Here is a 72,089-nt window from a genome sequence, read left to right on the forward strand (position 1 = left end):
TTGTGACATCTCCGAAAGCCAAGGTCGCAGGTCTGGTTTTAAAGACATTATTAAGTTCATCGAGCATCACGTCAAAATTGTTTCTGATCCGATCTTTGGCGACATCCATGACACTCAAGGTAGTGTCGCTAAAGGAGACAAGGCAAAGTTGCAGCAAAAGGCACAGTTCAAAAGAAGTAGCTTTGCAACTACTGTTCTTATAGGTACTGAACCAGCCAAGAGTGAAGGAAGGAAAAGCATTCAAACACAAACAGGAAGTATGTCACCCATAGCTTCAAACATTTGCTGTTTGTATTGTAAGCGTGGACATGCATTGGAGCACTGTTTATAATTAAGAAAAAGGACACATCGCGAGAAATTGGACTTTCTGAAAAAGAAAAGGATTTGCTTCGGTTGCATGCGCACCGGACACATGAGCAACAGTTGCAATAACCGATTATCTTGTGTGACTTGCAACCAAAACCATCCCAGCACTCTGCACATCGACAAATGGGAAAGAAGCAAAAGTGAAGACAAGCCAAAGGAACTGTCGGTGAGTGGCACGACTGTCTCAACGTGTGGCCATACAGGGGCCGGAGGCAGTAACGGCATCCTTTCAATCTTACCTGTCAATGTTAAGTGTACCAAGGGAAACAGAATCATACAAACATATGCATTTCTGGACCCAGGAAGTACTGACACTTTCTGTTCGGAACGTCTAATAGAAAAGCTGAACATCGAAGGAAGAAAAACAAAGATTCATCTTCGCACAATGGGTCACAGTACTACTGTTCCAAGTTGTATTGTCGAAGGCTTGGAAGTCTCTGGACTTGTCAACAATCAGTTCTTCGAGCTTCCTAAACTGTTCACGCAGAAGAAAATGCCAGTGTCAACAAACAATATAATTTCTGAAGAAGAGTTGTGAAAGTGGACTTACCTGAAAGGTGTAGACATTCCTCGTATTAATGCTGATGTTGAGTTGTTGATTGGCACAAACACCTCAAAGTTAATTGAACCATGGGAAGTGATCAACAGTCGAGGAGAGGGACCATATGCAGTAAGAACCCTATTGGGCTGGGTGATTAATGGACCTCTTCATGGAAACGGTGCAAAGCAGTGTGGAAGTGGCTACCCTGCTGTTACTGTTAATCGAATTGTTGTTGACAAATTGGAAGAACTGTTGACGAAACAGTGCAATCAAGACTTCTGTGAGAATTCCTTTAATGACAAAGAGGAGATGTCAATAGAAGAAGGAAAGTTTATGGAAATGGTGGCAGGTTCAGTACAACTTAAAGATGGCCAATACAACATTAAGTTGCCGTTCAGGACACCCCAGGTGCACATGCCAAACAACTTTTCTGTCGCTAAGCAGCGAGTCAATTCACTACAAAAAGACTGCTGAAGGATGAAAGTTTCCACAAAGAATACTCTAACTTCCTCACGAACGTCATTGACAAGGGGTATGCTGAAAAGGTGCCAGAGCATCAGTTGGAACGCACTGATGGGAAGGTGTGGTATCTCCCTCACCATGGTGTTTACCATCCACAAAAAAGAAGCTTACGTGTCGTGTTTGATTGTGGAGCAGAATTTAAAAGGAGTCTCGCTGAACAGCCAGCTTCTACAAGGACCCAACCTGACGAGCTCGTTGTTAGGAGTTCTGACACGATTTAGACAGGAGCCCGTGGCGATCATGGCTGACGTTCAAGCAATGTACCATCAAGTAAAGGTAGCAGAGGAACATTCCGACTTCTTGAGGTTTCTATGGTGGCCAGAAGGAAACTTGGAACAAGAGCTTGTACAGTATCGTATGACTGTCCATCTATTTGGAGCAGTATCTTCTCCTAGTTGTGCATGTTATGCCCTTAGAAAAGTTGCTGATGACAATCAACACAGATTTCCAGCAGAGGTAATTGATGCAGTCACAAGAAGTTTTTATGTGGATGATCTGTTGAAAAGCTTGCCTTCTAAAGAAGATGCTATTCTAATGGTCAAGAACATCACAGCTATCTGCAGGTTAGGGGGTTTCAATCTCACAAAATGGATCAGCAACAGTCGTGAGGTGTTATTGAAAATCCCAGAAGAACATAGATCCAAGAACTTTAAGTAGTTGGATCTAGACAGAGACAAGTTGCCAGTTGAACGGGCTCTTGGGCTACAATGGTGTATCGAGACGGACACCTTCAAGTTCAAATTTAACATCCAAGAAAAACCACACACAAGACGTGGGATGTTATCTGATGATCAGTTCCGTCTACGATCCCTTGGGTTTCTTAGCCCCATTCACAATCCCAGCAAAGATGATTCTGCAGGACCTGTGTCAGTTGAAGTGTGGTTGGGATGATCCAATACAATTATAATAATATATAAAGTTTTAGGATCAGCAGATGCTTCAAACCTAAATGTTTTGGACACACAACCTCTGCTCAGTTGCATCACTTCTCGGATGCCAGCGAAAGTGCATATGGAACTGTCACATACATTAGGTTACAAAACAACAAGAACAGAGTCCATATTGCTTTTGTACTTGGCAAAGCCAGGATGTCTCCACTCAAGCCGGTGACCATCCCTCGCTTGGAACAGCTGCTGCTCTTGCTGTTAAAGTGGACAAAGATGCTGAAAGCAGAACTACAGCTGCCTCTAGAGACGTCACAGTTCTGGACTGACAGTTCATCAGTGTTAAAGTACATAAAAAATGAGGACAAAAGGTTCCAGACACCATTAGAGAAGCATCGCACGTCTCACAGTGGAGGTACATTCCTACCGTGCAGAACCCAGCAGACGATGCCTCAAGGGGACTGAAAATTTAACACTTGGTTCAAAAGAGATGGCTTGAAAGTCCATGATTTCTCTGGAAAGCAGAAGCTGAGTGGCCAGTGCACTCCTTGGATTTAGACGTTACTGGTGACCCGGAAGTTAAAAGGAACATCACAGTAAACACAGTCGTTATTGGGGATAGTTCAAATCCCACCCAGGAACTGATCTCTCACTTTTCCAGCTGGAAAAGGCTCAGAACTACAGTGGGGTGGATTCTCGTTTTGAAGAGGATTTTGCTATCGTTAAGCAGAAAAAGGAAGCAGTTGATTACTGCAAGTACCACCGGCGATGGTCGTCGACTAGTGGACGTCAATGTGGCAATGCAAGAGTTCGAAGCCACGTTAGGAGGACAACGGTTATCGGTGGATGACCTCTCTGAAGCGGAGACATCTATTGTTCGCTTCAGCCAATGGGAACAGTTTCACAACGAGATTGTTGCATTGACATCTGGGAAATTGAAAGTGAAAAAAGAAAGCACCATCTACAAACTGAACCCTTTTCACGAAGGAGGTCTGTTGAGAGTAGGAGGAAGACTCAATAAATCTTTAATGCCTGAAGACAGAAAGGACCCACTCATTTTAGCAAAGGACCAACACATCTCAACCCTTATACTCCGGCATATTCATGAACAATTGGGCCATGGTGGCAGAAATCACATACTCTGCAAACTAAGGAAAAGGTATTGGGTAACAAGTGCCAATTCAGCGGTGAGAAAAGTAATTACAGGATGCTACTTCTGTAAGCGTCAAAGAGGGAAGGTTGGAGAACAGAAAATGGCGGATTTACCCACCGAACGAGTTGTCCCTGACCTCCCATCATTCACAAATGTTGGTGTTGATTATTTTGGCTCAATCGACGTAAAGAGAGGTCGAAGCGTCATAAAGCGCTATGGAGTGCCTTTCACTTGCATGGCAAGTAGAGCAGTCCATCTGGAAGTCGCTTATTCGCTCGACACAGACTCGTGTGTCAATGCACTAAGAAGATTCACCTGCAGAAGAGGGCAAGTTGCTACGATGCGATCGGATAACGGAACTAACTTTGTGGCAGCTGAAAGAGAACTCAGAGAAGCTCTGGCTTCATTGGATCACAACAAAATACAAAGGGCCATGGCACAGAAAGGAATTGAATGGAGTTTCAACCCTCCTGCTGGATCTCATCATGGTGGCATTTGGGAACGTGTCATACGTATGGTCAGAAGGATTCTGAACACTGTTCTTCGTCAGCAATGCTTGGAGGACGAAGGATTTCACACTGTGTTATGCGAAGTGGAAGCCATATTGAATGATAGGCCCATTACACAGTTGTCTGATGACCCCAATGACCTTGAGCCATTAACGCCAAATCACATTCTCTTGACGAAAGGAAACCCAGTTTTGCCACCAGGACTCTTTGAAAAAAGGGATCTGTACATAAAAAGGAGATGGAAACAAACTCAGTATTTGGCTGATCTGTTTTGGAAAAGGTGGACACAAGAGTACATACCATTGCTGCAAGAAAGGCAAAAAGGGAATGAGGAAAAAAAAATTTCTTGCCTGGAGATATCGTTGTTGTTGTAGATTCAACAGCACCTCGTGAATCCTGGATACTTGGAAAGATACTACAGACATTTCCCGATGGCAAAGGACTAGTTCGTTCTGTTCGTCTTCAAACCAAGACCAGTATAATTGAGAGACCAGTGACAAAGATTTGTCTTCTTTGCGAGGCTACTGACTAAGAAAGAATAATGGTGAAACCCACAATCATGTTCTAAAACAAAGAAGCAGTATATGGGTCATATGCACGTTTCGTGGTATTGACTGTATCAAACAGTACTTTTTTGTTTCTAATGTAATGGCTCTTCATGTAAAGTGATAAGTAATTGTTTTGTCCGTTGTCAGAAACAATTAGGGGCCGGTGTGTACGAGCCATTTTGCTTTGCTTGATGTATGTTGAACCTCCCACCACTGGGTGGCGTAAGGCCGACTTTAACTGAGTCGGCCCTATATAATCAGGAGTGGCATTAGGGTCAGGTGGTTGCTCGTTTGATAAGCACACAGTTTTTTGACCGCTTGGGACCGCTTGGAACGTTTTGTGTGAACACTTTGTATGACAATACTGGAATATTGGAGAGTACAGAGTAAGACAAATGTTATGGTTTATTTTATGATTTCAATACATGCAGTTAAGATCTTCCAATAAGACTATGATTTATGTTCTGCAAAGAATAAACATGTTGGACGACACAACTGGACATCCTCATTAATGAAGCGCGTCAGGAATATTAATCAATGAGCAGCCAAGTAGTGCCTCTAGGGTGAATAGGTCACATGGGCACTACACATGCCACATACACTTAACTTTAACTTAAACACACACGTCACTTTAACATACACTTATATTAATGTTATCTGTTGTCTGAGCACTTTATCCTTATCTGATTTAGACATCATTGCACTGTTGCTGTCGTTGATTGTTGTTTGTCTCGTCTAATGTCTAATATATGCACCTTCCGCCTAACTAAATTCCTCGTTTGTGCAAACATTCCTGGCAATAAACGGTTTCTGATTCTATTCTTTGTATATATTGTGCCAATTTTATTTATGTTGTATATGTTATTGCTTACCTGTATCTATAAATGCTGCTGTAGCGAAACAATTCCCCCTTGCGGCATTAATAAAGCAACTATCTATATAACTATCTCAACCAGCATCTCGTGATCCTGGTCCAGACCAGCTGGTGGCGGTATTGCGCCGTAACGTAAAAGAAGACGAAGAAGAAGAATGTTAATATTGATCTCGCGAGAGAAAACACTTTCCTGTACAACGAGGCATTTGTTTACTGTAAAATACATACGCTGTACGTATATTGACAATATTTGCACGTCGAGTCCATGTTGTGGATTATTCGCGTATTCTGACAGACAGAGAGGGCCTCTCGCTTCCCGTAGTCCCGCCGCCGCAGAGAAGCTGCTCTCCTCCGGCCTGTCGCTCTGACATGGCGGAGTGCGGCTCGTCGGTGGGTTTGTCTAGCTCTCTGACGAGCTCGACTCTTCCTCCAGCGAGGACCCGTATCTTCAAGATCATCGTGATCGGGGACTCCGGGGTCGGGAAGACCTGCCTCACCTACCGATTCTGTGCGGGGAAGTTCCCCGAGAAGACTGAGGCCACGATCGGGGTGGACTTCAGGGAGAGGCTGGTGGATTTCGACTGCGAGAAGATCAAGGTGTGCTCCTGTCAGCAGTCTGTGGGCCACGAGCCGGGCACCAGCCGGACGAGTACCGGCGACCCTCTGTAGCCAACAGGGACCTCGAGTGTGGTGTTGCCCTCCCGATAGTGGGAGACACGTCACCTCACGAACAGCTAAAATCCAAACAGCAGCTTCTGATCCTGAGCATTTTAGAAATAGCATTTTAATTTCTACATTGTTGTGTGGGGTTTGGTGGGAAGTTTTCTTAGTGAGTTTTTCCTTATTGTCAACATATGCCATGAAAAAGCCAACAATGTGTGTTTTTAATAGTTTCTGGACAACGATGGAGCTCTATGGCACAGATTCATGTCCATTATATCAGACTTTAGTATTAGATTAGAATTCCATTCCATTATCCAAAGCACTGGAGCCGATCAGCTGACATTGGGTGACTTGACTTTATTTATTTGGTGTGGATGTCACAGTGGCATTAGAATTCATAGCATACATGTATGCACAAACAAAAAACAGATGCACTGTGTTAAGTGTATATAGTGAAATGCTTATTTCCTACCTGTCCACAGGAGGCTTCTTTTTTTAAATTTTATATAATAAAATAGAATAAAAAAGAGAATACAGATACATACATATATCTATGTATGTGAAGGGACAGGTGTCCAGTTTGTCAGAGACAGACAACCATTCACATCTACGAGACATTTAGAGTCCAATTAACCTGAGCTGATGTCTTTCGGAAGCTGGAGAACCCGGAGAGGAACCTACGCTGACACAGGGAGAACATGCAAACTCGACACAGAAGGACCTTCCGAACCTAGGCCCCTCTTGTGAGGCGACAGCGCTAGCCTCTACACCACCGTGCAGCCCGGCATTAGATTTAAATTATTCAATTTCATTTAATTTAAATACATTTTATTTTGTAAAGCCCAAAATCACAAATTATCCTCAGAGGGCTTTACAATCTGTACACGTATGACATCCTCTGTCCTGGGACTCCTCAAACAAACTTCCCAAACATTTAACTCGGAGAAAAAGGGAAGAAACCTTCAGGGGACCAACAGAGGAGGATCCTCTATCAGGATGACAGAAGCAATAGAGGTCATGTGACCAGAATGAACAACGTGACAGAGTTACAGCACATTATTGTTGGTTTGGGTCTTCTGATGGTCCCGATGCACCGATAGGAATATCGGATTGATACTGACCTAAATTGCTGGATCAGTATTGTGACAATGGGGTTGATCTATTCAGTTAAATTCTACATTATACATTGTATATAACCTGAATTGTAATGTTTGTTTTGAATAATTTGTTGCTGCATTATTACCAAATTGCTGGTGTGTGATTTTATTTCAATGATGAATAACCATTCAGAACATATCCATTTATTAATTTGTTACAGTCTGTTTTACAAAGTGAGAAAAGGAACAGGATCGGTACTCTGTATCAACCATATTGGTGCATCCCTATATATGATACATAACTGCTGATCCATTTCCAAACTGTCCCCCCTACAGATCCAGCTGTGGGACACTGCCGGTCAGGAACGCTTCAGGAAGTCTATGGTGCAGCACTATTACCGCAATGTGCATGCTGTTGTCTTCGTCTACGACGTGACCAACGCCACCAGCTTCCGCAGCCTCCCAGCGTGGATTGAGGAGTGCAAGCAGCACGCGCTGGGCACCGAAGTACCCAGAATCCTAGTTGGAAACAAGTGCGACCTTCAAGACTCCGTTCAAGTGGGCACAGACGTTGCGCAACAGTTTGCCGACGCCCATTCCATGCCCCTGTTTGAGACGTCTGCAAAGAACCCAAACAGCCAGGGAGATGGAAGCAGTGGCGGAGGAAACAGTGACCACGTTGAGGCGATTTTTATGACTGTGGCCCACAAGCTGAAGTCTCAAAAGCCTCTGGTTTTGAGCCAGCCACCCGGGGGATCAGTGGGTACCATCAACCTGAGCAGGGGGAGGGATGATGGGGGTGATGGGGCCAGGAGCTGGGGCTGCAGCTGCTGAGGGAGACTCCTTCAGCCTGAGGCTGCACAAGTGAGAGGGGAAGGAGGAATTGATCTAGCCAAATGGCTTCACAATCAGTACAAAGAGAAAATTAGGCATTAGAGAAACCTACTGTTTTCCCAATGCCTTTGCTTAACTTTATAAATTACTTTGAATGGGTTTGAGATAGTATTTACAGTATGGATGTTGTTTTGGACTACCAAAATCTATCATTGGTCCATGGATGAACTGAAATGAACTTCAAGGGGCCAAAAAAGAGATTCTAATTCAGTGTTCCTCCTTCATTATGTTTCAATTCACTTATCTTCATGGGCTGAGAGGGAGGTGCCATAGAGAGCTTCACTATGATTTATAATACAATATATTATCACAACACATTATATATAATATAATGCAATCTATTTGGTTTAAATTCATCCATTGAGGTTGCCAACTGTTTTTTCTTGTAAACAAACAGTAATGTTTACATTCAGTGTTTCTCATCAAAACACACAACACACACCTGTTGAATGCATTTCCTTCAAAAAATATGCTCAACGTATTGCATGTTAACACCAAAAACTGGGACCCGCCCATAAAAGCATATTTGCTGCTATCAGTGGTCATAACTTTGGGTTCCTCCGAGCCTTGGTTATGCTTAACATGAAAACATGCTTAGCAAGCTCACTGAACTGATGCAGTTGATTGAGGGGGCAAGAAGAGTAGCGGTAAAAAATATTCATACTACTGAAGAGCAACATGGGGAAATAGCTTAATCTCATCTAGATTGTCATACTCCTCTAGAATCTGAAGGGAAAACTCAATCACTGACTGAAGTGCAGTTGGAAGCTTCTCGCTGCTCTTCAGACACTGGTCACGGTTTTGTTCACCGCTTGCTTCAGTGGCCAACAACAAATTCTTGCCACCAGTTTAAGACCCCTACTTTTGATGGTTGGTACCTTTTTGTAAAGCTCAAGTTTGTTGCTCTTTTTTAAAACTCATGCAGTGGGTGACCGCCGCTCTTCCACAACATGGAACGAGTTGTGTTCGCAGCACTTTGACCAACAAAAAAAATAATCGTTCCATGAAGTGTGGACCATGATGACATACATCGGTGGCAGTATTATATTCTACAGATTGAAGTCAAGTGTGAAATAGTCTTATTGTCATCATTGTTTTTGGGATAAAAAAAAAAACATCTGTGATAATAGAACAAAAGCTTGAGGCAATCAATGCCAGCTGCCATCTTGCTACGATGGAAGTTAATTTGGTGGAAAAGTGCTATTAGTGATGGGGAAAGTGTGTTACCAGGGATTGTCTGTGAATGTTATGATAAAGGATGCAAAGGGAATCTGTTAGGAACTTGGAAATGGAATTTAGAGGGAATTGTCTTTGCTAGTTGTATTTCTCTGTTTCCTTTTCCTTGTATGAAAGGCAACAAAAGTAGCCCGATTTGTAAACGAGTACAGATTAGTACTGTGTAGGCTAGCTGAATAGAACAAGAAACACATACCTCTCAACCTGTAAGGCTTTGTAGTGCACACCTCTACATGTACACGGAGGCCTACACTTGTCCTGTATGTAAGCTTGTAAAACAACATTGTATGATAAAAGCTGTCTGTAAGGTTGCTGCTTTGCATTAGTGCTTGGAGATGTGTGCAGTGGCCCCAGCTGGTCCTGTGGCTTCTCTGCTAAATCACGCTGTACATTACTGTATCAAACCAAATGGCCTTGTCTCAGGACTCTGTTCAGAGGCTATGCACACAGATGAAATATAAAAAAACGAGCACAGAGACAGGCTATACTAACTACATCTGAGGCTCAGCAGCGATGTGACAGGAAAGTAGTTTGTTTGATCTGTTGATCCGTTTGCTGCTTTCTTGTGTTCTTAAAGAGTCAATGGCCCCGTCCATCTTCACACCTATAATGTTCTTTGGCTTTTCTTCACTGAAGCCATTAACGCATAATGCTAAATGTATTGCTCATTGCAAATGCCCAGAAATCGAAATTTACAGAATGGTATCAATTCACAAAGTCACTAATGAATGAAACTACGCAGGACAAGTAGTTGCAATGGTTGTCATGCAATAAACTACCCTGAACATTTCAAAATGTTGTGATCTCTTTAAAAAAGGTTTTATTAATCAAACACATATCTTGGATTTATATATTGTGAACATAGCTCACTTTCACACAGCATACAGTGGATAAGGCATTTCAGTCATTCATACACATGTATTCAACTCTGGCAAGGCTTGAATGATTTTGGCTACAGAAACCGTTGGTCAAGAAGCAATAAAGGCGGTGCCACAGTCCAAAGTGCTCGGGCTTACCAAGAATAGAAGCGACTTATATCTAATAACATTTATAACATTCCATCCATCCAAAAATTAAGAAATGTGAAGGCACAGCTCTAAGGAAACATAATCCATCCCCCACCTCTCTGGAATGGAGAAAACCAATGAGAATGTTGGCTGTGTGTCAGGTCAGTCTGCTATATGGAGGCCGTTTGGAAGGACCCTCCTCTTCCTCCTTGATGCCCTGGTCAGTGGGCTGAGCAGGGCAGTTGAAAAGCCGGTCATCATCTCCTGCTGGACACAGGAAAACTGCATCACTCGACTGTTAGGAGAACAACACTGCCAAACACAGTAATATCAGCAGCAACTAGGCGCAAGGATTAATTTGGGTAATGGACTTGCATTTATTTAGTGTCTTTCTAGTGTTGCGACCAGAGGTGTCAAGTAACGAAGTACAAATACTTACTTAAATACCTTACTTAAGTAGAAATGTTGGGTATCTATACTTTACTGGAGTATTTATTTTTCAGACGACTTTTTACTTCTACTCCTTGCATTTTCACGTAAATATCTGTACTTTCTACTCCCTACATTTAAAAAATAGCCTCGTTACTATTTAATTTTGGTTTGTTCTCACCCCGGCTTGTCATCGTTCAAAAACACACACACAAAAAACCTCTCCGCCCCGTTGTGCACAGATACGTGCGCGCGCACACACAGGTGAGCGCTGAGCACACACACCAGCGGACAGAGAGCGTCGAAAAATATGTCACGTGAAAAGTATACCGCTATATCTGCGTTTTAAACGCTCCCAGGGTGAAGATGCAACAGCAGCTCTCCTGTGAGGAGCACCGGAGTTCTCCTCGCACCGGAGCAGCTCTCTTGCTCCAGGTGAAACGAGCCAAAGTGCTCGTTACCAACAATGAGCTGCTGGCTTCACATATTACAAAAGTACAAAGTACACGGATATAAAACTAAGTCATTAATAAATACATGGACAAATGCCTGTACTTTCGGGTAAATGGTTACGGTACGCCGTTAACAGGTTACGCTTGCGCATGCGCAATTTGACGCGATGCCGTGAGCTCGTCTTTTCCTGCTGTTGCGTTTCTCAAAATAAAAAAACAGATCTAAGCTCAATATTGAGCATGAATTGAGAGAGGCCGTATTAAATCTACAACCCCATTTATAACCCCCATTTATTTCATATGTGTCGAGGAAAGCAGTTCACTGCAGCCATTAATACTGATACAACCTGATGGCTCACATATCTGCACTCATTCTGTTTTGTTTGGCAAAAAAATTAAAAGCTTATTGTTTTCCACAATGAGCTATTTAGTAGTAACTAAATATGAGTAGTTTTTTGCACAGATAGAACTTACACAAAACATTGTCTGTTGGGGCAATCTGATTTTACTTGAAAGTGATTGCAATTTTCTTTATTCTGTTATTTATAAAAGCACAGATGAGTCACACAATTATGTTATTTACAGAAAAAGTTTGAGAACCACAGCTTTAAGTGTTTGTGTCGGAGTCGCCGCCGCCGCCTATTTTGCACTATTACAATACTTATAGGCAACTAGTTATCATGTCTTCCGCTCCATGAAACGCATGTTAATGCTCAGTAGTACACATATGGTACTTTAATGTATTTGCATTGTAATAAAATGTGATCATTTTAAATGGGCATATATGCAGCTGAAACGGGTAGCCTAGTGCATCCCACATTTTTCAACATAACATTTTAAAACATTATAGTCATTATGGCCTTTATAAAATGATTGTTTTGGGGGAGGGAGGTGGGGTAGTGCACTATAGGCCCCAGAGACGCGGATTAAGAGTTTGTCCTTAATGGAAAAAAAAAACATTCCTCTTACATTACTTTTATACTTTTAAGTCGTTTTTAAACCAGTACTTTTACACTTTTACTAAAGTAAAAAGCTTGAGTTGATACTTCAACTTTTACAGAAGTATTTTTAAACCCTAGTATCTATACTTCTACTTGAGTGATGGATGTGAATACTTTTGACACCTCTGCTTGCGACCACTCAAAGCACTGTACACTACATGTCAACATTCACCCATTCGTACACACAGTCAGACACTGATGGGAGTGGCACCTGCGCATCAGGATCTAAACTAATTCAGCACAAACACACCGATGGTCAGGAACAATTTGGGGTTCAGTACCCTGCCCGTGGACACTTTTCCAAGCAGATTGGAGGAGTTGAGTATTGAACCACCGATCTTCCCATCACAGCCAGCCACAGGCAATTAAAGACAACATTTAACATTAGTTACGTACCTTGCCATGTACAAACCATCTCTGTGTCACCCGGGTCACACTGAGGAACAAGTGTGTCCTGTAACACACACACACACAAAACAAAAGAATCACATCCATGTAGATATAGAAGATCACTCTTTTCTAGCAAGAGGGGAAAAAGCCCTGCACTTTGTCAAGTGGAAGCAGAACATGAACAAAACACATAAGTGGTTCCACATATTCCCCAGCATATCCAGAATAAAGGTATCTTTGTGATTATGGTGTTCGAAGTATACGGTTGCCTTTTTTCAAACAGCGACTTTCCAATTCTAGCTAGCGTTAGGCTAGATGACATGATTTATGCTTGCTGCATATGCAAGGGTTGTGAATGTTGACAACTTTGAAAATGTTGACTTGCCACGAGGAGAACCCTCCACGGAGTATTAAGATACAAACGTTTCCTCGTTGCGATTGCACGTTAGCCAATGCCCATGCCAACGTCTATGTGGGAAAGCATAACCGAGGCTTTTACTCAAAGCTTTTTCACTCATAAAATTAAAAGTGAGACACGCTGCCTGACAATAATAACAAGGAAGCATAAATGACCTTAATCTTGACTTCCCAACACCATCAAAATGAACATGGTTACGTTGGAGAGGAATGACGTCTGAGCTTGTGTTTTTCATAATACGAGGGCTAACTAGCTATGCACTACAATACAAGAACATTGTCTTCGACATAGACCATTATTCATTTTGTCTGAGACATGCAGCTTTAGCCTTAATCTTTTACCATACAAGACCCTTTAAAACGAGTCAGCTGCAGATGGAGTTTAACCAACTCATGGAGCTAACGTAAGCTCAATTAGCTAGCAAGCTGTAGCTGATGCAAGCCCCCTGTGACAGAGGCTGCTTTCTTCTACAGTTATTCGAAATAACTACTTGATTATTGCATGGCATACCTCCCACCGTTACCAGATGAAAAAGCATCTGTGCAGTGGCGGACAGACAGCTTGACAGGCATAGCAACAGTAACTCATTTTAAAGCCATTTGTGGTGACTGCGTTCTGTTATACCAATCCGGTTCTGGCATCATAGCAGCCACAGCAGGGAAGACTCCGGCAGCCCACGTAGGCGATGAGAGAGGAGAGAGCCAGGCCGATGGTGCAGGTCAGCAGGATGGTGGCGTTGGCCCCCTTCACCATCCGATGAAGCACAAACGTCTGAGCAAATGACAAAGAATGTAGAAATCATTTTTCAAGTAGCCTAGTCCTAAATGTGATGATCTGGAATCAAATTCCATCCCCAGACTTGTGTGTGTGTGAGTATGTATACATATTTGTTTGTTTATTTATTATTACCAGAAACAACCAGGTATCAATGGCAATTCATATACATATTTTTCCATTTAATTAATCAATACTGCTGGGCATTTTATACTTTGAAAATACATTTGGGTGAAAATTAGAAGAGACAAATAATTTTAAAAGATTTGGCAAAGACCCCTCAAAATTCTCAGCTCAGAATTATCATTCATCTGAGCATCAACGATACAGGCCTCCAACAGTCAGAGTTGACCAAAACTGATTAAAAGAATAATTGACACTTTTAAAAACAGCCATGAACTGTCCGTTTTTATCAGTGGTCCAACCCCCACACTCGGCCGTGGATCCGCCTGCAGGACCCACAACGTGGGCTTTATTGACAACTTTAATCTTTTCTGCGACCGCTCTTCCTCTTTTCGGAACAATGGTATTCACCTCAACAAGCACCTGATATAAATATAATTTTGAATTATACAAAAGAAAAACATACTATTGTTAATAGTAGTTTAAAACATTTAATAACAATAAATAACCACAAAGAAATAAGAATACAATTGAATATGATTGTCTGATTTCTGTTTCTTGAAAACACTTTGAATCTGTAGACTACTGCCTAATAATGTTAGTATTGCCATATAATGACAATTGTTCATATACTGTAAGCCTAAATAAGTATATTTATTATTTTTGAACAAAGGTTACATGTTATTTCACAAGTTTCAAAAACTTTTTTTTTTTTAAGGCCCATGGTCAGTGGGGGCAAAATTTGCCCCAAAGAAATCTGTAAATGTCCTACCCTGAACTCAATGCAATGCATGCTTTTGCCTTCATAAACCACAAACCCACAGTGTGTCAGTGGCCCTTTGATTTGTTTGTTTGGGATTTATTGGACAAATGGCCACGACACAGACTATTGGGGAAAGGTGAATTAAAATCTTATAAAATGCAGCTTAAAATGGAGTCGAGAAACTTGAGTAAATACAATTGCAATGGTGTGATATTCTCACAACACTATGAAATCCCTAATAGAGAGTGAAGTATGACCTGTTTAACTTTCTAACACTAGCTTAAAAACTAATAATGCCAAGAACTTTTTTTTTTTAAATCAAAGCAAGTATTTAAAAAGGTCCAGCGTGAAGGCTCTAGTGTCATCTAGCAGGGAGGTTGCAAATTGCAACCAGGTGAAAGAAGAACTACGGAGGCGGATGCAAAAAGGTGAAAAAGGCCCGATCCAGATCAGTTGTTGTCAGAGGAGCGTGGGCCATTTAGAGAAGAGCAGAGCCTGTGTGTGTGTGCAGGGATCAGTGAGCTGAGAGAGAGTGGTGGAAGAGTTAGTTTAGCGCTTACATTTCAACTGAATGCACAGTGGAAGTTGCAGTTGAGCAGAAATAAATGCCTCAGACCAGCAGAGGATTCCTGTGTTTTCTTCTCCAACCCTAAAGACCAGAACAACAGGGCCCACCCTTTGTGGAAAAGAAGTCTTTAAGTCCTCCAAGACATTGTAGACCATTTCTATTTCATTTTAGTTTACTTTAAGTTATTTTTAAGTGGGTTTGCTCGTTTTTTTGGAAAGGTTTTGTTTCGTTTTTATATATTTAGTTTTACAGAAGTTTTAGTTTGTTTTTGTTAGGGCCAGGTATTCATATGCATCTTTACTATAGGCAATATATTATCAGTGTAGTTTTTGACAGCAGGAAAATCACAGGTGTTACTAATAACATTCACATCCAATACCAATGATTGGGCAGTATTCATGTATTTAATTACAACCTTGTTTACCAAGTTGATCACTTTGAGGATGGTCGACACATGATTCACTGAATAAAACATTTGGTATCACCCAAAGGAAATCTCTTGTGATAGTGCATCTATGTGTTTGTGTGTGATGGTTACCACTTGAGGACTGTCGTGGTGGTGGAAGACCTCCTTGTCCTCCTCCCCGTAGGACAGTGTCAGACAGGCGTAACCTGATACAAACACTGCAGTCACACAGGAGAGTCCGGCTGCGACCACCATCACACTCACCTGCAGGGACAGGAACACGCGTTTGGCAAAAGAAAAGGACACTGTACATGAGTATACCGAAAGAGAGAATTTGTGTATTTATTTTTCCAACTGATTATTCATTTAATTCCTTAATGTACAATTTTGATTAAAGAATGTAATTCAATTAGAATATTTTAGGTTACATTAACAAATTTCATGCAGAGATGAGTCGTGCCTTCCTCTATGCAAGTTCAAAGTCTTACTGTTGTAGTAAACTATGATAATGCAGAGCAAATATCAAAGATTATGCGAAATGTATTAGCAACCTGTGTCTAAAAGTCCAGACCAATGTTTAATTGGCTCAAGGGTGGAGGCCATAGAAGAGATTGAAGAAGTCACATTGGCAAAAACATACATCTTATTGACTCATAAGATTATTATGAGTCAATTGAATTTGTCCCCAGAACCTGTGTGTGTCACTTCCGTTTTAGATGGAAGTGCGATTACTTTGCTTAGGATCACCAGCTGTATAATCTTTACTGTAAATGGATTCACTCTAAGATCACAAATACACGATGATTCTTATTTTTTGGAGGATTATAAAATCCCTTTGATTTAGTCAGTAATTGAAGTAGGGCTGGGCGATATGGACCAAAAGTCATATCCCGATATATTTAGGCTGAATATCGATATACGATATATATCCCGATATTTATTCTGCAAAGTGAGAGCAAATATTCAGTCAAAGTCAAAGCCAAATATGACATGTCACAAGTAGTTTTATTGAAACCGGCTATTTCAGTGAACAGTTGCAAAATCAAATGAATAAATAATAAACAGGTTTCTTCATCTGGTACATGAATAAATGCTCAGCTGTTCAAATAACATTAAAATTTAAACATAAACACTGTATAACAACAGGAGTACCATTTTTTAAATCAAAGCTCCGTAAGGTGCACATTTAAATAAAAAAATATCTTAAATAAAAATAGCCTATAAAATAAAATAGGCCAATCTTTTTCTGAAATAAATATATTTATTATTTAAACATCAGCTTGAGATTACCTTTTTGTTAACTCAATTTCTTATCTGAACAGTCTCAACCAGTTGCACAAAAAACAGACTATCTATAGGCTCACACGTCCTGCTCGACCACATAATACTGGTCAATGCAAAATGGGTCACGTTAGCGAGCCGGTCAGCAAGGCTCTGCCTGACTTCGGTATACATTTGTGGCAGTGCTTCTCGTGCAAAGTAGTTGCGACTGGGAAGCTCATATCTCGGGTCCATAGTTTTCAGTAGCTTTCTGAATCCGACTTGTTCCACAGTTGCAACAGGGACCATATCTTTAGCAATGTGATAGGACACCGCTTTAGTTATAGTACACCACTTGTTGCCACTTTTCTTTTCATAAGGCACACTGCGGGAAAATGAAGCTTGCAGTGAGCTTTGTTTCAACCATTGTTTTCAAAATCAAGAATTGACCCTTCACTCAGTCCCGTTTTGAAAATGCACGACTCTCTTCCCTCCCCGGCTCTGACTGTTGGTACTCACGTGTCATATTTGCAGTTGGGGATAAATGAGTGGTTTGCCTTGTGACCGAGAGAGGCACAGTATCTCTCCGTCTGGTCGGATGGCTGAGGGACGTCGATCACTGTGTCCTCGTCCAATGAGATGGTGTTCCCGTTCAGTGCCCAGTCTCTGCTGTCCACCTGGGGAGAACAGAGACCAAGAGTTTAACAAGAAGGGTGGCAATGTTTTCTGATTCATCCAATACGTTTAGCTAACTATTTAAAACATGTATTCATTATATTAAAAAGGGGAACTAAATCCATTCTTCCAGAGTTTTTACGGAGATTCCATGACCGGGTTGAGTCGCCACAGGAGGGTTGTGGCATTGGGTGTGTGTGTGTGTGTGTGTGTGTGTGTGTGTGTGTGTGTGTGTGTGTGTGTGTGTGTGTGTGTGTGTGTGTGTGTGTTCAGACCAGCTGTCTTATACATTACTTTAAAGTTACTACAATAAACTTTCATTTCAAGTTGATTCTGGAGCCTAAGTTAGTTAGTTACTATTACAAATAGTTAGTTACTATTACAAATAGTTATCAATGCTCTGAATGTCATATTGCTCTATATAACTATTTAAACTGCTTATCTATTACTATAAGCTAACCATTTCAAATGTTATTACCTAAGCTAAAGATTTCAATCATGTATGCATCATATTAAGTTAACAATTTTAATCATTTAGTGATTACTTTTAGCCATCTATTTTAACCACTGTTCATTTTTGCTATTTGCAACAATTTAACAAACAATTAAAAATGTTTCTGCTCCCCTGTTAACTACTTTATTTACATTTAATATGAGAATGATTTTTTTCTATTACTATAGACACAGATATTATAGATATTCCAATCGGTCCATTCTATGTTTCTAAATGAGTCCTTGCAGGCGTCTACAGGAGCGCTGTAGCGTACCTCAGAGTGTGTGATGCGGACTCCATTGTAAAAAGCCATCACAGTGTCGGGCCCCGCGTCCACCTGGGCAAACAGGCCCTCTCCTGCTCCTCGGATCAGAGAGTCTGCCACAAACACCCTGACGCAGAGAAACTAGATGAAGACCAGTCCTGAAGGGCTCACATACATTACACTTCTGATGCTGAACTCATTCATCAGGCAGCAAGAAGCTCACGTACCGTCCACTCTCATAAGGGTCCGGAAGCAGAGCGTGGGCCGTGATGCATGTGGACGTGGACTTGTCGTACGAGTATACGGGACCTTAAAAACAGAGGAAGTCATGCTAGTGTCCACATGTCTACATTTAGAACTAAAGAAAAAAGTTAACAATATTAACCAGGGGTCTCAATATAAAACAGTGAGTGAAATCCACTCTAAATGTTTGCATACGCACAAATGAGGAAATGGTTGTACACCAAAACATATTCGGATTTATGAAACCTTGCGTACAGTACACCTGCCGGTGCATAATTTCCTTTTGTAAATCCCAAATCAACCTGAAAATGTGCACAGCTTGTTCCTCAACACGCCCACATTCAACCAGAAATGGTCAACATAAAAGAACCTCATGAATGTTGATGAGCTGCTGATCAACTTGCAGTTCACTGCAGAACGTCACGATTCAACATGAGGTTTTGGCTCTATGATGAAATATTCAATGACAACCAAATTGTGTCAACTGTATCGTTTATACTGGGCCAAATAGCCCTTTAAAAAAGGACTCTCTCTCTCTGATCCTTGAGCTCCTTACTGTTGGGTGTGATTTCGAAGCGCGGCCTTCCGCTGGCGGTGATGATCAGGTTGGCAAGGCGAGCCTCAATGATGTCTCCATCCACAAAGCTGCCATAGAAAGCCGTGTGTCCGTCAGGGTAGATGTACCCTACAGAGTCACCAGTCATCTCCCCGTCCACATTCACCTCCCCAAACACACAGCCTCCATCCTAGCGCACCACAGTACACACCAACATGCACAACACAGACAGTTAACATAGACCGTTCATTTACTTTACATATGAAGTAGGGCCTAAGAGGGGCTTGAAGTCATGTAACTGTCATGTAACTGTGTTGCAGTGAGCACTGCGCTGACTCACAGGGTAGTAGATCCAGCATTCCCCACAGCGGTTGTTGTCTTTGTACTGGCCCTTGAACACCAGGCGGCCCTCTGCATCGCTCTCCTGAGCGGGTCCGTTGAGGTCTCCATCCACATATGTCCCTTGGAGGACAGCTCCATCTTCATGCGTATACAGACCCTGGCCCTGCAGGGCATCGTCTACATAGAAACCCTCCAGTGCACTACGGAGACACAGAAGGTGCGATTCAGACTAGAGTCAATCACCTTATTGGTGAGTATTCATGTAATGTGTGTAAACACACACACACACACACGTCTGTCTATAAACTAACTCTGGATGTATAATATTACAATGAAATACAGACTGAATAATAGGGCCATTGTTGAGAGTTTGAGAACAAAGTTATAAAATGTTATAAGAAAAACAGTTGTGATTTCTGGGAAAAAAAGTGACAACATTAAAAGAAGAAAACAATTGTGATTAATATATCAAGTGTGTGTGTATATATATATATATATATATATATATATATATATATATATATATATATATATATATATATATATATATATATATATATATTAAAGATATTAAGAGGTAATATGGTATTACTTTATTTAAGATTAAAGTGGTAATATCCACAGAAAATGCCATATGAGATTAACAGAGTAATATTACATGATTCAAAAAGTATTTTTCCAACATTCAAAGTTAATATGTTGAGAAAAAAGCTTCAAGATTAAAAAGGTTTAAAAAAAGATAGGTAATATACTGAGAAAAAAAAACATCTAGAGATCAAAGTTGTAATATTCCAAGATTAAAATATTGATATGATGACACTTTCAGAATACAGTCAGAACACTATAAGAAAACAGCTGCTTCAAGAACAATACATGCATTTTTTGTTTAGCATTTACTGTTACTAGTGCTGCTTGTACTGGTCACAGGTCCCTGTCTGGGACCAGTACACAGCTGTGGTCTGTTTTGACTTCTGGTTTCCGTTATCTGGCCAGATGACTGATCCACTGCATCCAGTGGCTGCTCACCTTGTTAACTTTCCCACCTCCAACTAAATGTGATGCACAGGAACTTCACAGGAAAATTGAATTGTATTTTGACTTTTTAAATCGAAATATTTTGATTAAATTCTCGTCCTAATACACGGGCATCCTTTTGCAGAACATCCTTCACACAGAACATCTCAAAATGCTTTTTGAATGTCCAAAATACTGCATTTGTGTTGAAAATGTAATACTCTCATAAATAAATCATGGCTTTATCTTTACAGTACCTTCCATCAAAGAAGAAGAACTTTCCCTTGCCGTTCTTCTCTCCGTGGGTGAAGTGTCCTTCAAAACGATCACTGGAGGAATAGGTGACTGTGCAGAACCCGTGTGGCTGATCATCTTCATCCAGTGGACCTACACACACACATATATGTATAGGTCTGGTGTTCAACTCAGATTCTTGAAGAAACTAGCCGTGTAGTAGCCGTTTTGTACGTTAATGCAGTCAAGGACCAATCAAGGGCTCCAGTGCTGTGGGAGAGGCAGAGCCCCATGATGGTCATGTTGTAAAGTTATTTATATATATGATAAGATAAATGAATAAAAGAATAATAAAACAAGTAATAAAGGCATTGTGAATTTATTTGGATGCCAATAAACTAACTGTCAAGTAAAGCGTGTAAATGTTCTATAAGAGGAGTTGGATGCCTCATAATGAGTGTCTCCATCCGTTTGTACGTCCGCCTAAAGCCTTTCCTCATGCCACCTGTGAGTAATCAATGATCCCTGGAAAGACTCTCCACTGTCACATTTCTTTCATTTAGGGGCCGCCCTAATAGAGTGAGTGCTACACATCGCGAAAAATGTACAGTGCCACCTGATAAATGCATATCAATATGCATTAGTTTAGCTCTGGTTTAATCTCTCCTGAGAAACATATCTGCTCAATTTGCAGAGACAAACAGATTTTTGATGTTGGTACAGCTACGATAACACAGATATGGATGTTCTGTAGTGCATGCTGACTGATCTGGTAAGCGTATTACGTCACTTCCGGTTTTACCGTGTGTGTATGTGCTAGCCGATAACGTACTTGCCTCAGCTCCAGCTAAACCGAGCTAATTGTGTGAAATTCTCCAGTACAAGCGCCTGATCACCTGCTGTACATCTTTCACATCTAAACACTTGACTCTCTTCTTCTTTTAGCGACTCAATGCTTAAATCTAACTGTCCTATTTTTCACTTTCTTTGTTCTGCTAATCGTTAGCTACCTTACTTAGCAGCTAGCGTTGTCTTCCCCCTCTACTGCTCTCTCCTGCTCAGCGTGTCACATGTATAGCTATTCCCCTGCCTTCTTTAATGATAACGGTACATGTAATAAGTGTAGTTTATTTGCTAGGTTGGAGGCAGGTCTCAGTGGGTTAGATGCACGGCTCCGCACCATTGAAGCTCAGACGTTAGCTACGTTAGCCAGCCCAACTCCCATAGTCGGTGCGGACCAACTAGCTTCTGATAACGTTAACTGTTACCCGGCAGCCCCCGAGCAGCCGGGACGCTGGGTGACTGTACAAGGGAGTAAGAAGCCGGTATCTAAGCAGTCCTCTGGACACCGCCAGCCTCTTCCTGTTTATAGCCTCTCGCTACTCAGCGGCACTGAGAAACAAACTTTGGTTGTCGGGAGCTCAATTGTTAGAAACGTGAAGATCGCGAAACCAGGGACCACAGTCAAATGTATTTCTGCGGCCAGAGCGGGCGACGTTGAGTCCTATTTAAAACTGTTGGCTAAAGACAAACGTAAATACAGTAAGATTGTAATACACGTCGGCGGTAATGACACCCGACTTTGCCAGTCGGAGGTCACTAAAATCAACGTGGAGTCGGTGTGTGCTTACGCCAAAACAATGGCGGACTCCGTAGTTTTCTCTGGCCCGCTCCCAAACACGGTGACTGATGAGATGTATAGCCGCATGTCAACTTTTCACCGTTGGTTGTCATGGTGGTGTCCAGCAAACAATGTGGGCTTCGTAGATAACTGGCGGTCTTTCCGGGGAAACCCAGGTCTGATTAGGGGTGACGGCATCCATCCCACTTCGGATGGAGCAGATCTCCTTTCTGCAAATATGACCAAGTTTATTGGTCGACCTCGTACATGACAGACCAGAAAGCAGAAGCAGAGTTGTAGTCTTACACCCTTCTCTGCATTCCCTGCATTTTCTTTAGGGCAGCACCACTTTAACTCTATAGAGACTGTGTCTGTCCCAAGGCTACTTAACTTAATTAAATTAAAAGTAACCAAAAGAGGAGTTATAGAAAATAACCTCATAAAGGTTATCACCACTATTGCAAAAGTGCAACATGATAGGAGAGTTAAGTGTGGACTCCTAAATATTAGATCTTTTTCTTCTAAAGCTGTATTAGTAAATGAATTAATATCAGATAATGATATTGATGTGTTGTGTCTTACTGGAACCTGGCTGAGACATGCGGAATATGTCAGCCTAAATTAATCTACTCCTCCAAGTCATGTTAATATGCACATTCCTCGAGGCACCGGCCGAGAAGGTGGAGTAGCTGCCATTTTTGACTCGGGTCTGTTAATGGGTCCTAAACCTGGATTGAACTGCAACTCATTTGAAAGCCTTGTTCTTAGTCTTTCACATCCAACCTGGAAAACAGTACAGCCGATTCTGTTTGTTGTGGTATATCGAGCACCAGGTACTTACTCAGAATTTATTTCAGAATTTTCTGAGTTTGTCAAGTTTGGTCCTTAAGACTGATAAGGTTATTATTTTAGGGGATTTTAATATTCATGTGGATATCAGCAATGATAGCCTTATGCCGTGTTCACACCAAAACAGTTGCGAAATATTCGCGCGTCCAGATTACATGTTAAGTCAATGCACAGCCGCGTTAGGTTACGAAAAAGCAAATTTTTCGCCGGGCGTCGCGATAGAAGCGAAACGGCGTCGCAACGCCGCTTTTTCGCTGGCGTTCAAATATTTCAACTCCAGCGAATAATTCGCATGACGCGGAGTTGCGAAAGCCAATCAGCGTTGAGAAGCTCCGCCCGGCATCACCGCCGTTACTGATTAAAACTGCTGGCCCGCTGAAGGAGCGCTGGAAGCAGCTTCACTCAGACACTCGTCCTGGAGGAGTCGGAGCTGTGTGTGACTACGGCTAATGTTATGAACCCAGACACGGGGGTGGTTGATGTTCCGACGTGTGTGGGACTTCCTCAACAAGTATAAAGCAGAACTAGAGGTTATTTCAATGCTGAATGGCGGAAATAGTAAATGCTTTTACAAACGCGGAGATAGAAGCTCCGCCCGGCATCACCGCCGTCCTGCCGTTACTGAATCAAACTGCTGCTGGTCCGCTGAAGGATCGCTGGAAGCGGCTTCATTCCAACACTCGTCCTGGAGGAGTCGGAGCTGTGTGTGACTACGGATAATGTTATGAACCCAGACACGGGGGTGGTTGATGTTCCGACGTGTGGGACTTCCTCAACAAGTATAAAGCAGAACTAGTGGTTATTTACCTGGTGGATGAAGGAAATAGTAAATGTTTTCAAGACAAAGAGATAAGCCCCGCCCCCTTTCCCCAGCGATGGTTGCGAAAAAACGGATTAACCACAAAGAGCGAATTTTTCACCTGCGGCGCGATATAGGCGAAGTGGCGTTGCGAAAATTCGCAACTGTTTTGGTGTGAACACGGCATTAGTGTTGCATTTAGCTCATTGTTGGATTCGATTGGCTTCTGTCAGAGAGTACAGGAACCGACTCACTGTTTTAACCACACCCTCGACCTTGTTCTTACATATGGCATTGACGTGGAGCATTTAGTAGCGTTTCCACCGAACCCTCTTTTATCAGACCATTGCCTTATAACTTTTGAGTTTATACTACCAGATTGTACAGTGTTAGGCAAGAGTTTTTACACCAGATGTCTAACTGACGATGCTGTTGCTAGATTTAAGGAAGCAATTCCTTCTGTATTTGATTCATGACCATGTCTCAATATAACAGAGGACTCCAGTGCCAACTTTACTCCCTCCCAGATTGATCAGCTCGTCGATGGTGCTACTGGCTCATTGAAAGTGACACTGGACTCGATAGCCCCTCCAAAAAAGAGGATCATTAAGCAAAGGAGGCTCGCTCCATGGTACAACCCTCAGACCCGTACATTAAAGCAAGCATCACGGAAGCTTGAGGGCATATGGCGTTCCAACGGTCTGGAGGAGTTCCGTTTGGTTTGGCGGGATAGTCTGAGAACATATAAGAAGGCCCTTCGTAATGCCAGAGGAGCCTACTACTCATCACTAAAGCCTAGTTTATGGCTCTCCGTCAGGTCGACGGCGTACCTCCAAAAAATCCTAACTACGCGTTGCGTTGACGCGGACCGTTAGCGCTGTGATTGGTCCGCTCAGAACGTAATTTCCGGCAGTTGCTTTTTCCCAGCCTCGACCGGTGTAGTGGTCGTACAGACCACCTCCGCAAACGTCTTCTCTGTCGCCTGCGCTTCAACATTTGCAAATGTAAGCATTTGCTCTTCAATATTGATGAGCTCCAACTTTAATGCAGCCGCTCCAACTTGGTCGCCATTGTTTACTGTGACCGGAATTCGGCTATAACCCCTGAAACCACACAGGCACACCCCCCTGGTGGCATGGCGGTTAATTGCAGAGCAACACGGTCCCTCGACGCAGAACTTCGAATGCTCAATGACGGCGTACCTACGCCGTCGACGTGACGGAGAACCATAAACTAGGCTTAATAGAGAAAAACAAGAGCAACCCTAGGTTTCTCTTTAGCACTGTGGCCAGGCTGGCTGAGAGTCATAGCTCGGTGGATCCGTGTATTCCTATAGACCTCAGTAGTAATGACTTCATGAACTTCTTCAATGGTAAGATTCTGGCTATTAGAGACAGGATCGGTAATCTCCTGCCCTCGACTACTGCCGGTCCATCCTCAGGTGGGATGGCCATGGAGGAGGCTGTGGGCCCTGCTGTGTGTCTGGATGGATTTTTTACCATCAACCTCGACCAACTGTCTTCAATGGTTTCTACTTCTAAATCGTTTACTTTTTACATAACAATAGTTTATTTGAGAAGTTTCAGTCAGGATTTAGAAAGCATCATAGCACAGAGACAGCACTAGTGACAATTACTAATGACCTACTAGTTGCATCAGATAGGGGACTTGTCTATGTAATGGTCTTGTTAGACCTTAGTGCAGCGTTTGACACCATTGACCATGACATCTTATTACAGAGACTAGACCAGTTGATTGGTATTAAAGGTACAGCACTAAGCTGGTTTAAGTCATATTTATCAGATCGATCTCAGTTTGTATTTGTAAACGATGAGGCCTCGGTTACCACTGCCGTTCGCCATGGAGTTCCACAGGGTTCTGTGCTTGGACCAATTTTATTCACCTTATATATGCTTCCTTTAGGCAATATTATCAGAAAACACTCCATAAACTTTCACTGTTATGCTGATGATACTCAACTATATCTGTCGATCAAGCCAGATGAAACCCACCAGGTCGCCAAACTTCAAGCGTGTTTTAAAGACATCAAAACCTGGATGACCTGCAACTTCCTGCTGCTGAACTCGGACAAGACTGAAGTTATTTTACTCGGACCAGAACACCTCAGAAATCAAGTATCTGATGATATGGTTTCTCTGGATGGCATCGCTCTGGCATCTACCACCATCGTAAGGAATATCGGAGTTATTTTTGACCAGTACCTGTCCTTTGTCTCTCACGTGAAACAGATCTCAAGGACCGCCTTTTTTCACCTACGGAACATCTCAAAGATCCGGCACATCCTGTCTCAACGCGATGCAGAAACATTGATTCTAGGGCTGCAACTAACGATTATTTTAATAATCGATTAATCGGTTGATTATTTTTTTGATTAATCGATGAATCGGATAAAAAAATGTTTTTATCAAAAAAAGCGTTCAGTTCCAACCCTTTATTCAAAAACAGAAGTGACAGTGCAAAACATCTTCAGAAACTCCTTGAACATCCCTGAGCTGTTAATTAAAACAACAAAATAGACTAACACTAAAAACATACACATCTATGCTTTACATCTGCCAAATGTGAGCCCTTTTTACTGTAATTGATCCGTCCAGAGGCTGCATTTAGCATACCCTGCTTTATCAATATGTATGAAATACTGGGACAGAGGGAAGCTGTACTGCTCCATATAGAGCGTCCTCTTCCTTAAACTCTTTCATTCTGGGTCTCTTATGACCACGACGTCACGTTGTTGGCTAAGCCCAACTACGTGATTTGCTTCATTCTACTTTGAGTAAAAAAAACAAAAACCTGCAGCCAGATCCGCCGGTGTGCCGGTTTAACGTTAACGAGTGACAGCGTGAACTGAACCAGACCGGGGGGTGACGGCATGTTTCATCACGTTACGGTTTTTTACAAGCAAGACTGAACTGTAACGGAACATAACGTAACTTTAACGACAATACACAACCCAAACACGTTAGCTAACGTGATAGCAAGCTGACTAGCTTCCATTAAAAACAAGTTTGAGGAACATGAAGACGCTGATTGGCCAAGACTTGACTTGTCAAAGATCTTCTATTTTTGAGAACATCACAACCTCGGCTTTTCTCGTGTCTCACTCCAATCTCAGAAACGCTGGCCGGCCAGTTGCTCTGCTCTGCTCTTTTTTTTCTTCTCTGCGACTTATTGCCCGGCATAATAATCGCGCGACACAACGAATCGATAATGAAATTCGTTGCCAACACTTTTGATAATCGATTTTTATCGATTCGTTGTTGCAGCCCTAATTGATTCACGCATTTGTTACCTCAAGACTGAATTACTGTAACTCCGTATTATCAGGCTGCTCCGGTAAATCCCATGGATCTCTCCAACTGATCCAGAATGCTGCAGCTCGTGTACTAACGAGGACATGGAAGAGAGATCACATTACTCCTGTACTAGCTGCTCTCCACTGGCTTCCTGTAAGATCGAGAATCATATTTAAAATCCTTCTCCTTACCTACAAAGCCTTAACTGGTGATGCACCATCATATCTTAAGGACCTTATAGTGTCATATTACCCCACGAGAGCATTACGCTCACTGAATGCAGGGTTACTTGTGGTTCCCAGAGTGTTAAAAAGTAAGTTGGGGGCTAGAGCTTTCAGTTATCGGGCTCCTCTTCTGTGGAATCAGCTTCCACTTTCAGTTCGGGGGGCAGGCGCGGTCACCTCATTTAAGAGTAGACTTAAGACTTTCCTCTTTGATGGCGCTTATAGTTAGGGCTGTTTCAGGCTTATAGTTAGGGCTGGCTCAGGTTTGCCCTGGTCCAGCCCCTAAATATGCTGCTATAGGCCTAGACTGCTGGGGGACATCATAGGATACACTGAGCTCCTCCTTTCCTTCTCTTCCTCTTTCGCTCCTCCTCTCCTCGTCTTTCTCTCCTTCTGGATAAATGATTGTCTCTTCAATGCATATTACTAACTCTACTTTCTTTTTCCATGGATTTGTGGCTGCCTGGAACCAGGGGGAGGACCCCCGTCCTCCCCCTGGCCCTGCTGATGCAACCATGGCCCTGCTGATGCAACTGGCCTGGAGCCGGTGTTACGGTTTAACAGGCGACCATGTTAACTGGCGACTTTCGGCCGAAAGAGTTTACTGTTGTCGTCGTTACAGCAGATGTTGAGAATAGCAAGAGAACACGTAGCTGTCCTCGTGAATGCCGCATTGTTTAATTCTGCAGTTCAATGTCTAACCTTCTCGTCTAAAGTCTCTGGTCAAAACATACCGGACTAGACGTTGTTGAGTCTTTTCAGGGAAATAATCCACGCGAGTGGAAACGTCGCTTGTTGTTTATGAGTTGAAACAGGAAGTCAGCAAATTGCCTTTCCTTTGAAATAAAGTTGTTACAAATAACACATAATGACTGTGGAGTCTGTTTTGTGCAAATATCTGTCACGTAAATTAGCTCTATAGTACACGAAAAAAGAAGAGAAAAAAGATATACGTTTAATTAACGGGATTCAAACTCATATCATTGGGTGGAAGAAGATCAGAGGTCAGTGGCATTATCACTACACCAGGATAGACATAGTGGATTTACAATGAAATCATCTACAACACAGTCAGCAGTCACATTTAAACGGCAGAGAGCCACCAGATCAACTTGCGACCAACTGCGACTCCATGGAGCATGTTGAAGTGACCTGCGGAGCACTTTACAATATCGCTGCTTTCTCAAACTAATAGACAGCTGTTTAATGTCAGACCATTCAAAACGTCTTTGTAGAACTACAAATTAATGAGGCAGATCTTTGTGGTGTTGTTATGAGGTGAAAATACACAATGTGGACAATAACGCAAAGGAGGGAACAAGAAAAGCAGAGCCATAAAATTAAGAATTCAACCAGCCAAGAACACAGATGTGAAACAGTTGAGTTCACTTGAATTTAATAAGGGACACCTAAACCATGTGAATATATGACAAAGTCAATGTGGTCAAACACATTATGATGTGAATCATAAATTATATATGGTCATAAGTGTATGAATACCCAAACATTACACCCATAAGTGATCGTTTACCATCTGTTCAAAGATGGGCATTGGCCATATTAAGTTTGTCATATTCACATATTAAGTGGTATAAATCACAGCCTTACAACTAACAAGAATGAAAAAAAAAGAAACTCTTTGTATCAAATATTATTCGTTCACCTTGAGTGTGCACCATGTTTACATATTGTGTTGTGAGAATGTATTTCCCTTATAAAATTCAAGTGAACTCAACTGTTTCACATCTGTGTTCTTGGCTGGTTGAATTCTTAATTGTATGGCCTTTATGACTGCGTTGTAGATGATTTCATTGTAAATCCACAAGAAAATCCACTATGTCTATCCTGGTGTAGTGGTAATGCCACTGACCTGTGATCTTTTTCCACCCAATGATATGAGTTTGAATCCCGTTAATTAAACGTATATCTTTTTTCTCTTCTTTTTTCTTGTCCTATAGAGCTAATTTACGTGACAGATATTTGCACAAAACAGACTCCACAGTCATTATGTGTTATTTGTAACAACTTTATTTTAAAGGAAAGGCAATTTGCTGACTTCCTGTTTCAACACATAAACAACAAGCAACGTTTCCACTCGCGTGGATTATTTCCCTGAAAAGACTCAACAACGTCTAGTCCGGTATGTTTTGACCAGAGACTTTAGACGAGAAGGTTAGACATTGAACTGCAGAATTAAACAATGCGGCATTCACAAGGACAACTACGTGTTCTCTTGTTATTCTCAACATCTGCTGTAACGACGACAACAGTAGACTCTTTCGGCCGAAAGTCGCTAGTTAACATGGCCGCCTGTTAAACCGTAACACCGGTCCTGCCAGCTGCCATGGCCCTGCTTTCTCCTTCCACTGCCCCTGGGATGCCCCTCCTGTCTACCACCTCCTGCTTAATGGGTCGTGGCTATCTGGATCATGGACCATGCATACTACTCATTATATGAATCATTTCTGTCACATTCATTGAATGTGCTGTAACTCTGTTACGTGATTCATTCTAGCCACATGACATCTATTGCTTCTGTCCATCCGGGGAAAGGGATCCTGCCCTGTTGCTCTCCCCCAGGTTTCTTCCCCTTTTTTCCCTGTGAAAGGGTTTTTACTATCTTTATTGGGGGAGTTTTTCCTGATCTGATGTGAGGTCCCGGGATAGGGATGTCATGTGTACAGATTGTAAAGCCCTCCGAGGCAAACTTGTATTTGTGATGTTGGGCTATATAAAATAAATGCATTGAATATCTGATGAACAGCAAAACAAGCCAGAAGATGCTAAAATGCTCCAGAAGGGCAGCTTTGATCTTTTCACTTTGTCAGGAATAGTATGGCGACAATAAAACAAGGTAAACAAGGTGCAATATACTCTCAAGTTTCCCTCAGCTTAGCATTTCTACAAATATGTGTTAGAACCCTCTGATTAGTCACAAAGAGGTTGTAAACTTTAACCAGCCCAAGAGCCACCATGTTGAGCTGCTTTATGCCGTGTTCACACCGGACGCGACGCGAATTTGCGGCGCGACCAGTTTACATGTTAAGTCAATCCACAGACGCGCTGCGGCGCGAATTTGCGGCGAGATAGACGCGTTGGAGGCGGCGCGAACAGAACGTTTGACCTGGGGCGAACAAAGCGAAGGACGCGGCGCGAATTCACGTGAGTTGAATTCTCCCAAGTCTGGCGGAGAAATCGCGTGACGCAAAGTTGCGGCAGCCAATCAGCGTTGAGAATCAGCGTTAAGAAGCTCCGCCCATCACCACCGCCGTCTCCCCGTTTCTGAATGAAACTGCTGCTGCTCCGCCTGAACCAGCGCTGACAGCGGCTTCATTGAGACGCTGTTGTGGGACTACGGATAATATTATGAACCCAGACACCATGGAGTTTGATGTTCCGACATATGTGGAGTTTACACAAAAAGTATAAAGCAGAACTAGTGGTTATTTCTATGGTGGGTGGCATAATCGGTATAATTTTACACTGTTCCTGGAGGAGTCTGTGAAATTCACCGAGCTGTGTGCGGCTACGGATGATGTTATGAACCCAAATACGAGGGCGTTTCATGTTCCGACATGTTTGGGACTTCCACAACAAGTATAAAGTAGAACTAGTGGTTATTTATTCCATGGTCGATAGCGGAAATGAAAGCTTCGTCGCTTGTCTCTCACAGAGGCAAGCAACATAGCTAAGCCACGCCCCTTTGGTCGCGCCGCGAATTCGCGTTTGGTGTGAACACCCTCTTTCTACTCGCGCGAGTAAACTTCCGCGGTGGACGCGGCGCCGCAAATTCGCGTCCGGTGTGAACACGGCATTAGAGTCCCGCCGGAGGCACGTGACTTGTAGCCTTTCACTAGTAGACCCTACCGACTCATAACTACGAACAACAACACGAGCAAACATGTGTGTGTTGGGTTTCATAAAGCAGAGAGAGGACGTCACATAACGCGCGTTTCCTTTATTCACCTCTTCCAACCTGAACCCTTCGTTCGAAACGAGAGAGAAGAGTATGAACCATAATGAACAGCACAGCTCTTCACCGACGCGAGTCAGAAGACCCGGCAGCGGGACACCAACATGACCCAGGCCGCCCAACGAGCCCGTCAAGCGGGCTTCCGGCATAAATAAAGTCCCCGGCGCTGTGAAGTTAGCGGCGGGCCCAGCGACAGACCGACTCGTGGAGATTTAAAAACTCCGAATCACAAATCCACCGAGAAACATCGTGCATAACCTTCGGTGTCGGTCCCCGCGGACACGATAGCAGATGGTGCTTACCTTCCACGACCTCTTCTATACTTTCATCATCGCTGTCCATGGCGCAGGAAGCTGCTGATAGCCGCCACGCCACAGAGGACTGCTTCTCCCGCCCCCACGTGGCTCATGTGGACGTGACGGGACCGCGGGTCCCCCTTCCTGTCCAGGTCTCAGGGTCAGTGAGGTGGAGCCGAGAGACTCTCATCAGACGCACGTTGCTTTATTACTTTATTGTTCATTTTTAAATCAGTTAAAATGAGACTTTCATCTTGCGGTATGCAGTCATTGCTGAACCAATCTGATTTGAGAGCAAATTGAAGTGGACAACGTGGTCTCTACTCATTTAGTCATTTAGTGTTGACATTGGACCAACACTAAAGAGATTAAATATGAGCCTGGTGAATGCAACGCTTCCTCTGAGGGTAAAGTGATCTGATAGTCCAACAATCACAATAGGGATGTGTTCTAGATGGGAAATAAACTACCAACACATAGTGGACAGCATATGTCTTGTCTTCCTTAATGTCTTATTTCATTATATTAGACCAGTGGTTCTCAACCTTTTTTCAGTGATGTACCCCATGTGAAATATTTTTTTAGCCAAGAACCTGCTAACCAGCGCAAAGAATCTTTTGTTGAAAAAAGTGTGTCATCAGTGTCCGATTTAATACAGAATATATACAATTCAGTTTATGAATTTACACTTATATTTTATTGAATATTTATATATTCAATATTTCAATTTTTAAAGGATTCTTGAATCGAGGCTACTTTTAAATATGTATCTTTTTTAAATCTCACGTGCCTCCATGTACCACCGTTTGAGAACCACTGGATTAGACAACTTTATTAATCCCCAATTGGGAAATTCATTTGCCACCAAAAACTTGTACAGACAACAATACACACAGTCCACAGTGTCACCAAGAGGGCTTGTTGGAGGTGGGCGTGGCAGAGGGTCATCAGAGGCGTGGCAACACATGGAGGTGGGCGTGGCAGAAGGTCATCAGAGGAGTGGCCGTGGGTTCCCTAAACCAGTGATTGTCAACCACAGATCGTCAGGTGTGCCGTGAGAAAATTTCCAATTTCACTTAATTGGTCCAAAAAAATATTATTTAGCTGCCGCAAATAATTTTCCATTGTTGAGCGTCTGAGCCTGCAATATAGTGGCTGGCCTAGTAGTTTCCTATAGAACAGGTCTGCACCTTGTTCTGCTATTAAACAAACTAAACGTCCGTATGTTATTGATCGTACACGACAGCTTGTAATTTCTGGGTCGCGTCTACAACTCTTTCCGCCCCGATGCGATGCACACAGGAGAGCACACAGTGGACAGAGAGAGCGGCGAAAAATATGTCGCGTGCTTTTCACAATGGGATTTGCTGCTTTAAGCTATCACTATTTTAAGCTATGAGCTCTCATGTTTAAAGCCCACCAGTTAAGGTATTTGTAGGTCAAGACAAACATCCAACAGGCTGCAGCCTGGCGCTCCATCAATGACGTTTCTGACGTTTCTGAGGCTCTGGAAATATTCTTCCAAAAGCCCGAAAAACACACTCAAGTGACAACGCCTGCTCACTTCGTGGTCATCATTAAAATAAATGAACACTATGTTTCCTTTAAGTCAGTATTTATCAAACTGGGGCGTTTACAGGTGGGGCGCAAGAGGAAATGCTGATTTTACCGTACGCCGTTAATAGGTCACATGCGCATGTATGACTCGCCGATTCTTGTCATTTCGCCAAAAGCCGATCTTTATGAGATCTCCGTGAGGTTGTCTTTTCTGCTGTTGCGTCGCTCAACATGGAGCATGAATTGAGAACGGCTGTATCAAATCTACCTCGTTTTAAAAAGAGTTGTAGAGGAAAGCAGCTCACTGCAGCCACTATTAATGATACAAAGTTATGCTCACACATCTGCACTCATTCTGTTTTGCAAAAAAATAGCTTGTTGTTTTCCACAATAAGCTATTTAGTTGTAACTAAATATTAGTTATTTTTTGCACGGATATAACTTTATTTTCATTTTTCTAACAAAGTGATAACACATTTGTTTTTGTCTGATGGAGCAATCTGGTTTAATTGAAAGTGATTTCAATGTTCTATTATTTATAAAAGCACAGATGGAGTCACTAGAACTGTGAAGTATAACTTTGTAGTACTGTGAGGTGCCACGATGTAGTATGTCCGTCAGTCGCTCCCTCCCCCCTAAAGCTGTAAACCTAGGGGAAACACTGAATACTGTGACATTCTGTAACTTTTTGGGTTGTTGGTGTGCCGCGGGATTTTTTTATTGTAGAAAATGTGCCGCGGCTCAAAAAAGGTTGAAAAACACTGCCCTAAACTATCACAGCGTTGTTGTCTAACTTTAAATAGTTTCTTCTCAGGGCTGTCAGTTGTCATTTCAGCTCTAACCGAGTCGACCCTCCTCCACCCCGGGCTCTGCCAGTCAGCAGTCGATCCTGCGTTATTTGTCAGCGGGTTACAGCGTTCTTCTTCTTCTTCTTCTTCTTCTTCTTCTTCTTCTTCTTCTTCTTCTTCTTCTTCTTCTTCTTCTTCACCACCAGTGTCAGCATCACTACCCCTTGCTTATCCTAATTCAGAATGGCGTCCAATCGCCAAAGATTTTGCACTATTCATGTGGATGCAATTGTAATATATATTATGGTGTAATAAATGATGGTTTATCTCCTGATTAAAATGTGGGTAAAGAAGAAGAAAGGAGTTGAAATGAAATACTCTAAAGATGAGGTGGTATCAGATGTTTTTCTTTATGAATTACACCTAAATAAAATGTAATTACTTATACAGTAGCTTTGCTGTTTCAACAATGCACTCTAATTAATGGAATGAATCAGTCTTGAATCTGTTATGTGTAATTGCCTTCATCCTGCAGACAGGTCCTCCCGACAGACCCGACAGACCAGTCGGTTTAGGCACTTCATGTAACCCTTGGAAATAAAAGTCCCTGTAGTGACAATCTGACTCCAGCAGAGGGAGCAGTTTGTTCAGGCGAAGCGCTGGTTTCCTCTTTTCTGTGGTCTTCAAACTTGAATGAGTATCTGACAGACAGGAACAAGATTGTTAGCAAACCGTCACTGCTGCAAGACCACACCAGGGCTCTCAAGTTTTTAAGACAGGTAAGAGTGACATATCCTCCTCCCCCCCCCCCCACCGAAATGCGTAACAGTCACGCTCAATGCGTGACACTTGAGAGCCCTGCCACACGCACACACACGTGCGCACACGCACACACACACACACGTACGCACACACACACACACACACACGTTTTTTTGTATTCAATGAAGATCTGACTGGAATTGAAACCTTGTCTATTGAAATACATTTGTGGTTTGGAGTGTGTGTGTAGCCTCGTGTGTGTGTGTGTGTGTGTGTGTGTGTGTGTGTGTGTGTAGCCTCTTCACTGAAGAGGTAAACCTCTTCTGTGTTCAGCTCTTGGGTCTCGTATATAAATATAATATTTTCGCTCAATATTTCATCAGCGCTGTCTGCACCCTGGAGTGCAGAGGAAAGACCAAACTATTGAAATTATCGTCATCTGTTCAGTAAGATGCCGTCTACTAGCGTCAAAGAGCTGCAGAGAGAGCGTCAGTGGTTTCCAATAATCTTCTAATACTGTGCAGATATCACTAAGATATGACTTTTCATTGAGTGTTCGTAAAATCTCTCCAGTGAACACAACTTTATTTCATATTTTCGAATTTCGTATGTGTACAGATTGTCCAAGGCAAATTTGTAATTTGTGATTCTGGGCTATATAAAATAAACTGAATTGAAACTGGAGCAGAGGAGTAACCATGGTGACTGTCACATCTTCTTCAGTCAGCTCACCTTTATCTTCACCACCTGTACATAACAATTGTAAATTTGCAAAGTGTGGAAACAAAGCCCTTGACAGCTCTCGTACGATCACTCTTCACTGCCATTATCAGTCCTAATCATTATGCCATAAGAAAACATCAGTAAATAAATACATTGTATTCACCTATCACACTTCCTTTCTTTGAAAATGGGTGGTGGTTTTTGATTGTCGCAATCTTTTTGGAAGCAATCCGTCTGATTGTTGTAAATATAAATACTACGGTGACACTTGGGATGTGTTATGTAGAACAATGGCTACTCTTCAACTGTAAATGGAAGAATTAGGAGTGAATGACCCGCTGATCAGCAGCTTGTTTCTATGCATCAACATTCATAAGGTTCTTTGCATTGATTATTTCTGGTTGAATGTGGGCGTGTAGAACCAGCTGTGCACATTTACAGTTCGATTTGGGATTTACAAAAGGAAATAGCTCACTAGCAGGTGTACGCAAGTTTTCATGAATCTGAATACCCAGTGAGCAACAACCGTGCTATGAATGCTGATTTCTTGTTGAAAACTGAGTGATATTTGGGCTCAACGTCTAAGATTTCTTTTCTCGCTAAAATGTGGTTACAACATCAACGTGTCACCAATTCTTTGGAAAATGTTGATGATTTGCTCAGTTGTAGTTTGAAAGAGAGATGCTATACTCTTATTAGCACCATGTAGAGCAGGGGTATTCAACTAATGTTCAACAAGCTCCAGTTTGAGAAAATGTACTCATGAAAGGTCCAGAACATCACAGTCTCTATGATTTAGTCCCATATGTATTGAAGTAGCTGCAGTTCTTTCAACGTCTGTATGAAGTCAACAACTGACTGATGATGATGATTTCAGGTATTTATGAGGCAGTTGCTGATGGTGGAGTAGGTAGTGGGTGTGATATATTTGGTGGAGATGTAGAGCTGTGTGTCGTTAGCGTAGCAGTGGAAATAGACACCGTGGTGGCGTATGATGTGCCAAGGGGGAGCAAGTAGAAAATGAAGAGGAGGGGGCCGAGTACTGAACCTTGGGGGACACCTTGAGGGACTGGGGCTGTCAGATTTGGATTTATTGATAATAATGAACTGTTGGCGGTCGGTATGCCTTGAAGCAGGAGAGGGCTGTACCAGTAATGTGGAGGAAGGGCCTCAAGACGGGAGAGGAGGATGGAGTGGTTGATGGTGTCAAAGGCTGCACTGAGGTCCAGTAGGAGGATGTTGAGGGAACAGGAGGTCATTGGTGACTTTGATTAGGGCGGTTCCTGTGTTTCTATTTTAGCATGAGCGTATGCTTATTATATGTTATATGCTGGCAAGTTTATTGTGTGATGCAGCGGCTTCGAGCCCAAGACAGATTTCCCGGGGGGACAATAAGGTACATCTTATCTTAATTGTTTAATCATTTCATATTAACTGAACTCTTTGTTTTGAGAATATTATGTTAACCTATTTCACGGTGCTGCTGTTTAATTTATCTGCGAGTATAAGTGCGCACACACACACACACACACACACACACACACACACACACACACACACACACACACACACACACCTCACTCAGTAGAGCCCAGACGTCAGCGTCGGAGTGAACCACCAGGCGTAAGGCCGAGATCGGCTGCAGCGCTTCTTCAACCCCCCCTTCGGCCACCCCGTCCTCAAATGCACCTGAAACAGACACAGTACACACAGTAGTCTTGTGTGATGGTGGGAAGCACTTCAGCGCTTCTGCATCCAAGCTGCGGTCGAATAGTCCTTTTTGGTTAGGAAGGTTCCTAACTGAGTGTAATGATCCGGAAGTATAGTGGCCACCATGATAAGTGCCGGTCGAATTGTCTAAACGCAAAGAAAAGGAGATAATGCCGCCCCACAATTCCTTGCGATGGCAACATTTAAAGTGACGCAACATTCGGCCGTTCACGAGGAAAAACGATCGTGAAGACAAACGCAGATCATGTAAATAACCGTTGCTATAACTTGGAAATACTTGCATAATCTGTTAAACCTGCTGGAAAATTACCAACTATTGCTGTTGCTGAAAACTGCTGTAAAGTGATCCAACTGCTGTAAAGTGATCAAATTGACGTAAAGTGATCAAACTGCTGTATTGATATTCTCTCTCTGGTGTTGTACTGCAGCCTCAGCCCTCATTCTTTTATTTGACTTCAGCTACAGAAGCTTTGATGAAAGAGTTAAACTGGACGAGCTCTTGAGTCTTTTTGATTATCATCTTTTGAATCAACTATTTTGTCACATATAATAAAACACTATCAAGTCAACACTTCTAGGTCACACTGAGTGTTTCATAAACTGTTGTCTGCATATTTTTATTATCAGATTATAATCTGCATATAAACCATGACAACAAAAGGGATATGAGACATTGTTAGTGAGAGAACGTATTTAATTCACCATGTTTGAAACTGAACAGAGAGACAGTTTAGTAACTTTGTACTCTGTGGAAAATCCCTTGGTTTCACTTTCATATTCCTTCTTTCATTTCTATTCCAACCTTGTTAATAAAGTAATACTTTGAACCGGGTTGTTTAAATCGTCTGCATGACGCAACACTGTAAGAATACACGGACGAAGTATTTAAGATGATCTTTTTTGTAGTCTTCAAAACATTGTAGTGTCACTGCTGCACACCGACGTCACTAACATCCGCCTGCCGTCGCGTCATAACTACGTGAATTAGTGAAAGTGGAGTCAGATCCTCTAAACACCGCGGTTGTCTTTTCCTAACTCCCCATGAATTCTCCTTCCCATCTTTCCTTGACCCTGTGATGTTTTTACAGAGGTCAAGGAAAAGTGGTTAGGGTTAGACGTTAGGAGGACGTTTTTTGATTATTCAAGTGCAGCCCCAGTGTGAAGGCCCCAGAGGCTGTGGTGTGAATGGGGCTTCTTTAACAACTGGGTTGTGCTCAATGGACACTTTGTGGAATGGGATCCAATAAACCACTTCTGTATCCGATTCCATCATTCAAGTCCCATTTATCTGCTAAACTGGTGCTTCAGTGTGTGTTTGTGTGTGCCTGAATTTATGTTGGCGACATATATCCACGTGTGACTCACAGGATTTATCGGATTATTAATATAGTGGTTGTATTTACCAATAATTATGAAGCCCTTGTCAGATTCTTTGTAGGAAGAACTGCTCCCTTGTTGGTTTTGCGATGACGCCTAAAGGAATAAAAGAACAAAGAACAAATGTCAGGCATGTTTACCACTACACATATGAGACAAAGAACCATTCTGATATATTAATCCCAACACTGTGACAAACATGAACTGCCATTTGTCAACCTCTTAAAGGGACAGTCCCTTAAGCCCTCGAAATAGAAAAAAACACCTCATGAACTTTAAGGCTTATATGATTATTTCTGGTCTTCTTTAAAAGGTATAATAAACGAAGGAATGTTAATCCGTTGTATGTAAACCAACTTTTATTACCATTTTAGAGTAAATCCAGACACAAGGAAAAGAAATAACGATTTTCTTCCTTGCCCATTGTATGATCTAAAATTCAATTTACCTCTAAAACTATATCTGCTGAGTTACAGAGGTAACCAATGTAAGTTTATGGGAAAAAGTATTTTTGGCTCTTGTGATATTACGTGACATATCTGGAAATTGTAATTCCACTGTTTGGCCACTATGGTGTTATTCGGAACCGCATACTATGTTAAAAATACGTACTGATTTGGCCCAAATGTTGCATGTAGTATACAAACAAAAGCAAACGGTGGGTCTTTGCTCTGCTGCAGCTCTCTCAGGAGACCGGTCTTCATTTCCCTGTTGTCAGATGGTTTGTTGTTTCAATATCTGTCAATCGAGCAAAATTGCAGCCTCCGAGGAACAAACCATGCTTTGAGCGGAGGAGCGCCCCCTGGTGCGTGCCCTCTATCACTGCTCTTATCACTGTTCTTATGATCCTCTATCAGGATGGACAGAAGCAATATATGTCATGTGTGCCCATCAGGACACACACACACACACACACACACGCGCACACACACACACACACACACACACACACACACACACACACACACACACACACACACACACACACACACACGTTACTCACGTTGCTGGGCAGCACTTCCACTGTGGTGTTGTTGAATTTATCTCCACTAGTCTCTATATTTCCGCTGCGAAACAGGTACCTACAGTAAAAGAGGACAGCACAGTTGTAACTCCGTTTCAGTTGGACACTACTACTTTTATTCATTTATTTTAGGTCTTCCGTGAAAATTGTAAAAGATACAATTTAAAAGATTAACAAAAGATTAATTACACTCCAAGGAATAACCAGGCCATAATTAATGTAAAAAAAGTAATAAAAAGTTCTCAAACATTTTCTCATAGATTTCCATCCAATCAAACTTCTATTTTCAAACAGAGGAGTCGCCTGTGCTCTGCCATTGTTGACCGGAAGTAGGGAATCACTCCACTCCGGCCTTTTGTCACTGCTAATATGCTACGCTATCCCTGAACAGCAAGTTTTCTCGTCACTGCTTTCTCTGCCAGGGTTAGGATGGAAAGCAAATGTTGTCCCAAATGTATAAAGGTAAAAGTTGGTTACGAGATATATACACTTTATAATAACTACACACTATTTAGCATTAGTAAAGCATGAATAAACCCTTAATTCATCATTTATAAAGCATGGTTCCATCATGAACACTCAATAGTAACTCATTAGTATGCAAGTCACACAGTTACAAATGTTTTATTATTTTATGCTTTTTTTACTATTGGGTTCATACTTTGTAAATTAAGTATTAAGGACTCATAGATGATTTATAAGATCATTTATAAAGTGTTAGTAAATGATAACAAAAATATTTAAATGTAATTTATTCATGCTTATATACATATAGTGATTTAGATATGCACTTTATTCTTTACTTGTTATTTAAGTATTAGTTAAGTATGTTCTGTGACCTCATCTAAAGTGAGGAATAGTGAATACCTGAATTAATCATATCATGTATTAATGCTTTGTGAAGCATAGATAGTCCTGGACAAGCGGTCGGAGCCTCCATGGCATAAGCTTTCCACCGGGAGGCTTAGCGGTGTGATACCACGATAGTTCAGCACACTCTCCGGTCCTTGAAGATGAGAACCAACACCCCAGTCTGCCCGTTCATGGGCACTGTTCCCGACTCCCATGCAACACTGAAAAGGCGTGTCAGCCAAGAACCGGTCCTGCCTGCTGCAATGGCCCTGCTGATGCCCCTCCCTCCTCTACCTCCTTCTGCTTTATGGATGTGGCTATCTGGATCATGGACTATGCCTACTACTCATTATATGAATCATTTCTGTCACAGCACATTCATTGAATGTGCTGTAACTCCGTTGCGTTATTCATTCTGGCCACATGACATCTTTTGCTTCTGTCCATCCGGGGAGAGGGATCCTCCTCTGTTGCTCTCCTGAAGGTTTCTTCCCTTTTTTCCCTGTGAAAGGGTTTTTACTATCTTTATTTGGGGAGTTTTTCCTGATCCGATGTGAGGTCCCGGGACAGGGATGTTATGTGTACAGATTGTAAAGCCCTCCGAGGCAAACTTGTATTTGTGATGTTGGGCTATACAAAATAAACTGAATTTAATTGAATTTTATGTGATGTTATATATATATTGCTAACATTAGGTTGCAACTCCTCCACACAACAAACACTTATTTGAGCAGTTTGAGTCTGGCCTGGTTTATTTTATCCCCAGTTGTTCCAAATTCATTTGGAAGGGACTTTCAAATATTGGCGAGCAAACTCTGATTGGGCAAGGCATGCCTGTGTGTATATATTGTATATATACATATATATATAATATATAAACAGTACCTCTGCCTCAAGGAAGGGGGCGTGCAAGAGCCTGCAGGGTTGTTCTATCGTTGCTCTTCTTCTACACTTGTAAAACTAAAAGAAGATGAGGAGGACTTTTCCAACAAATGATAGACGAATGGACTCCATTTTCGATGAAAGGTAAGACCAGGCATACGCTGCAGGAAGCTATCTGGCCTATTTTTATTTGTATTGAATGAGTATGAATTGTGGAATTGTGGAGGCAAATTAAAAGCACATGGAGGGTGCAGAGGAAATGCGCTCTTTCTCTGAGCCGCTATAAATTGGTGGAATCAAATATGTACCTGACGTATGTGTGTAAAGAATGCTGATATGAAATATGAAAAACAACCAGTAGTCAATGTGCAAGCTGTCAATTGAATGTTGAATTAAGCTGCTCTATTGGGTTCAGATATTAGTAAATCTGAGTCTGACAGTCCTCACCGCACGTCACTGCTTTCCAGCTTCAAGCCGGGCACCGGTTCACTCAGTGTGAGCCGGGGCTCATATGAGGCTCTGCAACCTCCATCCATCCAAGGAGAGATACGCTGTGTGCTCCTCTTCAGGGTCACACGTCTCACTAATGTGGGAACAGGCCACTGTGTGCCATCCACCTGGCGTGAGGATTCACTGTCCATTATTTTAATAGTTCAGTATTGTATGCAAGATAACTGGTATGTTTATGCTTGGTAGCAGCACTAATAGGCCATCACTCATTTTCGTAAGTCAATTTTAATAGCTTGTATGCATGATTTTAATGCAATTGACAGACACTGTTGATATTGGCACAGCCACCCTACTCACTGGACCTTGCACAATAAAAACATAAATATATAAACCTGTGTATTATTTGAATAGCTTAGTATTGAATGCACAATAATAAGGTATGTTTATACATGGCAGTAAGCCAGATAATATATAAGCCAATTGTATACAATATATATAGTAGGGAGTCCCTGCTCCTTCTCTCTATCAGTTTGGGGGTCCTTGGCATGAAACACATTGAAGACCCCTGCTCTAATACCAAACTACGTGATCAACCTTAAATAAAGGTTCTGTGTCAATAAAAAAAAATCAGACTGACCTGGAAATGTGGATTGGCTGGGGAAAGTTGAAGAGGATGTAATCATCCTGGACTGGTGTTATTGCCCAGAAGAAGTCCTCTCCTCTGTAAGCCCGGTCCAGCCTGTGCTGCTGGTAATGCTTCAGGCTGCTTTGGAGGTCTGCAGCCGGGTTGATGTGGGCCTGGTACAAACTCTGCTTCCCAAAGTCCTTATCCTGGAGGAGAGGAAGGACAATGACACAGGAACGCAGGCTCACATATACACACACACATCTATAAACATCTATATCTCTAGATTTCTACAGACATCGATACAAATCTTATTGGACTAATACAATATATATAAAGACATATAAACATATAGACACACATATAAACATATATGCGCACATGTACAGTACACACACACACACACACACACACACACACACACACACACACCTGCACTTCATATCCCCTGCTTATATATATATATATATATATCTATATATATATATATATATATATATATATATATATATATATATATATATATATATATATATATATATATATAGATATATATATATATATATACACATACAATACATACATACTCATACATATATGTACATATATGTATACACACACACACACACACACACACACACACACACACACACACACACACACACACACACACACACATAAAAACATACATACTGTATATAAACACACATATAAAAACATAGATATACACATATAAAAACAAATACCCGGACCGGCAGTGACGTTAAATTGAATATTAAAAGGATTCTCCAAAAAGTTAAGAGAAGAGATCATTGCCAAAACAAGGAAAATTATACAAAAAGATAGCGAAGGCACTGCAGGTTCCTCGAAAAAAAATCCGGAACATATATTTCAACCAGCCCAACAGTCAGCGTAGAGGTTATCATTGTATGATGCCATTTCAACTCTGCTCGCTGCAGAGTAACCGGTTCACTGAACACTCAGGAGAGAGGGCCTCACCTTCAGGTGCTGTAGTTTCCCAGGCAGAGAGGAGTGGAGGCCGACATGCTGGAACAGGGAGGGCTTGTACCTTCGCTTGAGCAAAGCCTTTTGTTCATTACAGTTTCTCTGGATAAGACAACACACCAGCATGTAGGTCACTACACCGTCATAAACTCACTATCAGTTACACTCCTGAAGTATTTACCACTCCACAGCCTGCTATGGTTCTGTGAAGTTTCTGTATAATAACTATTAAGCAGCATAATGTGATTGAGGAACTAATTGTTTATGAAATGTGAATATTAAAAGGTTCTATATATGACATTCAGAAGAACTAGAGGCCACACGAAAGCACCAGCACCAACATAACTAACCAGCAAAGTTAAAGATGACTGTAGCTCAGGGGGATGAGTGGTCGTCCCAAAACCGCAAGGTACCCGGTTTGATCCCCAGTCGGGGGGACTCACATAGCTCACATGTTGAAGTGTCCCTGAGCAAGACACCCAACCCCCAGCTGCTCCCCGGGTGCCTCAAAGGGCTGCCCACTGCTCCCTAACCAGGGATGGGTCAAATGCAGAGAAGAATTTCTCCAAGGGGACTAATAAAATGCATGTTTTTTTGTTTCTAAATTACCAATAAATTTAATGTTCCAACAATGTGTGTAAAATGATGTTGAGTCTTTGTCTTGTTTTTGATTTATATACTGTTATATATATATAGAAAGGTCACGTGTATTTTCACCGGGAAATGCATTTGGTTCAGTTTGCCTTGATTGAGGCTTTTGCAGGTCTTGTATTAATTTTTGCTGTTTATTTATGGTTTCTCATTAAAGTGGGTGTTTGGTTTTTACTATCAGAATCAGAATCAAAACCATTTATTGCCATGTATGTTTTCACATACAAGGAATTTGTCCTGGCGGAAGGTGCATAATATTTAACATTTAACAATAAACATTGAACAATAAACATAAAACATAACTGCAATATATAATACATATATAATTATAATTTCTTGTACTAACATTGATTTTGCATTCCTCAAACAATATCGACAGCAAAACATGCAGGCCAATCAAGAAAAAGGATGCACTTTAGCATATGTCATTTAGTTTATTGTTTTATTTATATTTCTTTTTTTGGTATGTTTAACTTTCCTGTGCTGTGCACTAACTTTCCATTTACAGTATAGCACATCTTTCATTTTCTTGGGTCTTGGTATTTTTATCTTGCCAAATGAATTGCCCTCTCAGATATTGATATGGTTTTCTTGAATGTTAAATAAAATTTCAGATCCTGCTTTATGTGCAGTATTATAATATTGTTTTTCACCTCTTGGCCCAACTGACTCACCGCGTCTTTCTCTGGGTTGCAAACTTTCACCCACAGAATGTGATCCAACAGCCAGTCGATGGGTTTGTCTTTGTGGAACATCAGGAAGAACTCTGCAATCATCGGGAGGTCACGGGTTCGAAACATCTTGCCTGGAGGATTACACACATACAGACAGATTTTAAATGTCAGTACACTAAAATGAAAAACTAAGGCTTGATATGCTTTAATACTATAAACATACATACAAACACACCTATAAATCCAAGCTGGGAGAACTCCAGGTAGAGCCATTGCGTTGAATCCTGGGTGGCGAAGGTCTTCATGTCATTGAAGTAGCCGGCCTTTGCAACAACATCATCCTCTAACTGGAAAAACACAGGACACAACAACTCATATTCAGTATAGCGAGTTATTGTGAGTATTCCATTACAAAAATCCATGACAACTATTTCAAGCCTGCAACAACCCAACAGTCAAATCACTCTCGGGTATACTGAAAACTATTTGGAGTGCCATTTACTTAAAAAAAAGCCCGGTAACAACCACACATAAATTGTAAGTAATTTTTACTCAGACAATTTTTAAGTTAAGTTTACTTACCAATAACAATGTTTTTTCATCCAAAATGGTCAAGTAAATTTTACTTAAAAATTATTTCCTGAGACATAACATTTACTCCTTTGATAGTAATCTTTACTCAGCCTTTGATAGTAATCTTTACTCAGCCTTCGATAGTAATCTTTACTCAGCCTTTGATAGTAATCTTTAGTTGTAGAAAAAACATTTTTGGCCATGTAATTATTACCTTAATTATATGTGTAAATTCTCCAATAAATAACCATTTCATTCCTTTTACTTTAAAAGGTCACCTTTTATTTATTGCGTTACTTTGTGTATGTTAGTAATTATGAATCCTTATTTTGATAAGTAAATGAAAAAATTTAAAAAATGAAGTAAAGATTACTATCAAAGGCTGAGTAAAGATTACTATCAAAGGAGTAAATGTTTGTCTCAGGAAATACTTTTCAAGTAAAATTTACTTGACCATTTTGGATGAAAAAACATTGTTATTAGTAAGTAAACTTAACTTAAAAAGTGTCTGAGTAAAAATGACTGGAAATTGTTACCAAGCTTTTTTTAAGTAAATGGCACTAAAAGTTTTGTTCAGTGTAGACTACTGTAACTCCTTATTATCAGGCTGCTTTAATAAGTCTCTTAAACCCCCTGGTCCAGACCCTAGACATGCTGCTATAGGCCTGGACTGTTGGGGGACATCTTAGGATACACTGAGCTCCTCTCTCCTCTTCTCTCTCTCCCTTCTGGATGAATTCATGTCTCTTCAATGCACATTACTAACTTTACTTCTTCCCCAGAGCCTGTTTTCTCTCCTCTCAAGTTTCCATGGATCATGGCTGTGTCTGGAGCCGGTCCTGCCTCCTGGGCCCTGCATCCTGGGCCCTGCATCCTGGGCACTACCTCCTGGGCACTACCTCCTGCCATGGCAGTCCTGCTGATGCCCCTCCTCTTTACCTCTTATCTGGATCATGGATCGTGGTCCATGCTTACAACTCATTATATGAATAATTTCTATCATATTCATGTAATGTGCTGTAACTCTGTTACGTTGTTCATTCTGTACACATGACATCTTTTGCTTCTGTCCATCCAGGGAGAGGAATCCTCCTCTATTGCTCTCCTGAAGGGTTCTTCCCTTTTTTCCCTGTGAAAGGGATGTGAGGTCCTGGGACAAGGATGTCGTATGTGTACAGATTGTAAAGCCCTCTGAGGATAATTTGTGATTTGTGATTTTAGGCTACACAAAATAAACTGAATTGAATACCTAATTAGCTGTTCCACTGCATGTTGCAAACTAACAGCTGTTGCTGGAAATGTAAAATGCATCCCTTTTCTATCCTCCTGAGGAATTTTCCTATGAGGATCTGTCACACCGTGACAACAGAGGTTTTTTGGATAATAGTTACGGTTAAATACATCAAATATGTTTAATTCTCATCAGAGTACTTATTTCTGTCTTTGAACATTGAGAAACATTCATCTAGGCCAGGGGTCAGCAACCTTTCGTATCCAAAGAGCCATTTTGACCTTTTTCCACCAAAAAGAAATTGTCTGGAGCCGCAAAAATTATTTAATATCACAGCTTCTAAAGTTTTATATAAAGTCATATTATATATATATATATATATATATATATATATATATATATATATATATACAAAAAACTATAGTTTGTTGTATGTATGAAATTATAGAACAAGAATAAAGACTTTTTTTTAACATTGTATTGCTATTTTACCTGTTTATAACTATCAAACAAAAAATAGTCATGTGTCAGCTACATTAAGGTTAATTAAAAACACAACTATACAGACCTTCAGTATTATCTATAGTTGTGGCTCATGTGGTAGAGTGTTTACCCTGTAACTCCAAGGTAGCAGGTTCAATACCTGTCCTCTTCAGTGAGTTTTACATTTTAAACGCATATCTTTTGCTACGTTTACACTGAGCGTCCTCCTCACTAGAGCACTGCAAACGGAGGACGGATACGGATTTACTAACGGACGCCTCACTGTCTCATGAGCTGACACAGAACCAGCAGCAGTAGTGGAAAGTTGGAGTAGTTGGAGACGTGATCCACTTCCTGAAAGTATATCTACTTTACTCAGTTTGCTGCAGCAGTTGAGGAATCGCTCTTCTGCACTCATCTGCGCGCGAGGGCGGGGCTCTGAATCACGAGTAGCAGCTGCAGGGGCGGAGGCTTGACAGCGACGTGACGCACATTTTAGTGAAAGAAATATTTAAACATTTATTTTTATTTGCAGTGACCCAATATCACCTAAAACTCCAAGATAAGAGGACTTCCCTTTAAAAGTTTTTCCACTGGGCAAAAAAAAGGAAAAAAAAGTTGTCTTTTTTTTTTTTTTTGTCAAAGCCTTAGTGAGCCACAACAGACGGGCTAAAGAGCCGTATGCGGCTCCGGAGCCGCAGGTTGCCGACCCCTGATCTAGGCTGCACTTTGTGCTGTATTTCCAAATGATCCACATTCAAAAACAGTCTACATACATACATACAGCACATTTAGTTAGTTTACCTGAACATAATAGGTTCCTTTGTCCTGAGCGTAGAGCATGAGGAAGCTGAAGTCCAGATTTTGCTTTGTTCGCCACCTAAGAACAGAAAAGGTTCATACACAAACAGGAATGTATTTAGTCCTTGAGTAATCAGACAGGTGAATTATAATCAAATTCACCTACTAGTGCTTACATTATCTGTATATGTATATACAGTATATACAAATGATACCATTGCAACAGCCATCTATACAGACACAACAAAGAGAATTATGACATAACTGGGTAATAGAGCTAGAAATATTGAAGTCAAAGAAATAGTTAAAAAAGAGATAACCAGGCGTACCAGCACGGTAGCAAGGCAATGCATTGCTGTTGACGAAGGCAGCAACAACATGTATTTCAGCCAACTAAAAACATAAAAAAAAATAACGCTATACGCTATATTTAGACCATTTTCCCCGCTTTACTTTGCTGTCAGACAGCACTTTCTGATGGGGATTAAACAGTTATATCCATCTATGTTTTCTTCAAAACATTTCTTCAAACAACATTGACCAACAAATGGAACCTCCCAGAACTCTGGAGACGCTGGTCTACCGGTGTCTTCATTTGCTTGTTTGTGTTGTTGTGTCACACAATAACCCAAACAAACAGACCAGCAACTTCTGTGTTGTGCAATAAAATTACAGTTTTTGTCAAAGGAGTCTTGACTTTGAAGAAAGCCTAGAAAGGGCTGTCTGACCGCAAGTAAAGTGGTGTACATTTTCTATACATATGGTGTACACTGAAACTTATATATATTTTTTTTAGGTACCGTAACTAAAATCGGTTTAGCTTTACCCCGTCCACAGCAGTACATTGCTTTGCTCCCGTGCTGGTACTGTATGTTTCTTCTGGGGGCGTACCGACCTCCATCTACTGTTGGTAATACACTGACTATGGAAGGACCTCTTACCAACCCCACTTACAAATTCCTTTAGCACAAGCACTTATTTCAAAAGAATAGTAACAGAAATGGTAAATGTACTTGACTCTGTCCTTTGAGTCTCCAAACGTCTCTCTGAGGCTGGTGAAGTCGGGGTAGTAATACTGAGAAGGAGAAACGACCTCCAACAGTCCGGACTGCACCTCATTGGGAAAACTTGAAAGAAACAGCTGGTTAACTAACTGACTTCAACAGCAAAATACAAAAGAGATATAAAACAATTCAGCATTTAAATCATATGGGTAAGATGAATCTTGAAAATGTTTTGGGAAATGGATAGCAAATTCCCTGAATTTCAAATGACACCAAACATGTATATGTTCCTCTAAAATAGGAATCTTTGAAAATGATTTACAATACACTTTTTTTTTAATCACTATTTGTATTTAAAGTTTCAAATTCATGGTTTCTTATTTTTTTGCAAATTTTCACACTTTATTGGATAAAGATAATCCGAGTAAATAAAAAAATGCAGTTTTTAAATGATAATTTCATTTATTAAGGGGAAAAGGCTATCCAAACCTACTTGGCCCTATGTTAAAAAGTAATTGTGTGACAAATATGCAAAACACACACACACACACACACACACACACACACACACACACACACACACACACACACACACACACACACACATATATATATGCATGCATGTGTGTGTATATATATGTATACATTCTGTTGCTTCACAGAGCTCTTTCAAAACGTTTCCAGTTAAAAAGACAATAACGTAATAGCATACGACCCCAAAAGCTGGCTGCTGTCAGGAATCACAGCTAACAGAAGACATGGAACCAAAGGGAAAAGGAACAGAGATATAACAGTGAAAGCACCCTATGGGAGGCCATTTAGAATCACTCACTTCTTCCTGATGGTCTTTGCTACACTGCCCACATATTCAGAGTCTGTCTGACGTGACAAGGGAGAGAAAAAGGAGAAAGTCAGCGATTAAGGGGATTCCCGATGCTGTTAGTTAATACCAAACACAAGGTCTTGAGTACTTTTGCAATAATAGAACAGAGTATGGAGGTCTTTTGGGGTGAGACCTACTCACTTATCCAAGGCCAGGGCCCTATTCTTTGTACCTGGCTTACTGAGTTAGCTGGCTAATTTTCAGGATAAGATGACGTAGTTCAGGTTTTTCGGTCCCTGGAAACAAGTTTCGAAAAATCCCCATAGCAACAAAGCCAAAAATGTAAACCTGCTCCCGCGCAGGCTAACTGAAATTCACTGGGTAAGATGGCCACTCCCACCAGACAAAAAGGCAGCTCCCTTCCTCATTGATGAAAGACCGATATTAGTTTTATAGGGAGAGAGTTCTTCCAGATCGCCAAGATCCGTTCTCACATCATGATGACTTCCTGTACGAGCGCTATTGATTCTGCCGACAAGGAATCACTTATTTACGAGAGCTTCTCGAGCCATGGACATTGATCACCACACGCTGCATGGCGTGCTGTTCTTAAGTTTATTTAGCGCTTAAGAAACTTATGGATGTGTTGAAAGCATTCATAATTATATGAGTGTTATTAGTACACCATACATATCATTAATGTAGAAAATTATTACGGTGATTGTGATAAGAATACAGAGAATCACACACAATTTCTTTTCACTGCTTCAATTGATTGAATTTCTGATTATGAATAATACATACATACTAGATACATACATACATACATACTATACACATATTCAAACTCCTAGTTATATGGTAATCTACACCCACATGGATATACACATATATTGTACATGTATTGCGCATACAGTACATATATCCTCATAAGTATATATTTATTCGTATACTACTGCCAGCAGGTACATTTAAATAAATATAATCTGATTGATTTGGGTGCTGAAGCAATTAAAATTAGCCGATACATTTTTCCAACACTGACGCAATTAACTTGTCTGATATATTTGCGACGCTTATGTCTCGCAGCGGGGGCGGTGTTCAGCTGCGTTTGCACCAAAAACGTTGCAAAACTTATTGTATTAACGTATTGACTTCCTCATATGCGGTCATGATCATCTGCTTGTCAGCGTAGAGAAAAAAAAAAGGTTCCTGAGTTTATTTGCCATTGTACTGTTAGAACATCGTGGTGTCAATGCTCGATTATTATCTCTTCTGAAAAGGAACGGGCACATGCATTTATCCAGATGACTGACATCTGGTTAGAATAAACGAGAAACCAAGTTAGCCTGATGTCAATCATCTCGCTAATTTAAGCTGGATAATAGGACATTTGCTCGACTTTGTTGAACCACGTACGAGAAATAGGGCCGAGAACTAGATAGGTGGGTGATGTAGCCTGTTATTCAGTCATGAAGCCTCACAAACATGACCTCATAGATACCAATTAGATACCAAGGTATCTAATTTATCTAAAAGGATAGAGGTGTTTCCCGTTCTCTTTGTTCTCATGCCAGTTAGTGTTACTTTTGCCTGAGGTTAATTTGTATGATCGTACAACAGATACTTGTCAACTCAGAAAAGAGCTTCTCAGTTTAACTAGTGTGGCTACTTATTGGCTTATAAAAAATCTTGTGCAGCCCGGCATGTTTCCTTTTAACCAGTGTAACCAGAAAGCTAAACAGTCGGTAGCCCATTAGTTGAAACAATGCGCAGTGAGTGGTGAAGATGTTCTTCGTGGAGAAAACAGTATCGTTAGAAAAGCTGGTGTCGGTGACAACAGACGGGGCTTCCGCCATGACGGGCCGGCTTCATAGCGCAATGCAAAGATGATGCAGACTTCCCAAAGTTTCTACATCACCACTGCATCATTCACCAGCAGGCGCTATGTGCAAAAGTAACCAACACAGGATCTTCAAGCTGCTATTGGAGGAGCTGTTGGCTGACTATGGTGACCTGTTACTACACACAGAGATCTGATGGCTCAGCAGGGAATGGATTTTTGCAGCATATTTTATCACTTTTGGGCAAAGTCAAAAGGTTCCTGCAATCCAAAGGGGAAGACGCCTCATGCTCGAGGACACTGAGTGGTTACTTGACCTTGCATTTTTAACGGACATCATCGGGAAACTGAACCATTTGAACTGTGAGACATAACAGACAGACATTTGCAGACAAAGAACAAGATGACATAGGTTTTCATTGAAAACACCATGACAACATGTTTCCCAGGCTTCTCTCTCACCCGCAACACTTTTCAGCTCATTCTGGGGGACCCCGAGGCGTTCTAAGGCCAGCCGGGAGATATAATCCCTCCAGCGTGTCCTTGGTCTTCCCCGGGGCCTCCTACCAGTTGGACGTGCCTGGAAAACCTCTAATGGGAGGCGTCCAGGAGGCATCCTGTCTAAATGCTTGAACCACCTCAGCTGACTCCTTTCGACACGAAGGAGCAGCGGCTCGACTCCAAGCTCCCTCCTGATGTCCGAGCTCCTTACCCTATCTCTAAGACCTCGTTCTTTCGGTCACAACCCAGAGTTCGTGGCCATAGTTGAGGTTTGGAACGTAGACCGACCAGTAAATGGAGAGCTTTGCCTTCCAGCTCAGCTCCCTCTTCACCAAGATGGACCGGTACAGCGCCTGTTTTACTGCTGCAGCCGCACCGATCCGCCTGTCGATCTCCCGCTCCACCTTACCCTCACTCGTGAACAAGACCCCGAGATACTTGAACTCCTTCGCTTGGGGTAGGCAGTTTGTCCCCACCTGGAGGGAGCAATCCACCGGTTTCCGGCAGAGCACCATGGCCTCAGATTTGGAGGTGCTAACTCTCATCCCTGCCGCTTTACACTTGGCTGCAAAACGCCCCAGTGAATGCTGGAGGTCACGGTCCGAGGAGGCAAACAGGAACACATCATCCGCGAACAGTGGAGAGGCGATCCCGAGACTCCCGAACTGGATCCTCTCCGCCCCCTGGCTGCGCCTAGATATCCTGTCCATGAAAGTCACAAACAGGACCGGTGATAAAGGGCAGCCCTGGCGGAGGCCAACACCCACCGGGAACGTGTCTGACTTATTACCGAGGATACGAACACAGCTCCTACTGCAGGCGTACAGAGACCGGATGGCCCGTGCCATGCCAACGGGTCCGGCACCCCATACTCCCGCAGCACTCCCCACAAAAACCCCAGAGGGACCTGGTCGAAAGCCTTCTCCAGGTCTACAAAGCACATGTAGACTGGTTGGGCGAACTCCCAGGACCCCTCCAGTAGTCTTGTGCGGGTAAAGAGCTGGTCCACTGTTCCACGGCCGGGACGGAATCCGCACTGTTCGTCTTGAATCTGAGGTTCCACCCGACGATGTCCACAGTCCGGGTCAGCTGATCAACTCACCACCAAGTGGTGATCAGTTGACAGCTCTGCTCCTCTCTTCACCGGAGTGTCCAAGACATATGGCCGCAGATCAGATGATACGACTACAAAGTCGATCATTGATCTCCGGCCTAAGGTGTTCTGGTACCAGGTACACTTATGAGCCACCTTATGCTCGAACATGGTGTTTGTTATGGACAAACCATGGCTAGCACAGAAGTCCAACAACAAAACAACAGTCAGAGCCTTACTCCTCGTAACCCGTAGGCGCAGGGAGGCGACCCTCTCGTTCTCCGGGGAAAACTCCAACACAGCGGCGCTCAGCCGGGGGCTCGTGAGTATCCCCACTCCCGCCCGGCGCCTCTCACCCAGGGCAACTCCAGAAAAGGACAAAGTCCAGCCCTTCTCCAGGAGCTTGGTTCCAGAGCCCATGCTGTGCGTGGAGGTGAGCCCAACTATATGTAGCTGGTACCGCTCCACCTCCTGCACCAGCTCCGGCTCTTTCCCCGCTAGCGAGGTGACGTTCTACGTCCCTAGAGCTAGTCTATGCTGCAGGCGATCGGCTCGCCCAGGTCTCCTGCCTGGCCCGCCACCCGGTCTGCATAGCACCCGACCACGATGGTTCCCCCTGCGGGTGGTGAGTCCACAGGGCTGCTGGTCCATGATCTTTTTTCGGGCTGAGCCCGACCGGGCCCCATGGGTGAAAACCCGGTCACCAGACGCTCGCTGTCGAGCTCCCCTCCCGGGTCTGGCTCCGGGAGTGTGACCCGGTTTCCCTTGTCCGGGCGAGGTTGCTTCATTCCGTGGGCCGTAAATCATCAGAGTTTTTTGAACCGCTCTTAGTCTGGGCTCACCCCCGAGACCTGTTTACCTTGGGAGACCCTACCAGGGGCTGACGCCCCGGACAACATAGCTCCCAGGATCACTGAGTCACTCAAACTCCTCCACCACGTTAAGGTGGCGATTCAGCAGAGGAGGTGAAAAATTGGAGGTGTAAAAAAGTGTCAATTTGTCCAAAAATATAACAGGTGTGGTTTTGAACAAAATGCTATATATGTGTAAATATATAATATATTTAAATATAAATAAATATATTTACAAAAATATCAGAGATGTGATACCTCTGACTTTCACATGTTGAAACAGATAAACAGAAATACATGTTGCATGTTTAAATATATATATGTTTCCTACCATCATTGTTGTCAAGCATTATTGTGAGGAATACTTAACATTGATGTGTGATCAGACAGTCACTTCACATTTATTATTAAATGGTGAATTGTGCAACTTTGTTATTCAGAAAGTTTGTATCAAACAAGTAGCCCTTCGTATTATTTTGTACCCTTGAAGTAGCTCTCAGTTTCAAAAAGGTTGGTGACCCCTGGTTTAGGCCATATGTGTTTTGGGGGTTTCGTTTACAAGTAACAAACTACCGTTTAATATTTCCAATATTTTGTGAAAGGCTGTTGTTGTTCTCAGTTCAAAGTGGTGGTAATGTTGCATATTGACTGGTTGTAATGAGTACTAATGCTTTTTGGACCTCAGGCCACATGGTCCTTTTCTGGGTTTTGTAGCACACATGTGCAGTAACAACTGTGAGGTATTCATGTCCGAATAAAGTAAACCAACGCTACCTCAGCCTCGTCAATTCACTACAAATAGCTTTGTCTGTCTTTGCCGGGCATGTGTGCTGCGTGTGTGTTTGAGAAAGAGAGAGAGAGACAGAGAGAGAGAGAGAGAGAGAGAGAGAGAGAGAGAGAGAGAGAGAGCAACAGAGAGAGAGAGACAGAGAGAGAGAAAAGGTTGTTTGTGGCGCTGAATAACAAAAAGGTTTCGTTCAAGAAACATGAAACTGCCAAAATAGTTTGATATTTTTTTGAAATATCAAATTTGCCCACGTGGTTAGAAAGAGGATTAATGCCACTCTCATGTCTTTGTGCTAAATGTGAAGCTAAAAAGCCTGGAAGCAGGGTGACACAGCTATGCGGTTTCTGTCCAAAGTCACAAAATCTTCCTACACACTAAACAGCAAGCTAATTAGTGCTAAGACTCACTAATTAACATATTGTATATAGCTTGTTTAGGGTAACCAACCACTTGCTGGCTATAGATACACACACACATATATATATATATATATATATATATATACAAATATTTGTATCTAACTCTTGGTAAAAAAACAAAAATAATGCTACTTTCCCAAAAAGCTGAACATAGGGTGGCAAAAAAGGCTTCAGAGTTAGAGGCCAACACATGTGTGTATGTGTGTGTCAAACCTCGGCAACAAAGACAATTATGAGGAGATCTTGTTGCTGCAAAGATGTCAGGCTGTAGAGCAGAGAGCTGAGAGTGCTGACCAGGTAGCTCTGCTTCTCACGCTTCACTGTGGGAATGCCCAGCACCATGGACACTGAGGACAGAAAGAAAGCATGTGAGTGGTGTTGTTCCAGAAAACAGGCTCCCCCCTATTCCCGTGCTGCGTTTTTTATGAATTTGCTGGCTACTTTGCCATCAAGTGACACAATTCCCAGGAAGCTACACCTTTTAACTTTGAACATTTTTAACATTTTCTAAATCAAATTGGTTTTGAAAGTAAATATTGTATCCCTCAAACAAAGCTACAACACCAAGAATCATAACAGATTCTTAGGATAATAAAAGGTGTGTGTTTTTCTGGTGGTGCTCCATACCTCCACGGCGTCCCTGTCCCAGGACTATGTTGGGTTGGAGGCTTCCTGGATGTTCTCTGAGGTGGGGCATGTAGAAGTGAATGTTGAGCTGGAGGAATGTCTGTTGGCCTGAATAGACTGTCTGCCCCCCTATTGTTTCTATCCACAAGAGGAAAGGGAAGGGGAGGTATTTGATCAATGAAAAAGTTTGTACTCAACATTCTAACAGGACTAAGCTTTTGTAAGATACTAGTAGAAATCATTACACAAATACATGGTGTTCCCAATGCTAAAGGGACCATTCATCGACCATGAACAGCAGTGTCCCCAGTTCAAGTCCAGCCAGAGAACCTTTGGTGCATTGTTCTCTCCCAATGTTCCTTCAGTGAAAATATGCAATCAGGAGATCAGCAATAATGCTTCTTATTCGCCCATGCCTGATAACGTGACATTGTGAACCACAAATGTTTGTTGAAATCAGCACAAGGAGAGCTGTAAAACGTTGGCAATACCGCTGGTTAACGTCCGGAAATTCCATTCAGTTCCTTTAAGATGCAATCAGGCTCTGTTCAGCGAAAATTAATATTAGGGAGAGGTACATTATCACATTATTGTGATGGGTTCAAATGCAATTTAGTAAAATGCAGTATTGGTGAATAATTTGAATAAGTACTGTTGTTTAGGAAGATGTTTTCATAGTAATGTAAAATAAATAAGAAAAAAAGACAGGAGAGGAAATAAAGCAACAAAATCTAATCTGTGTTGGCCAACATGGATCATTAAAGATTAGCAATTGGTATTGACAGCGAAAAAGTGCTATCGGGGTACCCAAGGGCGTAGGTTTGGTCTCAGCATTGGTAGGGACCCCCCCCTTTTGGATATCTCTTTTCTTTTTGGGTGGCATTTTCCTACGCACAAAAGGGTCAACAATATCAATGCTGAGACCAAACATGATACTAATATGAGGCTTTGTTATTTAGTAGCTGTTATTTAGTAGCTTACTGTGTCAGACTACTGCCAGCTCTCATTCTGCAAGTCAAGATTAACGTAGTGTTTCTGACTCGACACTTCAGCCAATTAAATGACAGCATCTTGTCTAGCCGGCTCGAAAGCGCATTGGAAAATGTGGAGAAGTAGTTTTCACTCTTCTGTGCGACGAACATAGTATAGATAATAATACAAATGAGTTTTCAAATATATTGTGCAAAATATTTTTCCCGTATTGATGGGGACAATTGTGTCTTTCCCAAACTTTGGTCGTGACTTGTTCCTATGGACCATACGCAAACCTACATCCTTGGGGTTATCTCTAAAAGTTATATTTGCTCCTGATCCAATCTGAGATCTGTGACCAAACCGTGAATTTTATGATCCATTGCACATTGGGGCTGAGGTTAGTGTGTGATAGTGGGAGATAGGAGGATTGAATAAGGGCCAAAAAGCAAACCTATTGTCCTGAACTGATTAATAAGGCCATAGCTTTGAAGTAATAGGTTAATCAGTAATAGGTTAATCAAAAGCAGATCAGAAGAAGTGGCAGTATTATGTAATAAAGGGTTAACTGGTAACACCTGTATCAGTTGTTGTATGAAAACTATATTGAAGAGGATTTGAGTGGGTGAAACCTCGGAATCCATCGGCTTGATTCTCCCTGCACCCTGAAGCACTGTGCTGATCAGCTGTCTCCGGTGTTCACAGACATCTTCAACACTTCCCTGGAGACATACCAAGTTCCAGCCTGCATCAAGGCCTCCACCATTATCCCCGTCCCTAAAAAACCTAGGATCACAGGACTCAATATCGACAGGCCCGTCGCCCTGACCTCCGTGGTCATGAAGTCCTTTGAACGCCTAGTTCCTGTCCCACCTCAAAACCCTCACTGACCCACTCCTGGACCCAGGCCCGGGGTGGATAATCGGGAGAATCGGGAGAGTTCCCGGTGGGCCGCTTCACTTCTAGGCTGGTCGAGAATTTTATTTGTTGACATTTGTCACGTTAGTCCATCTTCTCTTAAATTGGGCTACACACGTTCCGCATTCTGACACCGCAGCCTCTGCATGGGTTGTACCATGCGAGGAAGTTCTCCCCTCCCAAATATAGTTGGTTCGGTCCGTAGCCCGTCTTTTCCAAAAACTTTTCTCAGATAGGCTACCGATAGCTGGGCCGGCCCGACCTCAACGATACGCGTCAGGGAGGATGGACGGGAGGAAGAGGGCAGGAGGGGCTGAAAAAGCCAGGTTGAAAAAAACAAAGGCATTGGAGAAGGATGCTGCCAAATGTTTGCCATATTTATCTATTATTGTTTTTATTGTTTTAGTCAATTGTTTTAGTGTATGTCTATTGCTATGCACCTTTCATCTAGATCAGGAGTCGGCAACCTTTCCTATCCAAAGAGCCATTTTGCCCTATATTCCACTAAATTAAATGTGTCTGGTGCCGCAAAAGCTACTATATGTTACAGCTTATAACGGTTTATATACTGTATAGTCAAATGATATATACAAAAACTACAGTTTGTTGTATTTAAGAAATTATAGAACAAGAATAAATACACTTCTTTGCATTTTATTGATATTTTACTTATAAGTATCAAACTCTTATGAAGAGGAGAAAAAAAATGGTCATGTGTCGGCCTACATTGAGGTCCGTTAAACACACAACTGTGCAGGTCTTGACCCCTCCCCCTATGTGGCTCACGCTGTAGAGTGGTCGTCATGTCAACACAAGGTAGCAGGTTCGATACCCCACAGTTCTCATCTCTAAGGCCCCTTAGCGAGACACTGAACCCCCAGTTGCTCTCCGGGCGCTTCACAGCAGCCGACTGCTCCTAGAATGCTAAGGATGGTTTATATGCAATAACTTATTATTTAAATAAAATAACACTGAAATACAGTGATGGGCCTTCTCTGCTGGCCTAAACAGAATCACAAAGTTATAGCTATTTTATAATTTAATTGTTTTTCACAAATATTGAAATTCATCGGCCATGTCCACACTACTAAGTTTCATTTTAAAACGCATATCTATTGCTCAGTGTACACTGAGCGTCCTCACGACGCCGGAGTTTTAGACAAGAACACCGAGGACGTAGGAGTTTGGAAGCGCTCCCAAGGACGGATACTTTCTCATTGTCTCATGAGCTGCCGCACAACTATCCACTTCCTGAAAGTATTTTTACTTTGCTCAGTTCTCTCTTCTACAGCTTGATACTTTTTATCAGATGCTGTGTGCTTGTTCTGGAAGAGTCTTTCAACATTAGATGTTTTGTTGTTTGCTAATTTCTCCCCACATATCAAGCAGACAGGTCAGCCAGCATCGATGGCAGTGAAAGTAAATGAATACGTCCACGCAGAATTAAAGGCTCTACTTTTCTCTGTGACTTTTCTTATTTATTTATTTTTATCCATTGACAGTTTACTGAGGGCGGGGCTCTGTGAATCATGATCAGACACCTGCAGGGAAAGCTGCTCTACAGCGACGTAACAGGATGTGGCACACATTTTAGTAAAATAAATATTAAATCTTTTTTTTTTGCCAAAGCCTCAGGGAGCCGCAACAGAGGGGCTAAAGAGCCGCATGCGGCTCCGGAGCCGCGGGTTGCCGACCCCTGACCTAGTCCAGTTCCTTGTATGTGCACTGTACTTCGCCAATAAAGGATTCTGAGATACACCTCTGGGCAAGTGGCTACATTTCTGAGGTTCAGGTGAAGCCAGCAGGTATCCAGGCCAAGAGTTCATTTTACGTGCACTGCTAAGTGTTTACTGTCTGATGCAACATTGGAGTTGAGAGACTAAATTGTCGATATAGGTACCCATATATATTCTTGCCTCTAGCAGAGCAATGTTTCATCACATGATTATTGTGTCTTGTTGTAAGCCTGACCTGTGGAGATGGTGGTGGTAGAGGTGTATGGGGGGCGGGTGCTGTTGGCAGCTTTGGATCTGTTCCTCAGCTGTTCCAGGATGCTGCTGAGACCTGAGCTGACTTGCCCCCCCAACTCCTCAGCCACCAGCAGACGTTCGTACAGGGTTTGCAGGTCTGGCAGTGCTGTTGAACCTGCAGACGTTGAGACAAAAGAATAAAGCATTAACCAAACCTTAATCAAATCTAAGGTTTCTCCCCTTTTTTTCCCTATTATGTTTGGGGGAGTTTTTCCTCATCCGATGTGAGGTCCCAGGACAGAGGATGTTGTATGTGTATTGTAAAGCCCTCTGAGGCAAATTTGTAATTAGCAATCTTGGGCTCTACAAAAAAAATTGAATTACATTATTCAGTCTATATTTTTTTAAATTGGAGAGCAGTTTTGTTTTGGTAGAACACACATGTTCCTTTATCGAGTGTTCTCTCAAACTTTTTAAAGCCAATATATAAGTGACTTTTTCAAATCCCTTTTTTTTAAATATTTATTTGAGAAGCTGGATTCTACAACTTTTTGTACATCTTTGCTCAACAACACATTGCCTCCATGTCAACTGGCACTTGATTTTCCATTGGCGGTAAACTGCTGTCACTGCTTCCTGTACAAAGCAACTGAGATGATTTTATAAATCATTATTTACAGACATTTAGCTGCAGGGACTTTTTCAATCTTCAAGTGGCCCAATAGGAGAACTCCCAATACCCAGATGGACATAGATGCTTCACCTTACTTTGCAACATGCAAAAATAATTTACATGTTAACCTGTTTACCTTGTTTACAACTGACATTTTGGATGAGTTCAACTACTTGAAGTGAATTCCAACTGCTGTCACTGTTTACATACTAAATGACACTATTGACAGAGCACACACATCAGCTATCTCAACTCTCACTTCAACTGGTATTCTGCTGCTTTTCTCTCTATCTCTTGAAGTGAACTGTTATCCTCTGCTTTCAGTGCTTACTTCCACTTACTTCCTTTCAAATTCCACATTTAAACCGGGTAGAACACTTTGGCCCCAAAAAAAGACTTAATTTGGGTCATTGTGGGGAGGAGGGGGTCAAAGGACAAAAGAGACGTATCACTCCATCTTTTCCAATCCCTAGAGGTTGACAGTGTCCTCTCACTGTCAACCTTCTTCCACTTTCAAGAAAAATCAGAATGCCCCACCAGACAATGTTTTGTGTAAGTTCTATCTGTGCAAACAACTACTCATATTTAGTTACTACTAAATAGCTCATTGTGGAAAACAATAAGCTTTTAATTGTATGTTTTGTGTGTGCTCAAAGCTCACCTGTGTGCGCGCGCACGTATCTGTGCACAACGGGGCGGAGAGGTTTTTTGTGTGTGTGTTTTTGAACGATGACAAGCCGGAGTGAGAACAAACCAGTAACGAGACTATTTTTTAAATGTAGGGAGTAGAAAGTACAGATATTTACGTGAAAATGCAAGGAGTAGAAGTAAAAAGTCGTCTGAAAAATAAATACTCCAGTAAAGTATAGATAACCAACATTTCCACTTAAGTAAGGTATTTAAGTAAGTATTTGTACTTCGTTACTTGACACCTCTGAAGATAACAACCGCATAGTGCAATAGATGAAGCAGCACATATTTATACAATAGCATGCCAACTCTGCTCAAGCTATATGAAAAGCTCACTTAGAATTCAATTTGTTTATGTTATAATTTAAGCTTTGATCTAATATCCAAATCTCTATAATCACAAAGTCTTTGCTGACACCAATGGCCATGTGGAACAAGTGGGATTCTTGTGTTTGAACCAGCAGACCCAGCTTCACGTCCACGTTTTGCTCTCTGCTGCCAGGTGGATACAAGGCTTATCTTGGAGACTTTAACCTCCTCAGAGTAAACGCGTCGATAGTTTGAAACAAGGTCTTTCACAGTCCCACACCACAAGTTCATCAATGCAACCTTATAGTTTCTGACAAAGGGTTCCAGACCCAGAAGTGAAACACTATCTCGGTAGTACACCGACAGCTTACCTCCATCACTGGGAACCGATTTGATCCAAGTGACTGACGCGATACACGCAAAAAGCAGCAGACATGCCAGTCTGAAGGAGTGAAGCCCCATCTCATGTCTCCGTGACGTCCGTCCGTCTTTGTCTGCCGACTGGCTGCGGGCAGCAGGTGCATGTGAGTGGGCCAGGTAAAGTGCAGGTAATGTTGCTTCCTGCTAACAGGTGTGTCTCTAATCTATGCCAAGCCCAAACTAAACTTCATTATCCTTTTCCGCCCGGGGAGTGAACTGCTCTACCAGGTACAGCTCATTTTACGGTCCCGTCCCACTGCCTGTGGTTCCAGCGTAAGGTGCAACATGAATGCGCAACAGCGCCATCTGCTGGTGGTGTCGAGTGAACGCGTGTCCTGTCAGGTGTGACTTGAAGACTATACTACATTACACTTCTAGAGTCTAGAGACTCTATATTGCTTCTGTCCATCCGGGGAGAGGGATCCTCCTCTGCTGCTCTCCTGAAACAACCTTTTTTCTCTCTGTTAAATGTTTTTTGGGGAGTTTTTCTGAGCCGCTGTGAGGTCCCGGGACAGAGATGTCGTATGTGTACAGATTGTAAAGCCCCCCCCCCCCAGGATAATTTGTAATTTGTGATTTTGGGCTATATAAAATAAACTGAATTGAATAGAATTGATTAGTTGGTTCATAACCCAATGTTATATTAAAAGGCCTGTGTGGGCGCAACGTTACAACGTTTTAAGTAATTTTAGATGACAGTAAGATTATAGAAATGTACCTACCATGTGGAACGCTGCTTTTATTCTCCTTTAATTGTATACAATTGATTATTTAGGTCTTCAAACTGGTTCAAACACGGCATACAATACTATTTACGCCGTAATTTTCTTTTTACCTTACAGAATGTATTTGTTACAAAATATAAAACCTGTTTTCTATGTAGGGGATGTAGCTCAGTGGTAGAGCGCATGCTTTGCATGTATGAGGCCCCGGGTTCAATCCCCGGCATCTCCATGACCTCCTTTAAGTGCATTTATGTTTTGCTCCCTCGTTCCAGTCGATAACATTTTTTAACTAAAAAACACCCGGATACAACCACACATCATCTTGGGCGCTTCACTAGGAGCTGCCCACTGCTCCTTAAAATACTAAGGATGGGTCAAATTCAGAGAATACATTTTGTATGTATGTAAGATTATGTACTATGACAAATACAGTTTCTTCTTTTTTCTTACATTGTGCTAGTAATAGTATATGATCATTTTAGAGTCAATCTTTATGATTCCAGTCAATCAGCAACAGGGGGCATCAGTTCTTACATGCTCCCGGGCAGAACAGGTGAACGGCCGTTAACAGAAAGGCGTTGGTCGCGAGAATATCAATAACTACAGTCATGAACTTCACAGCGCAGTATCAAACAAAGATGGCCAATAAACAGCGGAAGAGGAAAAGGTCAGAAGAATACAAAAAAGAAGGAATATGATCAGACTGTAACGGGTGTGGTAAGACAGAAGCAGTACGACGGACACACGTAATATTGAACAAAGCTTTATTCCAGGCCGAAGACACAATAGGCAAACAGTCTCGGATCAGCTCTTGTGGAGGAATCCACATGCCAAGGGGCAAGGCGGAGTCTTCCAGCTCAGACGAGGAGGAGAGCTCACCGCGGCGGGAAGGAGGCACAGAAGAACCAGAACCAGGACTCCACGGACCAGACTGTCAGAACTTGCTGCAGTAACAGGAGAGGTTTTCTGAAGGGAATCTGGGCTATAGGGAACACCACTTCACAATCAAAATCAACACAAAGGGAAAATTCCTTGTAGTAGCTTTAGCTGATTGTGTTAATCGGTCAAAATTGAATGTATATGACACCCCTATGTATATATAATACTGTGTTTGTTCTGAGCTGCAGTTAGCCTAAAAAAAACCCCTAGTACATCTGTATAATAATGGAAATGGAAAATTAACAGAAATGTACAGCAAATATATTAGGGCTGACAAATATTCTATAAACAAGCTAAAATCATTTGTTTGTGGAAATTAGGTAATCTATATGGTAATTTTTCAATGTTATTGAATCTATAAGAAAATATTTAACTTGTTGTTGATTATGGGTTACATAGACGTTTTCTGAGCCATTTAATTTGAAAGGAGTACCCCAGGATCGTAAAATCTATTGAATTAAGACCTATTGTATTAATCATCACAGAGTTTTTTATATAATGTGTTTTGTTTTTCAAAGCAAAGTTAAATAGCACTGCTAAAACACATTTTAATTATGTGAAGAACAATTAGTCATCAATGATAACATCGGTAATAAATATGCAGTAGCCACTAAAAAAATGCTGGATTATTTCATGCTACATACTCATATGTCTACCTACGACTGTGCGACTGTCGTAGGTGACAAGTGTTGTCTTTCAATCAGAGGATCGGCTGTTCGATCCCCGGCTCCGCTAGCCATGTCCATGTGTCCTCGAGCAAGACAATAGGCTCGTTCGAGATGAGCCAGTTCTGCACAGAATCGATCACTGGCGATCGTCACGCAATGCATGCCGATTAGATTTGTGTCCGACTTGATCCCGACTTGCTCTGAATTCATGCACACGTGGTCAACTTTAATCCCACGAGAGCAAGCCGGCCGTCGATTTCAGAGCCAGGTGCCGCAGTAGCTCTCCCCCGACTGCGTGGCCCAGTGCATGATGGGAAACGCCACATCAGAGAGCTGATTGGCTCTTTGATCTGACAGCAAACACCACGTGTTGTAGAAAATCCTTATTTTATGTGTAGTTGTACCACTTAACGCTCAATTGTTTACTTTTCGTCTCATGTTTAATCTTAAAACATATCTTGTGTGGTTGTTAATTCAAAATTGTATTTATCCAACACATCTCAAAACCAGTAGTAATGTATTTCACAGGCAGACATAAAAAGATCAAAGGATGCAGCTACACACACATTTCTACATAAATATATATTTACAAACACATATGAATAAATCAAAACGTGATCTGTAAACTACAAGTAGTCAAAAGTTCGGAACTAACAGGAAGTCGTTTTTTCTGTGACTTCCTGTGTTTACTTTGAAGTCAGCTGAAAACTGTCCGACTTGATCGCAGTTTATTGTCAACGCCTCCTGCTGCGGCCGCCTGCTCTCGTCTGGATTCCAGGCGAGGCGCAGCTCTAACGAACGAGCCTAATAACCCCAAATGTCTCCGTAGCTGTGCCTATGGTGTATGAATGTGTGTATGAATGTTAATTAGTCCTGGTGGTCAGGTGGTACCTTGCATTATAGCTCCTCCCATCAGGATGTTAATGGGTGAATGACGACAAGTAGTGTTAAAGAGCTTTGAGTGGTCGGAAGACTAGAAAAGATCTATAAAGTACAGGTCCACTTACCTGGGGGGCGGATTTTTTCCTTGTATGGTCTGTACACCACCATCATTGTACAGTATACAGATACCACTCGAGGTAAGTTGGACAATTAAAAAAAATATTTGGGTTAACTATTTATTTAATCTTTGTTTTCATGAAAAGCCATTAAAGCCATCAACAGGTTTGACCATAAGGTCATATGATCAAATTCCATGTTAAGTCATTTTCAACTCAGAATTGGATCATTCTATGAATGAGACCATGTGTCTCATCATGGCTGTCCTCTCATGTTTGACATCCACAGTTTAACACTTGCTCTCTTTGTGGAGTCTCCTTAACTTCTGCTCTCCTCCACCCAAGGCTCCTCTGGCGGTTTACCACCATCTGACCAGGTCAGCTCTGTCAGACCAGCGTCAGGGCGATCCATTGTCAGTAACAATTTTATTCAGTGACATGCTTGTGCCTGTCAGCTCCGGACTACTGGTTCAACAGATAACCCACCATCAGATATCCACAGACATTTCCACACGAGAAAAAATTATCATGTAATCACAAACTATTGTTCTACTTAACAATTATTGGATAATACAACAAGATATTTTGAGGTTGCAGCTCCAACCATAAAATATCTGAGTGGGTATTGGCCCTTAAAACCCACTATCAGTCAAACTATACAGATGTGTAAAAGGAGACAGTCACTCTGAAGTTAACAGAGACACCATGCAGTCAGAAAAGCACATTTTTGTTGCTGTGGACAACAGCAAGGAGGAACCCCACACAGCCTCAGACACAAAGCTCCATTCATATATTACCATGATCCCCACCCACCCAGCATCCATCACCCATTACCAACAAGTAACCTTTGACCTGTCCCAGCAGCTGCATTTATGAGGAAGTAGCCTGTTGTCATGGTGACAGAGGAAACATGTAATCTCCATTTACCCCAGAAACTTAGATTTGATGTTTTCACATGAACTCATTTTATTTAAAAGAAGCATAGAGATGGATTGTTTTATAGATAATGCATCTTTCACGTCGTCATCTATTCTATATGATAGACCCATGGGGTCCGTGGACTTTTCTCAAGTTCACATTTAGTGTTACTCACCAAAAACTCCTTGATGTTTTTGTCATGTAACTTGTGTACTTCAGTAATAGCACTACTGTGGAACCCAAATGATGATATATTCAGAAACCTAACAAAGTATTTTACGATCTATTCAGAAACCTGTGTTTTGAACCCTAATTCTAATTTCCTGCCAGTTTCCTGTGAAAACGGAAGTAAAAAGAAAAAGGCTGTGCACGTAATGAACAGATATTGACACGTGTTGTTGGTTTTCGTGAGAAAACGCACAGGAAATGAGGAGAAACGTTTCTAGGATATCATACTAAGAAACAAAGTCAAATGGTTCCAGACCCAGAAGTGAAACACTATCTCGGTAGTACACCGACAGCTTACCTCCATCACTGGGAACCGATTTGATCCAAGTGACGCGATACACGCAACAGAGGAGGATCCTCTATCAGGGTGGACAGAAACAATAGATGTCATGTGACCAGAATGAACAACATAACATGCTATGCATATTACAGAAATTATTCATCTAATGAGTAGTAGGCATAATGGAAAAAGTTACAACTTGTAACACCCGGTTAATTGTGTGTGTGTGTGTGTTTCTGTCTCCTGATTGGGTCATTCCCTTCACCTGCCCTCAGCCACGCACATGGGTGTCCCCTGATTATCATTCCCTTCACCTGTGTTTCCCCTCCCCTATATATACTCCCCCACCTTCCCTTGTCGGTTTGTTCGTGTGCGCCACGTCCTGAGCCACCTTTTCCTAGTTTTGTTTCAAGTTTTTTTTTTAAGTAACTTTAAAGTAAAGAACGTTTTGGATTTCCCCCCCCCAAACCTGCTTCTGGTCTCTTCCTTTGCACCTGAGTCTCCGCGCACCACACACTCGGGTCGTGACAGGATGTAGTCTCCGACCGTGGGCCCCAGTTCTCGGCCGGGTTCTGGAGGGAGTTCTGCCGCCAGATGGGGGCTACTGCCAGCCTCTCTTCCGGGTTCCATTCCCAGTCCAATGGTCCGACTGAGCGCTACAACCAGGAGATGGAGACAGGGCTCCGTTGTATGGCCTCTCAGAATCCCACCTCCTGGAGCCAACAACTAGGCTGGGTGGAGTACGCCCATAATTCTCTTCCAGTCTCTGCCACAGTTCTTCTCCCCATTCCAATGTGTTTACGGGTACTTACCCCCTTTGTTTCCAGACCTCGAGGGAGAGATTTCGGTTCCATCCGCACAGGCGCTGGTGCGGCGATGTCATCTTACATGGAGGAGGGCGAGAGCGGCACTGTTTCGGACGTCGGACAACTACAAGAGGGCAGCCGATAGACACCGTACCCCAGCTCCTCGCTACCGGGTGGGACAGAGGGTCTGGCTGTCCACGAAGGATCTTCCCCTTCGTGGGGAGTCTCGCAAGCTTATGCCCAGGTTCATCGGTCCCTTTCCTATCTCCAGGGTAATCAACCCTGCAGCAGTCTGGTTAAAACTCCCCAGAGCCATGCGGGCCCACCCTACCTTCCACGTCTCCAGGTCAAGCCAGTAAGGACCAGCCCACTGGTTCCCGCCCCCTCCACCCCCCCCGGATCATGGACGGCGGCCCAGTCTTCACTGTGAAACGGCTATTGGCAGTTCGCCCCAGGGGTCGAGGTCACCAGTTCTATGGGGGGGGGGGGTACTGTAACACCCGGTTAATTGTGTGTGTTTCTGTCTCCTGAGTCATTCCCTTCACCTGCCCTCAGCCACGCACATGGGTGTCCCCTGATTATCATTCCCTTCACCTGTGTTTCATATATATATATATATATATATATATATATATATATATATATATATATATATATATATATATATATCATTACACTTCCCTTGTCCCCTGTTGGTTTGTCTTTGTTCCTGTGTGTTCATGTGCTCTACGTCCTGTGCCACCTTTTCCTAGTTTTGATTTTTTTTTTTTTTAAGTAACTTTAAAGTAAAGAATGTTTTGGATTTTCCCCCCCCCCAAACCTGCTTCCGGTCTCTTCCTTTGCACCTGAGTCTCCGCGCACCACACACCCGGGTCGTGACACAACTACCAAAGGAAAACCGCAACAGTGGATGTAAAATAGTAATGGTATTGGCAATAGCAATGCAACTCCGGGGAAGAAGCAGAGTTAGTAAAGTGCATTAATTCATCCAGAAGGAAACATGTGTTGCCATCAGTAGAGCATAATATTGATCATGTGTTTCAGGTTAGACTTTTATCAGAATGGCCCTGACAAATGAATCTCATGACCGGTGAATCTACACTGAGGAAAGGCTTTGTGGAAGAGCATCAGTCAGCTCAGACAGAAACTCACCACAAGAATCCGGGTTCCTGCAAATATCAGCCCTACATGTGTTTTTCATACCAGCCATTGTTCCTCAGCAGACAGAGAGCAAATTAGATGTAATGTAATGATCTCAGTGGGACACCTCAGCTGCAAAAAAAGAACAGAACTCAGGAAAGAAAGTATATTAGTATATTGTATTAGTGATAAGATGAATCAGCCTACGGCAACATGGAAAATACGAACTAGTACACCATACACACACACACACACACACACACACATTTGCGCTCTCCAACAGGTTATCTGCTTGATAAGGATATGTTTCTTTTTGTAAAAATGTTAAGAAAAAGAATGTCCTAATGTGGCTACTTTGAGCCTCTAACAGTTGGTCCAATGGCGAAAACACAAAGAAAGGACACGAGAAAAAAGAGGAAACGGAGTGAAAAATTGGAGTCTTAATTTGAGTTTTTAATCCTTGCGTTAAGAGGATTGTGTGTAACATGTCAATGCCGTCATGAGAGGAGATACACATGAACATGCAGATGTTGCACAGAGGGAAACACGCACGCACAAATCTAAACCCATCTTTGCTGTTTACACTCACTAATCCTCCCTGGGTCAAAACGCAGGATTCCAGACTCTCTTCCAGAGAGACAGAGAGTTTAATGTTACGTCAAATCAAAGCGCTTATTTTCATACATTTTTATATTCTTTTGGATGTGCAACTGATGGAAATGGGAATGACAGAGCAGAGTGAGCAAACTGAGGCAGAATCTTCAAAAATAAGAGACTGCTTTTGCAAACGTGCAAACTTCCATTTGTGGCAGTGTGGCAGTGGGTGGGGTAGAGGTTGGGAGTGGGGGCTTAGGAGCTTTGAGAGATGAAGCAAGAGAAGAGAAAGGACCCATCTGTTCCCATAGTGGCAGATAAAGAGAGAGGGAGGAGGAGGACGGATGCAGAGTAGGAGGAGGAGGAGGAGGAAGGTAAGCATTGTCTCGTTAAATTCCATGTGAAGTGTATCTGCTGGACAAGATTTGGAGTTTCAACATTCCATGTAAGTTTATCTGATGTATGCATGTGTTGTATTATGCGTTAGATGTTGAAAGCTAGTGCCAGATGGTGACGATTTTGCATGAGCCACAGGGCAATTGAAATGATTAGTACATTTGTACTTCTATGTACCTATTTATTCTCAAGGGAGAAAAAGGGGTGTTTATGTTTTAGAATCGGTGCAGGACAGAAGCCAGGATTTTAAAAGAAATTAGGTCATACGTCGGAGAATCCTCAACCCTTCTCAGAAGATTTTCTTTTAATCTTTTAAAGTGCAGAGAATCAAACTTAGAATGAGATGTGCTGATTTGTTTAATATATTTATATATATGTAATTGCCTTGGTATTTTACAAAATTAAACCATATTGACTAAATACAATTCTGAAATCAGCCTGTAAAGGTCGTGACCTCAGGGTTCTCAAGCCACAGACAGGAATGGGTGCACTGTTTTGTTTCTCAGTCAAAACACATTTCCAATACATTGACTGAATGTGTTCTGAATATTATAAAAGTTGTCTCTAGTTCAAATGCTCTGGTAAAGAAAGCTGCATGTTGCACATACTGTATTGGTAAGAAATTGTCATTTATTCTGCATTCTTCATTCGGATGGCCATTAATTTACAAAGGGAGGTGAAAGATAATCCAGAGGAAGCTCTGCAACAGTGCTCCTCATACAGTTTGCTTGGGGTCAAAACCAAACCAGAAAACATGTGCCTACCTGTGTGTGTTTCGAAAAGAAGAAAAACATGTCTGTATGTTATAAAAAAGTATTTAATATTACCTTAAATTTAAGAGTGAATGTATCTTGGTCTGTAACAGTCTGTGTACTCCTTTTGACTCTTGCTCTCTACTCTTTTTGCTGCTTTAATCTAATTGCTTTAACACTCCATTCACCCCTCCCTCTCATCCTTTTTGCTCTGCCCCCATGCTTTAACTGAAATGGTATACCCTCTAACTTAATTAAATGAAGCATCTGACTCACACACACACACACACACACACACACACACACACACACACACACACACACACACACACACACACACACACACACACACACACACTCATATCCACTAGTGTATAGCAGTCAGCAGTGCCCTCCCCTCCATGCTTTATGGTAATTTCTATCCATCTCCTGATTGCATCTGCTATATTATCTCCCCGCTGGGAATACAGTATGGATGCTTCCCGCCAACTTCATTCGCTGACTGCTTTAACTCATTCAGGCCATGGTGACATTGAATGTCAAGGTGTTTTTTCCTGATTTTGCTGTGGTAGAATAGAGAGCTTTTCAGGACTGCCACCTCTACGGTTAAAGGTGCTACATTCGAAATGTAAGGCATTAATGTAGCAGCAAAAAACTATCTCTATGAAACAATTTAGGGGATGTCGTCCTGAGCAGAGAAGGAAGTCACCCTCTGTGTTTCTAATGTTTTATCCAAGCTTCTCTGCTTTGTGTATGTAGCTCTGTCAGCACTGATGTTGTTGTTGCTGTTTGTGCTGCTCGTGCTGTTAGCACCGTCAGCTTATAGCCGCCTGCTTAGCCGTCACCATGTTGAGACCTGTATAGAGCCAATCCCTCAATCATAGTTCTGAATTTAGAAATGAGTACCTGTTAAGGTTTGGTTGCGTTTACTCACTGAAGGTAGGCAGCTGTAATCAATATTTTGTTTGTGTTGTGGCAATATGAAAACAATGTGACAATGTGTGTAGTGATCTACTGGATCTGCAGCTCCCCTTGCTGCATAGAGCTGTACACTGAGTTTCAGCTCATTGTTTAGCTGTACAGCTACAACTTTACTGTACTGGGTCACTCTTACCATATCAGCAGCAGGCAGCTGTTTTAGAGAAAAACTACCAAAACCCATCATAGGGCCTTTCTCCCTATAGCGTTTTTTTCTGGCAGAAACAAACCCCACAGGGCAATGGGGAGTGCTTCATTTCAGCATTTTATCGAAAAAGAGCATATATGACAACTATATCTTGACAACAAATCAGCACTCTAAGCAGTGTTGTATGATATGACTAGCATCACCTTTTTGGCCGACTATCACTTTATTTGACATGGTTCTCCTTAATAGCGTTGGTTTCGTGTCTCACATTGGGAACGCCCACGGCGGGACATCATCAGAAGCTCCTATTGCATTCTGCCAGGCAGGACTGGCTTGTAATTAGGCACATCAGGGTCAAGGAGGGGGACGCCTCCCTGTATCAAATGGCTTGACGCTGCCAGTCAAAAACCTCTTCGGTCACTCAAGGTCTGCTCAGTTATTAGAGGGTTACCGCTCATACTAATCTGTCACCAAACAGTAGTAAATCAATAAAACAATAGAAAAATAAAACAACCTTTGCAGGTCCCTCATTCCCCAGAAGGAGTGACTACTTTCCGTGTCCCGTCCACGCCACGTCCCGTCTCACTGAGCCCAAGAGTGTTTGTGAAATGCACCGAGGCAGCTATGGGACCGTTCAGGAGGCGGGGGGGTCCG

At 42.1% G+C, this 72,089-nt stretch overlaps 3 protein-coding genes across 3 annotated transcripts; 1 reads left to right on the top strand and 2 right to left on the bottom strand.

The window, feature by feature from the left end:
- Positions 1-5,766: 5,766 nt before the first annotated feature.
- rab33ba (RAB33B, member RAS oncogene family a) lies at positions 5,767-10,062 on the top strand (the record flags this gene model as incomplete). The annotated part of the gene is made up of 2 exons (XM_079229005.1): positions 5,767-5,994; positions 7,494-10,062. The coding sequence occupies 2 exons, from the start codon at positions 5,767-5,769 to the stop codon at positions 7,989-7,991; spliced, it is 726 nt and encodes a 241-aa protein (XP_079085131.1). The 3' UTR covers positions 7,992-10,062.
- A 5,717-nt stretch (positions 10,063-15,779) lies between these two features.
- setd7 (SET domain containing 7, histone lysine methyltransferase) lies at positions 15,780-32,133 on the bottom strand. The gene is made up of 8 exons (XM_079228673.1): positions 31,783-32,133; positions 20,724-20,853; positions 19,451-19,652; positions 19,111-19,300; positions 18,539-18,620; positions 18,321-18,438; positions 17,398-17,555; positions 15,780-15,882 (listed from the first exon to the last, which is right to left on the bottom strand). Exons 1-8 carry the CDS (start codon positions 31,820-31,822, stop codon positions 15,879-15,881), a joined length of 924 nt encoding a protein of 307 aa, XP_079084799.1. The 5' UTR covers positions 31,823-32,133; the 3' UTR covers positions 15,780-15,878.
- Positions 32,134-34,349: 2,216 nt separating this feature from the next.
- LOC306746328 (alpha-1,3-mannosyl-glycoprotein 4-beta-N-acetylglucosaminyltransferase B-like) lies at positions 34,350-56,010 on the bottom strand. The gene is made up of 13 exons (XM_079229227.1): positions 55,914-56,010; positions 55,500-55,633; positions 49,802-49,848; positions 48,979-49,092; positions 47,969-48,044; positions 45,113-45,224; positions 44,878-45,008; positions 43,547-43,654; positions 42,560-42,753; positions 39,718-39,796; positions 38,741-38,810; positions 37,183-37,295; positions 34,350-34,822 (listed from the first exon to the last, which is right to left on the bottom strand). Exons 1-13 carry the CDS (start codon positions 55,981-55,983, stop codon positions 34,805-34,807), a joined length of 1,266 nt encoding a protein of 421 aa, XP_079085353.1. The 5' UTR covers positions 55,984-56,010; the 3' UTR covers positions 34,350-34,804.
- Between the last annotated feature and the right edge of the window lie 16,079 nt (positions 56,011-72,089).

The sequence above is a fragment of the Taurulus bubalis genome (genome assembly GCF_910589615.1).
Source record: "Taurulus bubalis genome assembly, chromosome: 13".
Classification (NCBI taxonomy): domain Eukaryota; kingdom Metazoa; phylum Chordata; class Actinopteri; order Perciformes; family Cottidae; genus Taurulus; species Taurulus bubalis.

Excerpts from the sequence above, each read along its gene's own strand:
- setd7 (XM_079228673.1), bottom strand. The coding sequence starts at position 31,822 with ATGGACAGCGATGATGAAAGTATAGAAGAGGTCGTGGAAG. Across the intron at positions 19,301-19,450 it reads AATGCTGGATCTACTACCCT|GATGGAGGCTGTGTGTTTGG; the intron begins GTGAGTCAGCGC and ends GTGGTGCGCTAG. Across the intron at positions 18,621-19,110 it reads CTTCGAAATCACACCCAACA|GTCCCGTATACTCGTACGAC; the intron begins GTAAGGAGCTCA and ends TCTGTTTTTAAG.
- LOC306746328 (XM_079229227.1), bottom strand. The coding sequence starts at position 55,983 with ATGCCCCACCTCAGAGAACATCCAGGAAGCCTCCAACCCAACATAGTC. Across the intron at positions 45,009-45,112 it reads CTCCCAGCTTGGATTTATAG|GCAAGATGTTTCGAACCCGT; the intron begins GTGTGTTTGTAT and ends GTAATCCTCCAG. Across the intron at positions 37,296-38,740 it reads CAAGGGCTTCATAATTATTG|GTGCATTTGAGGACGGGGTG; the intron begins GTAAATACAACC and ends TGTCTGTTTCAG.